The sequence below is a fragment of the Marmota monax genome, unplaced genomic scaffold (assembly GCF_021218885.2).
Source record: "Marmota monax isolate L192 unplaced genomic scaffold, Marmota_monax_Labrador192_F-V1.1 WCK01_AAM20220418_F8-fsc00231, whole genome shotgun sequence".
Taxonomy (NCBI): Eukaryota; Metazoa; Chordata; class Mammalia; order Rodentia; family Sciuridae; genus Marmota; species Marmota monax.
The window spans coordinates 926,442-985,454 of NW_026693458.1; the positions used below are offsets into that span (position 1 = coordinate 926,442).

The 59,013-nt window shown below is 52.2% G+C and overlaps 2 protein-coding genes and 1 long non-coding RNA gene across 9 annotated transcripts; 1 reads left to right on the top strand and 2 right to left on the bottom strand.

Annotated features, from left to right (window-relative positions):
* Nucleotides 1-4,918: 4,918 nt before the first annotated feature.
* Card19 (caspase recruitment domain family member 19) lies at nt 4,919-14,873 on the bottom strand. Of its 4 annotated transcripts, XM_046457750.1 has the most exons (7): nt 14,774-14,873; nt 9,724-9,866; nt 8,941-8,997; nt 7,527-7,680; nt 6,149-6,208; nt 5,892-5,963; nt 4,919-5,208 (listed from the first exon to the last, which is right to left on the bottom strand). In XM_046457750.1, exons 1-7 carry the CDS (start codon nt 14,778-14,780, stop codon nt 5,093-5,095), a joined length of 609 nt encoding a protein of 202 aa, XP_046313706.1. In that variant the 5' UTR covers nt 14,781-14,873; the 3' UTR covers nt 4,919-5,092. The 4 variants fall into 4 exon arrangements, with proteins under 4 accessions (XP_046313706.1, XP_046313707.1, XP_046313708.1 ...); XM_046457751.1 differs by lacking the exon at nt 8,941-8,997; XM_046457752.1 differs by lacking the exon at nt 6,149-6,208.
* A 243-nt stretch (nt 14,874-15,116) lies between these two features.
* On the top strand, nt 15,117-30,804 carry LOC124101638 (uncharacterized). The gene is made up of 3 exons (XR_006854676.2): nt 15,117-15,527; nt 22,769-22,993; nt 29,379-30,804. It is a non-coding gene; the product is annotated as an uncharacterized LOC124101638 (long non-coding RNA).
* Nucleotides 24,009-45,943, bottom strand: Susd3 (sushi domain containing 3). 4 transcript variants are annotated; one of them, XM_046457732.2, is made up of 5 exons: nt 45,820-45,943; nt 33,295-33,483; nt 31,466-31,616; nt 30,798-30,950; nt 24,009-25,133 (listed from the first exon to the last, which is right to left on the bottom strand). In XM_046457732.2, the coding sequence occupies exons 1-5, from the start codon at nt 45,905-45,907 to the stop codon at nt 24,851-24,853; spliced, it is 864 nt and encodes a 287-aa protein (XP_046313688.1). In that variant the 5' UTR covers nt 45,908-45,943; the 3' UTR covers nt 24,009-24,850. The 4 variants fall into 4 exon arrangements, with proteins under 4 accessions (XP_046313688.1, XP_046313690.1, XP_046313689.1 ...); XM_046457733.1 differs by lacking the exon at nt 24,009-25,133 and adding an exon at nt 25,187-25,870; XM_046457734.2 differs by lacking the exon at nt 33,295-33,483.
* Nucleotides 45,944-59,013: the final 13,070 nt, after the last annotated feature.

Below are 59,013 nucleotides of genomic sequence, written 5' to 3' on the forward strand. Positions count from 1 at the left end.
GCCTTCTCTCCCCACTGAGTTTAATGGGGATTTAGTAGGGGTGAGATTCAAAGCAAATTTCAACTGCTTTGCTTTTGGAAATCAGGGAGTCCAAAGCTTTCATGGTGTTCTTCTTTAGCTCTCGAACACTCATTTTGGGCCAGGTGCCGTGGTAGGTGCCTGTAATCCCAGAGGCTTGGGAGCTCAGGCAGGAGGATCAAGAGTTCAAAGCCAGCCTCAGCGAGGCCCTAAGCAACTCAGTGAGATCCTGTCTCAAAATATAAAAAAGGGCTAGGGATGTGGCTCAGTGGTTGAGCACCCCTGGGTTCAATCCCTGGTGCAAACAAACAAACAAACAAAAAACTCTCACTTTTTGGGGAGATACTAATTCCGGTTGTTGATCTGGATGTGGCCTGAGTAGGTGTCTCCAGCCCAGCACCTCTTCCTTCCCCCAGCCTATGGAGGCTGCCAGGCCAGTTTCAGGCCAGGATAGACCCTACCCCCAACGCTTGTGGCTGCAAATGGGTCTTCTGGGAAGTGGGGTGTGAGGACCCCCGAGACATGGCCATTCCCCTCAGGCTCCACTATAATGTGGGTTGTGCTTCAGGGTCAGATTAAAATTTGGGGGTCCCATGGTCACTTGACCAGAGCCTCCCCAATCCAGGCCCCATCTGTCAGAAAGGGGGACATGTACCAGTCCTCTTGTGCCTCAAAAGAGGTCCTTGTTCTCTGACCCACATTACAGGTGAGGAGGTGGAGCTTCTGATCAATGATGGGGCTCGCAGTGAGGTGACCCCGTGACAGAACAGCATCCCTCTCTCTTTCCAGCTCCTGAGCACCCCTCAGGTGCTGGAAGCCATGTGGACCACGACAGGCTAACCCCCTCCAAGACCCAAGTGAGCCGTGACCTGTGTCTGGCTGGACCTGGGGCTAGGGGACATTGGCAGGGCCCCTGTGAACCATCTGCAGTGGGAGAAGACCCCACCTAGCAGGTGCCCACCCAGTGGGAATGGAAATGGTGACACTACAGAAAAGCAGTGTCAGTGCACCCCCAAATCCAACCCTGCACCTGCACATGTGTGCAGCCATCAACCCTGTGTTGTGCAAGATGCAGATGCATTTCCTGCCCTGGGCTCTTGTGCCCTGTGTCCTCGCTGGCCGGGCTCAGCCAGCCCAGAGCTCCACCAAGCCTCCTGCTCTCCTCTGCAGCTGCGCCTCCTCTCCCTTGTGACAAACTTCCAGTAATGGGAGCTCTCCCCGCATCCTGGCTGTCCCTACCAGCCCCTGCACAGTTCTGGGAATAGTGTCCCTGGAGCGGCCACTGTTCTTACTTGTGTGTCAAAAGTGTTTCCTGGAGTAGGTGACTTTCTATTCAGGACCAGGATGAGTCTGTTGGTGGATGGGGAGGAATCTCCAAGCAGGGGGCGTGCATACGCCTATACAAGAACCCTTCCACTGTCCTCTGCTCCGTGGGCTCCAGGCTCGGATGGGAGGCCTGTGGAGGACCAGCCAGGTGGGAGGTGGCAGATGGGAGGTGGGGCTTGCAGTGAGGGTCTTTGAAGGCCACGGTCACAGGCTCTGAGGCTACCTGGGTCAGGAGTGGCACCCAGGTGACTAGAGGCTGGGAGAGGCAGCCAAGGACCATCTGAGCCCAGGGACTGGCAGATTGGGCCTCAGGGCAGGGCCTCTGTGGGTCTCAAACGGAAGCAGAAAGTCAGCAATCCTGGGCCAGGTGGACTCAAGTCCTCTTGGGGACCTTCTGGGCCTAGGGAATCATGGCCTTAGGCCCTTTCACAGTCCTGAGGAGGTGTGTTCTCTATGGTCTCAGGTGGGGCCAGCCCGGGACCTTCCCAGGCCATTGGCCTGTGGCCTTGCCTATTTCTGGACCTTCAGAGACAAGTCCAGCCTGTGCACATGCTGGACACAAGTGTCTGTGCCCTTTACAAGGTATGTGTCACCTTCACGCATGTGTCTCTGTCCCTTCACTAAATGCTTGTTACCTTTACCCAAGTGTGAGTGTAGTGGCACCCCCTTCCCCACAGAAAATCTTAACTAAGCTTCTCCAGAAATCTTTACTATGGTGAAGATTTTAGGACTGTCAGCAGAAGAGTCTACAAAAGAGTTCAATGTGGGTAAACTTCCTGTTTTCCTGTTGCTCTATTTTACTTGGCCACTGGCCTGGAAGAAATCAGCACTCCAGGTGCCAAAGGCCCCTTTACTAGTATTTCACAAACATTTATCCAGTAGAGTAGTTTGTAGAAGTGTGTTTGCAAATGCAAAGTGTGTTAATAAAAAGACAAATCCTTTAACAAGGCCTCTGGCCTTGAGCTGGGCTTCACGGAGATGTCTACATTTCTAAGATGAGAGAAGTTACCAACTGGGCTCCATGGTAACAGCTGGCAGGGGAGGAAAGAAAGGGGAGGAGCAGCTCTCCCCTTCTCAGGTGCTGTCCTTGAAGGGTTAACTTGCCCAGAACAGCGAAAGGAAGAGCTGCTTTATGTGAACTTCTGCAGACTGTGAGCTTCTGAGCCCCTCCCCTTACACGCTGGGTATAAAGTTCTGAAACTACCTAGACTTGGGGTTCAGGGAATTAATTGATTACAGCGAAAGCTGAACCCTCTGATCCTATCTGCAGCCAAATAAAACTGTTTCCTGCTATCTTCGGTCCCCTGCCACATCTGTCCCCTGCAACATGAGGGGTGCTTTCCAGTGGTAAATTCATAAAGCTCTCTCGGGGAACAGCACTGTAACAGCTTTGCTCTACCAGCTGTGTTCAGCAAGGAGGGTTCAGAGCAAGGTTCCCTTGTGACAGACAGACAGAGGCTCGGAGACTTGGAAATCCACGCCTTGACCCTGCAGCTTGGAGGTAGGGGAGCAAGACAGTAATGGTGGCTGTCCCCAAAACCACTTCATCACTGGCTACATGGCGTCCTGGCAGGTGGGAAGCCCTGCAGGTGTGGCTTTCCCTTACCCTCCCTCAGTTCTCTTGAATGAACACAGGAGTTGGCAAAGAGGCATCTGGGAGCACCGCCCACAAATCATGTTTGCCACTCTCACGTGCTTCATGATCCTGAGTCGTGAGCACCCCCTCTCCCAAAGGAGCCTGGCCCTGTGCCCATGTGTCCACTTGTGGTGTCATCCCAGAGTTAAGGCCTGCCATGGCCTCTTCCACGTGCCTTTGGAAACCCCCTGTGGAAAATGCACACTCACGATGATTCTGTGTGCTGACAAATGTTACTGTTTCCCCAAAAAAGGCTGGTGGGGAGGGGCCGGCAGGGAGAGGCAATCAGGTGAAATCATCAGGGGCCCTGGCTCAGGTCCCGCAGCCAGGGCCTTGCATGCATCTGTGTTCACATGCACGTGTGTATGTGTGCGCATGCTGTATAGACATTAAGGAGTGTGTACACTTGTGCAATATGTGAGGACACATGTGTGCATACACGTGCATGTGCATAACTACTGTGCACGTGTGTGTACTTGTGTGTATGAGCGTGCAGTGGTGAGGGCAGAGGGCACAAGGGGTGCCCCTCATGCTGGCCTCTTGGCTCTGGGCTTCAGCTTTCTCTTCTGCACAGTGAGGGCAGCAATGTCCCAACAGAGAGCTTGTGACTGGGTGGAGTTGCAGTTGAGGGTCAGGGGAATGTCCACTGGCCTCAGCCTTGGGGATCCCTCAGAGGAGATGCCTGTCAAGTGGCTCACACCGCCTAAGGCAAGAGGCCCTGGCGGGGGGTGTCTGCTGATGGAAACAAGGGCAGAGCACCAGGCCCCTGGTTTGTGTTCACCCTCCTGGTGTCCACAAGGATACTTCCAGGATGGGTCCTGAGGCTGAGGCCAGTGGTGGAAACAAGATGGGCAGTCCCATCAGTCGCAGGAGCAGACCCTGTTCCAGAGGCACAGGGGCCCCACTTTCAGGACACATGAAAGGCTGGCTGTGGCCAAATTCCAGGCCCAGGGCAGGGCATGAGGAGCCAGCTCCCAGGACCTCAGATGCATAGTGGCCTTTTTCACTTCTTAAAGATCTAAAAGATTCCGTGGACTGCTTTGTTCCCAAAGTCTAGCTCTCTTCCCGTGGGCAGGGTGGTTCCCTGCCACAGGTGTGACCACAGATGTATCTGACATGGCTGAAGCCTGGTCCCTGCACCTGCTCAACCCATGCTTGGCAGCACCGACTACTCATTCACCCTAATGATGGATGGGGTGGGCTTGAGGGTTCTAACTCTGTTGGGACCTCTGTTCCCAGGTGACAGTCGCTGGCCTGGGGTGTGAAGGAGCTAAGGCTCTGGTGGCTAGATAGTGTCCAAGAGGCCAAGGAAGAGGACCTGGCAAGCAGGGTGGATGCTGGGTGTTTCCTTGGACAATCATAGGAAAGGACAGGGACAAGGTGGACTTGAGCTCAGACCTGGCCTAATATCCTCTTTCCCCCTTTACTACCTGAGTGACACTTTTTCTGGGCCTCAGTGTCCTCATTAGGAAAGTGGGGATAATGGCCCCTACCTTCCAGGTATGTTGGAGGAATCAGACTTAACACATGTGAATGCTCAGAGCAGCTGATACCCCCACTACAGGCCTACAGAGCCCACTGCTACCCCCAACCCATGGTGGCCAGGCCTGGGATACAGCATCAGCAGCAGAGCTGCTAGGCCAGTGGCCCAAGTCCACCTTCCCCACCTAGGCCCATGAGGCTGGACAGAGACCAGATATGGGGACTACCAAGGGTACTAGGCAGGAAGAGTCAGAAAGGCTCAGAGGTGGAGCAAGAGTGGGGACAGTGTGGGGCACAGCATCAGAGGACATCTGACATGGTGAGCCTCGGTGGGGGGCACCTTGCCCTGGGCCTTGGCTGGACTCAGGTACGAGGAGCACCCTCTGACTCAGCCCACACTGGAGCAGCTACAGTCAGAATCATGTAGGAAATCCTGAGATGAGGGAGAGAGACAGCTTGAGCAGACTTGAACGTTTAATATCATTAAGCACCTTGTGGGATAAAGGTTCTTCATATAGAAATTATAAATAATGAAAAATAGCATTTAGAAAAAGAAGTGCTGTCCCCGGGGCGGGCAGCCACGGGATTCTTTGGTTGAGCAGAGGGCAAGATCCTCCAGGTCTGGGTCTGTCACAGCGCCCTGAAGTCATCTGCCAGGAAGGCCAGCAGGTAGCGGCTGACATGCCTGTCGATGATGACAGGTGAGAAGCCAAGGATCCGCCGGGCCCCTGGCAGCACTTTGGGGTCTGAAAGACACAGGAAGGAAAAATGTAAGAGCCAGCCGTGAAGGGGACTCTGTTCTGCCTGGCCAGGTCACAGAGAACTGGAGCCACCGTCACTCTCTCCCACTCTGTCACTCCCTCTCATTCACAGTCTGGGTGTTTGAGTTCACAGACAAGAATCTAGGCAGACCCTGGAGCCCAGGGCTCCCTAGGAGACCCACAGGCCTTCAGTGTGAGGGCTCTGGGGATGTGCACCTGGGCCCCACACCCTTCCTGGGGCGACAAATTCAGGCATCACAGAAAAGAGGAGGCGGGGCCATCCGCACTGCATGGCAGTTGTTGGCCCTCAGCGGTCTCCTGCCTGCCAGGCCTGTGACACCATGGGCAGAAAGACTGGAGGCTCTGGGGAGGTGGCCTGCTCAAGGGCCCCACATGGCTCGAGCTCACAGGTGTGGCAGGGCTTTGCAGCTGCCCCCTCCTTCCAAGGCTCCTCATTCTCTGATGCTGGGGGGAAGCAGGAGCCACCAAGGGCTGGGGGGTGGTGGCTCCACACACTCGATCCCTTATGAGCCCTGCCAGGTGGTCCTGAAACCGTGTCACTGCACAGGTGGGGAAACTGAGGCAGGAAGAGGCCGGGGGCTGACACAGGCAGACCTGGGATGCAGCCCTGCTCTCCCGGGGTCTCTTGAGGGCCTACCTGTACCCACCTGGAGGGCAGCAGTAGAGGAAGAGGGCCAGTCCAGCGGCCAAGCCAAGGCCCGCCAGGAAGCTCATGGGTCCTGGGGAGAAACAAGTGTGAACAGGCCCCTGCCCCGAGCCAGAGCAGCTTAGGGGGCCTGTCTACTGAAAGAAAGCCAGGAATGGAGCCCGACTTGGGATGGAGCAGCCCCTGGGACAGAGCCGGAGCCCTGAGGGTGGGAGGAGAGAGAAAGCAAGAGGGGAGGGAGGTGGTGGGGGGCGTTACCCCTGTCACTCAGCTCATGGCTCTCGCTGCCCCAGTCGAGCTCTGTGCAATCTGAGTTTTCTGGAAACAAAATCACAGAGCACAGTTAGTCATGGGCCGAGCCCGAGAGCAAGGTGGTCACCTCATGGGAAATGCAAGCAATGCCACCTCCTGAGGCCACTAGGCCCTCCCATGGCCACACCGTGCTGTGTGGCTCTGGCCAGGCCAGGACTTGGCAAGTCAGCCCCCTCAGGGAGCCCTGTGGTTTGGGGTCTTCTTTGGTCCAGTTGCTGTGACATCATTGTTGTTGGCCACAAGACACCAAATGCAGCATCCATCGTTCAGCCAGCTACTGGCAGGTGGAGACGGTCTTACTAGGGGCAGCTGGGCTGGGGCTTCTCCCCAGGCCCCTCCTTGGTTCTTTCCAGGAAGTCTGTCTGCTGAGCAGGCCCTGGGGGCTTCTAGGAGCCACAGAAGGTGCTTTACTTTCTGCAATGGCACAGGCCCTAGCTACATTCTGAGGACCCCAGGAACACGTGTGGCTGGGGTGAGAGGGCCTGCATACTCTGCCCTCAAGTGTCCATAGCGTGGAACCTGTGAGGTCTAGTAGGCCTCTAGGGAGCAAAGACACAGGCCTGAGCAGCTTGGGCTGAGCCACATCATCACTCTGGTCAGGGGCAACAGCCCCTCCTCCTCCAGCCCCAAGCACAGTGGCCTCAGAATGGAGCCACCATTCCAGCGTTGTTGTACCCTCCCTGGTCCCAGAAGCTCAGAGGACCCCAGACCCTTGGGACTTGCACTCCTTCCAGGGCCTGGGGATACACTGTCTTTGAGACAAAACTCTCTAAATCAAAATGTGCGAGCCCTAACTGGCCATCCATGCACGCTCAGGCAAGCTGTGGCAGAAGGTGAGAACGTCAGTGTCTGCCATGAATCAGGTCACTCCAAGAAGGGATGGCCTGGGAACACCATGCAGCCGCAGGACAGGGCTGCCATCAGTGCGGACAGGAGAGACCCGTGGGGAGTGGAGTTAGGAAAGGAAGGAGGAGCAGCTGTAGGGGAGGCTGGCCTCTGAAAACTGACCTGAGAAGGAGCGACAGACTGAAGGAGGAGAGTGGGGAGAGAACGAGAGAAGCAGAGACCTGGAGACAGGAGGAGAGAGAAGAGCAGGGAAGGAGAAGTGGGGAGACAGAGGGAGAGAGGGGAGCAGGAAGACAGGAAGAGGCAGGCAGAGAGATCCCTGCTGGGGTGACACTCTCCCAAGGTGGAGGTGCAGGAAGGAGGGATGCCCAGGCCTGGGCCACCGCAGACTCAGATGGCCCTGATGCTGTACACGCCATCAGCAGCCAGCCAGGATATCCTGCTCGGCCCTCGTGGAGCGACAGTAGGGGGGACTTACGCAGCACGTGGCGGCTGGGCAGGCAGCTGTGCAGGGACTGGGCGTGGATGTACAGGGCTCGGTAGAACTCCTGGCAGTCCCGCTCCCCGCTCCGCTGCAGATGGCTCAGGAGGTCACAAAGTCGTCGGCGCAGGGACACCTTGGGGTTCCGAAACTGGGAAAGGAAGAAAGAGCAGGCTGGAAGGGGTGAAGGGGGGGCAGGGCCGGGTGCTGGGCTCACAGCCCCCAGCAGCAGGGTCCACCCACAGATGGCAGTGCCTGCAATACCCATGGCCTCTTAGCCACACCACGTGGCCCTGACAACGCCACAGTCATGGGCATTGCTGCCGATCCTTACTCTTTGGGTGTGTGGGGGGGGAACATTCTGGGGAAAAAGCACAGGCAGAGGACAGCATCCTGCAGCCACTAATGGACGTAATGTGGCTTCCCGTGGGACTACAGCAAGTTTCTTCAACCCTCTCAGTCTTGGTTTCTTTATTTATAAAAAGGGAATAGTAAACCCACATGGAAAGATCGTTACAGGGTATCAATGAAGTCATGGCATAAGTGACAACTTCTGCGAATTTGCAGTCCCTGAGAACAAGCTTCCAGTATTTAAAAATGAGTTGAGAAATGAATGGGCTCTTCTGACGAGCGTAATGGGTGAACATGTGGTTGTAAAGGTCAGTGGACAGAGGGCTTGGACAGGGACCAGGAAGCTGTGGCCTGTTGCTTCCCCCTGGTGGTGACGTACATGGCTATAGGGAACCACCACAGCGTGACAAGAGCCAACAGGAGTGTCTGGTGTAGAGTGGTTCCCCTTTCCACTGTAAAAACACCTAAAAGCTTTCAAAATTTTAAAGATGGGTATGAATTAGACTTTTAGTTACGGCCTGAGATGCATTTGAGTTGATCATTTTAAATCCTTCTGTGACTTTTAAAATAGAGCAGCACCTGAGTCTGCAGCAGCCCACATTGGGTCTAGCTCTGTCCTGACCAATCCTGCCTGTTCCAGGAGAGCCCACCCCTCAGGGCAGCCTTGTAAGTGGCACTGTGACTCTCACACCAAGTGAGAACTACAGCTCCAAGTTGGGAAGGGACTCATTCAGGGTCACCCAGTGGTGAGGCCACGCGCAGGACCTGAACTCCAAAGATCTTGTGGGTCTCTGGCACCAGCTGCCCAGCCCTCCAGTCCTGGTGACTGCTGCCAGGGAACGGGCGATTAGGGAGGAGCTGGGGCTTGGGTCAGGGCATGCTCAACTCTCTCATCCAGTGTCCCTGAGCCCTGGGGCACCCTTTAGTGTCCCTTAGCCCCATAGGAGTTGGACAGGATTAGACCTCCTGGGACAGAGCTCAGGAACTGCATCTCAAATGTCACATTCAGTGCAGCCAGTGTGGCATCTACAGCTCTGAGAAAGCCAGGGTGTGACCTCACCTCCTGTGATGGATGACCCAGGGCATGTGACAGCTTCTTGGGCCGCAGCAACCTTTTCTGTAAAAGGGTGATGATGGTGGCTACTTGCAGGGACCCTTCTGGATGGAGAGCACCCAGGAACTACTTTCCTGACACATATGAGCCAGTCCCCCCCCATGGCCTGTGAGTACCCAGGGCTTCATGCCCACTTCCCAGATGGGAAGCTAAGGTCCCAGTGGACCAACCTCCCTCAGCATTGCGGAACAGGGCAGAGTGAGCTTGGCTATGAGGCAGGCCAGCACCTGTTGGCCTGGAGCCTCGCTGCCCACCTCTGAGGGGCCAGGCTTCCAGCCTCACACAGGCAAGGAAGCAAGTCTTCGCCTCCTTTCATCCTTTGGAAATGCAGTGAGGAGCGGCTGTGGGGCTCCAGGGTGACGCCAGGGGAACTTTCCATCCCTCCCTCCTCAGCCCCTCTCTGCTCTCCCTCCCGATCTCCTGCTGTCGTCTGCTATTGTATGTTGTCATCTGTCACCTCCTGTAGCCCCTCCACAACTCTGGAAGGGGCAGAAGATGTAAGGACATAGGAAGAGACAGGCTGATGTTCTGGGTCTGTTGGGGTCACTCCACAGAGTTTTGACTTAGGCAACTCTAGTGTCCGGGCCCAGGGGTGTCACTGTGAGCTACCCTGAAACATTTGGTGTGCCATCCCCTGAGAAGATGACCACAGTGCCTGCTCCCCCCAAGTCTGGAAAGGAAGGGGATCAAGAGGCATCTTGGGTACCCCCACCCTCACCTCCTCAGCACCTTTTCGGCCTCCTTGTTGGTGAGGATCTGTGGGTAGTAGCGATTCAGCTGAAGGATAATCCTGTCCACCTGCTGCTCACTCAGGCGCCCTTGGACTGTCAGGAAAGGCGTGTCCTGCACCAGGCGGTCACAGTAGGTCTGATCTGAAACAGATGCAGGTAGCACAGGACATGAGCCAGCGCAGCTCCAGGGGGTCCAAAGACAGCGCCCTTAGTTCTGGTCGTAGGATGCCCCATACCCACTGGGAAGGCAACACGCTCTAGGGGACACACCTGTAGGTTCACAGGTCCCCTATGCTGCAGAGCGGGCATCATGTGCAGGGAGAACTGTGCCCTGCCCACCAACATGGCTTGCCAGAGATGGATGGGGGCAAGCACAGTGGGAACCCCGGGGGGGGGGGGGCTGCATTCTCTGCCCCTTTTCTATGCCCAAGGGCTTACCACAGGAAATAAACTCAGAGAAATGAAAAAGCCTCTTTCCATGGGGCCATCTGGAACTAGTCCGGGTCCAGGGAGGCTGCAGGCAGCTCAGAGAAGGCCCAGGGGCTGTGCAGCTCCGCTGCCACGCAGATGCAGAAATGCAGGGCTCAGGGGCCTGTGCTGGCATCACCCTGGCATAGAGCATGTCTAGAAGGCTTTGAGAAGCTTCCACCACCAACAAGCCCTCCCAGGGAGCTGGGATGCTTTGTCTCTTCTCTTACAGAATCTTTTTAAAATCATCATTGTTCTACTGTCTTCTCCATTAAGAACTTGACCAAACTGTATTATGTTCCATATATGAATACACTTCAGTGAATCTTACCTTTATGTATATCCATAAGGCACTAATTTAAAAAAAAAACTATAAATAAAAGAAAGATCAGTAAAGGAAAAGGAACAGGGGAGGGAAAAGAGGAAAAGGGGGTGAATTAGAGCAAATTACATCCCATAATACTATATATAACTGAAATGAACTCATAACAAAAAAGAACGCTTCATAGAAGGACAGGTCTTTAAAGCTGAGGGGTGGTGGGAGGTGGGCAGGCACAGAGAGCACAGGATCCCTGTGGGGACTGTGGCCACTTAACTTGAGGATATTATATGTAATCTTCATGTTTCTGTGTGTATCTGGAACGTACACAAAAGGAAATAAGCGAGGCTGGCGCTGTAGCTCAGGGGCAGAGCACTTGCCTAACATGTGTGAGGCACTGGGTTCGATCCTTAGCACCACATAAAGACAAATAAAATAAAGGCATTCTGTCCATCTACTACTACACCAAAAATTAAAGTTAAAAAAGTAATAAGGGAATAAAAAATGTGTTACAACAAAAAAAAAATGAACTAAACACAAAAGCAATAATGGAGGAAACGAGGGTCCAAAAAAGTTACAAAACATACAGAAAACAAGGAGCAAAATGGCAGAAATAGGTCATTCCTTATCAGCAATTACTTTAAGTGTAAATGTAAATAGGTTAATCTCTCTAATAAAAAAGGCACAGATTAAGCTGGGCCCAGCTGCTCAGGGGGAAGACTGCAAGTTTGAAGCCAGTCTCTGCAACTTAGATCCTGTCTCAAAATAAAAAAGGATTGTGGATGTAGCTCAGTGGTACCCCTGGCTTCAATCCCCAATAACTAACATATGTGCGCACGCGCGCACACACACACACACACACACACACCCCATATGCACACGCGCACACACACACCACATACACACACACAAAAGAATTGAGCAGACACTGTAAGATGTACAATAAGCAAATAAAAATGATTAACATTACTAACTGATAGGAAAATGCAAATTAAAACTATGCTAAAATAGCACTATATACATACTCATAGCTAAATATTAAAAGAACTAGTGTTGGGGAAGCTGTGAAGAAGTTCAAGTTCTACTTCACTGCAGGTGAAAATGCAAAATAGCGCAGCCACTGTGTAAAACAGCATAACAGTTCCTCAAAACCATAAAGAGAAATTTTAAAGAAAAAATGGGGGTCACAGAAAGCAGATCAACCCCTAATTTAGGGGAGATTATCTAAGAAGGAGCACAAAAGATCAGAGTGACAAATGAGCTGTCTTGATTCTGTACAGGCTGATAGTTACACAGCTATGGACATTTGTCAAAACTTATCCAACTACCCACTAAAAACTACTGCATTTACTAATAAGATTTACTTCTGTAAGGTTGCTCTTTTATAAAATAGGGTCATAGTGTTGGAAAAAGTGGGCCCCTTCTTTAGTTTCAATTCTGGGGAAGGAAGCTGCTCTGGTTCACAGCCATTGCCTCTGCCAGGCCCATGCTTTGGCACATCAGCCATGCCATCATTTGCCTAAGCCATCACCATGGCCACACCAAAGGCAATTGGGGACTAGGAAGCCTGGTTGGCCCAACATCCTGCGTGGAAGATAGATTGCCAACAGCCCAGCCACAGTGAGGGGTCGCCCTAAGCACGGGGTCATCCAGTGACCTCCCAAAGTCACATGGCCAGGTGTACTGGGCAGTCTGGCCTCATCTCTCATTGCAGAGTGAAGATGAACTATTTGCATGAAGCAATCCCCCATGCTGGGTGAGCCATACCCTCCATCCTTCCACCAGCTCTACACAACCCCTGCTCTTGTCTTCAGAGAAACCGAGGCACAGAAAGCAGACTCCAGTCAGCTGGGAAGTAACAATTGCAAGGTCAGGAACTGGGTATAGTTGCATTGGGGCCACCTCTTGGCGTCCAGATGTTCTGCCGCTCTCATTAACATACAAATCAATGGTGTAACTGGCTATATGAGTCTGCTCCCTGCCAAACAGGAGCAAGCCCCAGGCTGCCTGTCCAGTGCTGTCTCCCCAGGGTGCACTATGCCATGTACACAAAGCCAAGCACAGTGTGCGCTCACTAAGGAGTTCTGGAATAAATGGGTACTGGTCCAAGGCCCACGGGTGAGGTCTGTTGGTGGACAGTGGCCAGCATCCTCTAGCAGCCTCCTCCCACCCTGCAAGCCGCTACCCTAGCAGGGCTTCTGCTGCCCACAAGCCATGAGTCATAGAAGCCCTGAGTCACCTGGCACGGGCAGCACAGCCCAGGGGCTGAGGCTGGCTGCATGGCTCCAGGCTGGGCTTCCTGTGGTTCTTGTGAGCTATGCATGCAAACCACACATACACAGCCACTGGGAAGCACCAAAAGACAGAAGCAGGGCCCCGCCTCGGAGCCAGGCCCTGGTAAACAAGGCCAGGACTGTTTTCATAGGATAAAGGAAAATGGATTGCCCTGTGAAAAACCCACACATACTTTTGCCAAGACCCACCCATGCCCTCGCCTTCCTGCCCAGCTGATGTCAAGCAAATGGATGCCACTCTTGTCACCCCAGTCTGAATTCTTTCTCCTCATCCCAGACCAAAGCCCTCAGCCTGGCATCTAGGGCCCTGGGGCAGTTCTCATCAGACCCCAACAGGCCCCAGAGCCCTCCTGCTTGGGCCAAGAGCCCACAACCATGCCAGGGTTGAGAACAACTAGTTAACTGGTACCCAGCCTATTGTCCTCCTGAGTTCCTCTAGCCCCACCCTACTCAGGTCCAGACCCTTAGGCATCAACCGTCTTCCCAAATCTCTTCCAGAAGCCCCTCTTGTCCCAGCACCCAGTTTAACTAAGCTAACTCCACAGCACACCACGAGTCGGGAACTTCAGCTGAACACCTGCCCTGGCAGACACCGTCTTCAGTGTTCTCCAGACACCTGCTTATGCATGCTTGCTGGAGTGAGAAATGTCTAGAGGTCCAGCAAGGAGATGGGAGGAAGAAAGGGTGCACTGTTTCCACAGTCTTGAGGACCCCTGCCTGGCTGTGGCCTCTCAGTTGGAGGGTCCCTTCATCAAGAAGCCTTCTCTGGCCCCCTGTTCCCCTTGGAGTGAGCTACCTCTATATTCAGCGCACCCAGCCCCTATCGTAGCCCCTAAAGGCCAACACAGCTGCAAGCTGTGTCTCAGGCATCCTGATGAACTTGCTAAAGGAGCTGGGCACTGAAGGCGCTGGGGCCAGGGCTCTCACTCTGTCTCTGCCACTTTGTTTCCTGGATCATATACAGACATAACATTCCCCAGGAAGTGCCCAATGCAGGACCCAGTACATACTAGGTACTCAGAAATGGCAACCACAAATAAGAAGCGTGTGTGGCAATGACAAAAGGGAGCAGGTGGCAGCTGGGATCTCCTCTGGCCTGGTATCCTGGAAGTTACTAGGTTCCAGCTCATGAGTTCCTATTTTTGTGCAGGACTCAGGCCCAGACTCCAATGAGTGCAGAGGAGGGGAGTGAAGACTTCTGGAGCCACTCTGACCCCCTGGGTCACCTCATGTGGCAGAAAAGTGAGACTCTTAGGAACAAGGTGTGGCATCTGGGAGCTCCCATATTCCCCCAACTGCTCTGCCATGGGGTCCCTCACTGGCCCATCACTCCCGTGAACTTCTTTCACAGGGAAAAGTCCACAGAGCAGGAGATGGGAAAGAAGGTGGGTGGCTCCCCCAACCAGAGAGGCCCTGGGGAATGGGGTAGGCAGGCTGGAGCCACTAAGTCTGGAGCACAAATGTCTTGAGGAGAGTCCAGCTGGTGTCTCCGATTTCCCCAAGCCTGTCTGGGGTAAAGGGGTGCGGCTGGAACCCGAGCGAGCAGGAAGTGCTAGAGTCCGAAGAGTACCACACAGTGCCCAGGAACGCAACGCCCACGGTGCCCCTTCCTCCAGGTGGTTGGGATGAGTTTGGTTATCTCCTTGCCCAAATCACTGCAGCCCCGCAGTGAGTACCACTTCCTACTTCCAGACCCAATCCCATCCCGGGACGCCTCTCCAACCCACAGATGCAGCGGCAGAGCCCGACCGTGGTACTGCACTGTGCCCGAGCTCACCTGTGATCTCTGCCTCCTCGGTCCGAACCTGGCGCCCCGCCCTCTGTGCCTGAAGACCCCCGGCGCCCACCGCCCCACCGCGCAGAGCCCAGGGAAACCCCCGACACGCGCGATGCTGCACCCGAGTGGCCGCCAACAGCTGACGACCAAGGTCACTCGGCTCCTGCCGCTGGCCTGGCCCTGCGCCCACCTGTCATGGCGGCCGGCACGGCTGTCCGCCCCTCTGTCCGCCGCCCGGCCCCCTGGCTCCGGCGACCGCCGCCCGCAGGTCGGGCCCTAAGCCCCGCCCCTTCCCGCTAGTCCCCGCCCGAATGCGACGGCGACGTCGCCGCCAGCTCTAAACCCCGCCCTTCGACTTGCCCCGCCTCCTCGCGGGCGGGGCTACGACGCCGCGAGGAACTCCTAGCCTCGCCCCTTCCAGATGGGCCACGCCCAGGAAGCGCCGGCTGCGCACCGCCTGGCTTCTAAGCCACGCCCCTCATCCGAGACCAGCCCTCGCGGTCCTGGGCTTCGGCGCCGCCGGGACCACTGAGCCCCACCCCTCGCCGAAGCCCGCCCCTGAGGGCGCCGCCCGGAGTCCCGCTCCCCTAGCGTCATTTCTGACGCCGCGAGGAGCCCCGAATCTCGGCCCCCGTTGGCCCCGCCCCTCGGCCAAGTCCCGCCCCCAACAAGCCTCTCCCAAAGCCCAAGAGCCCCTCCCAGGCCGCGAGCCTCCGAGTCTTTGGCCACGCCCCGACGGCCCCGCCTGCTTGCCGGGTTGAGATCCTGGAGGCCTGGGTGCTGCCAGTCTCCTGCCTTTCAGCTCCGCCCCGGACTACCGCACTTACCTTTGACTTGAGGAAACTGAGACTCAGAGAAGACAAGATTTACCCACGGTCAAGCAGGAGGTCAGTCCAGGGGCAAAAGTCCAGTGGGCATCCAGTAGCCCCCAGAGGTCAACCAAAGTAAGTAGGGCTTGAACAGTGACATTCCTCCAGTCCAGGGGAGACTTGGGACTCAACAGTGTGGCCTGGGTGTGGTGGTTTCCCATTGGGGCACCCATCTTTAAAAGAAAACACTGGCCTGGCATTGTGGCCCTAACTAGGTGTCGCGAAGGCAATAGGTGTGACTTACGCAATCGAGGGGGAGAAATAAAGAATGTCCACGCACTTTTGCCTTTGTCAAGTCACTCAATACAATTTCACTCTACAGGTTCTTAAGCAAGAAAATTACAATCCTTAATGCTAGGCACTGCAATAGACATAATCAATTCACAGCAAACAATTGTAGATTAATTCTAAGCACTGCAAACACGCCTAATCATGACAGCTCATGACAGGCATTCCCTCTGCATGCTAAGTTCAAGTGTCAAGTCAAAAATCTCATGCCTTAGGCTTTAAGTCCAGAAGATGCACACTCACTCAGACCGTGGTGATCAGGTCAGGAACCAAGGCAGGCTTCTCCTGGGCTGGTTGAAGAAAGGGTCATTGTAGGGAAAAGTCACCGTTTTCACCAGGGTCAAGATGTGGCTGTAGAGTTGGAGAGCAGTGGATCAGGCAAAGGATGAGAAGAGTTGAGATGTCGGTCCAGGTCCTCATTAGGCTCTCTGGCATGAAGGCATCAGTGTCAGCTGGCTGAATGTCTGTTCATTTGCTCCTTCATTTATACTAAATTTTGGGACTTTTGACCACCCTTTCAATCCCTATCAGCTGCCACCAGATCTCTCAGCAATGTCATTTACCCTGGGGTTAAAGTATCTGATCTGGTGGTTCCCACCCTGATTTTCTTGAGTTTCCCCTTTATGGGGCAAGGACAACATGCCAGAGACTTCACTCTGAGGTTGAGATGAAGTGACTTGTTTGTGCCTGAGGGCCACACTGGAGGGCTCCATTAGGGGTGCCTGGTGAGACTGCAGGTTTCAGACTGGAGTTTTGAATTGGAGTTGTCTGCTCAGGCCTAAGGACATCCTTACACTAAGGAAGTCAGTTAACCTGCCTGAGCCTTAATTTCCCCACCTATAAAATGGGTGGCTTTGGACAAATCTCTTACCTTCCTGCCCACTACCCCCTCAGTCATAGGCCTGGCCTTTCCAGTTCTGATGCCCACCACAGGAAGCCCTAACCCCATATGATGCAAATGGGCCCTTTCCCAGCTATGAAATGGACACCTGTTATGTAGGGAGGTGGTGACCAGGGCCTTAGAGCCATCAACAATGGACAAGTATTTGGTTTTACTTGTCTTCTCTTCCTGTGCCAGCTGTGCCGAATGAGCACACTAATTTGATGTGTTGGAAGCTGACCAGGAATGGGGGCCCAAGCTCAGAGTTCACTTCTGGGACAGCACAATGGTCTCTCCGGTCCATGTGACCTGCATCACTGTGCCTCAGTTCTCCTCTGTGCTTCAGTCTCTCTTTCTAAAGGGGGCTTATAGGGTAACCCTGAGATTGGGTTGCAGTTATCACCAGGAACCCCAAATTTTGGGGCAGAGTTGTGGTGGTTACTGTACACACTCCTCCCCAAAAACTGGTGAAGAGCCCTGTTCAGCTTCCCCACAAGGCAGAGCAGTTTCAGGGCAGGTAGGAGGCTGTCCTCAGTGCCAGTCTGGGGCAAGTAGAGGAACAGTATGTGCAGACCCTGCCGCAGGGCAGGTGTGTGCCCTGGCCTGTGCCTACTCCTGGGAAAACCTGGGATACCTTCTCCTGCACAGACCCCAGATCCCTGTTGCCACAGTTGAATGCGGCCATATGTTGTATCACACTGTGTTGTGGCACCTAGCACTGACCCCTCTGCATTCATTTTACCCCTGAGAAGTAATGTCAAAGTCATAAGTGCCAGGACTGGGTAGGGACAATGGGAGCGCCAGGTACTGCCCACTTTCAGGGAATCCTGGCACCTTCTAGGAAGGCCAACATCCCACCTTCACATGGACAATGAAACTAAGGCTTAGAGCAGTCCCTTGTCCTAGGTCTAGCAGCCAGGAGGGGTCTTCCAAGTGCAGGCTGCTGCTCTTCAGCAATCCAGACTTTGTATAGGATTTGGCCTAAGGACCCCACCCCAACTCATAGGGACTACACACCTTGTATCACTCAGGATGTGACCTCCAAGCCTGCGGGGACATAAGGCCTCAGCTGGAGGAGGGAAGCTTCAGACGTGCAAGGGGACTACTAGCCCTGATGCCTACCCCAGAGGCTGCAAGTGGGTACAGGTGTCCCAAAGTCCAAGGGTGGGCCCTGGGCACTCTCCCCAACTCTCCAGGCTGGGGGTGGAAGTGGGAATAATGCTGGCATCCTCCCTTCTGTCTGGCTTCTACTGGCTGCAGCTAAGTGGACCCCGTGGAAAGTGAGCTCCTGCAGATTGATAGGGTTGGGGTCCTAGACCCTCACCGGCTTCTCAGGCACTATGAGTCTCACAGGGTGGGAGGACCCAGATCACCCTGTGCAGAATTCTGTGCCATTTAATGTTGCCCTTCACCTCCTGGAGAGCAACTGAAAACCCTGTCCTTGGATATTATCAGAAAAATCATTCAGGACTATTGCAATAGGGGAAAAGAGACTCGGTATAGACGGGGCTCAATCTGGTCACCATAGCATAGCCTCCCAGCTACTCAGGAGGCTGAGGCATGAATATTGAAAGTTAGAGGCCACCCTCAGAAACTTAAGGAGACTGTTTCAAAATAAAAATATAAAATCAAAAATACCAAGAACTCAGTGGTAGAGTGCTCCTGGGATCAATCCCCAGTAATGTGTGCACAAGTGCATGTACACACGCATATGTGCGTGCACACACACAGTACACAACTGGACTCAACTGAATATAGTAAGGACAATTGGGGATTTATAGTCAAGGGGCAGTGGCAGGGCTGGGGCTGGACAGTGGGTGAAAAATTACTAAAGACACCAAGAGTAGGGGGGCATTCTGGCTAAACGAACTGCATGTCCCCTCCAAACCCAAGTTGAAAGTTAATCTTCATTGTGAGATATTTGGAGGTGGGACCAAGTGTGATCAGTAAGATTAGGGCTCAGCCCTCTGAATGGGTGAATCCATCATGGCTCAGTGGAATAATAGATTATTGAGGGAGTGGCTTTGTTATAAAAACAAGCCCGCTCTGTATGACCATGTTATGCCTTCCACCATGCCATGACCTAGCAAGAGCACCTTCATCAGATGCCGGCACCATGCTCCACAACTAAATAGAACTGTATTCTTGGAATACCAGTCTATGGTATTCAGTTAGAGAAACAGAAAATGGGCCAATTGACCTAACAGGATTCTTGCTGAAGGCAGGCCAGGGCAATCAGACATCACCCGGGCATGGCAGTGGGGGATGAGCCCGATCAGTTATCAAGGGGGGTTCGGATATGGAGGATGCTGGGCTCTTGCTAAACTGACTCCACAGCTTTCTTTGCTCAACCTGGATTTAACAAGGAAGTGTACACGTGGTCCTAGGGGAAGGTGAAGGAGTCCAACTAAAGTTTGGTCAGGTAAAGAATTGTCAGGGTCACAAATTCCCTGTCCCTAACACCCTGGCCCAGTTTGTCACCTTGACATGTTTTTTTATCTGATCAGAAAGTAAACACAGTTTTGAAGTTGCACAGGGAAACTTGGCCCTCTGTGGTCGCTTTGCGCTGGGCAGGTGGAGCACTTCCCTGATTTTCACTGGCCAGCCCCCTCCTTACTGCAGGCTCTGCTCTCCTGACCCTTTCAACAGAACACCTCCCTCCCCAGTACATCCCACCTCCAGCCCACTCCCACCTCTGTGACCACCACCCCATTTCTTCCCTGGAAGGTGGCAGCTACTTCCCCACTGGTTCCCTGCCTTGTCTTGTCCCCATAGCCAGTCCGTACATAGGAGCCACAGGGGCTGTGACCCCGAGTTGGATCGTGTCCCCTGGGCTCACAGTCTTCCTATTCTTCCAGCAGCCACCTCTGCTATTTACAGACCTTTGCATGTGTTGTGCCCTCCACCAAAACGTCCTTCCTATTGCCCCATCTGAAATCCTCCCTCCCTTGGGCTCTGCTCCAGTGTCGTCTTCTGTGTCCCCAAGTCTCCATTCTTCAGAGTGTTATCACTGCCTGATAAATGGCTTCCCTACTGGCTGTCATGCTACAGAATCCACTCCACATGGCTAGTACGCAGGAGGTGTTTAATGAATGCACATGAATAACATGTTGACAACTCAGAAGGACAGCCAGGTGTGTTGGAACAGGCCTTTAGTCCCAACTACTCAGGAGGGCGAGGACAGACACTATAAGACAGGGTGATGGGGCCAGAGTGGCCTTCTTGAGAGGCTGAGGCTGAAGATAGGGTGTTCCCAGGCCAGGGCAGGGGTCATGGCCCCCATGGGCTGCTGGAGGCCTGCTTGGCTAGAGCCAACCACAACCATGCACAAAGGCAACGTGCGTGGTGAGGAAAAGCAAGAACATGCTCCTCCCACACCACACATCACCAGGGGGCACCATTCATCCATTCATTTATTTATTAAATCATTCAACAAGCGTCTCCTAAACATGTGCCCAACCCAGAGTTAGATCCCAGGGAGGCAGAGGAAGTCCTGCCCCACAGAGCCCCTGTGACCAGAGGACACAAGTAATCATGCTAATAAGTGCTATGAAGGACAGTTGGAGAAGCAAATGGTGGCTGGTGGGGCCACCTGACTCCAGACAGCCCTAGTGGTGACATCATTGTATAGTGTCCTCCTACAGTGACCCAGGCTGATCTGTGTGACCAGTGAAGTGGGGGCAGAGATCTTGGCGTGTAATTTCTAAGGCTGGGTCTCAGAGGTGTTGAGGCGTCAGCCTTGTGCCTTTGGATAGCTTGTTCTGAGGGAAGCAGCAGCCATGTTATTAGGATGCTCAGCCAGCCCTGTAGAGGCCCCCCACCCCAACTTCCATGAGTGATTCAATCCTCTTGGAAGTGGATCCTCCCTCCCAGTGAAGCCCTCAGATAGGACCATCCCTGGCTGACATCTGCCCATATATCACAAGAGACCCTGAGCCCGAATTTCTGATACAGATAATAATATATATTATAATATATAACATGTACTTATATATATTGCAATAACCAAAAGGCGGAAACTGTTCAGATGTCCATCAGTGGATGAAAGGATAAATAATATGTGGTCCATTCATACAGCTGGAATGTTATTCAGCCTTTAAAAAGAAGGACAGGGCTGGGGTTGTTGCTCTGTAGTAGAGCCTTGCCTGGCATCTGTGAGGCCCTGGGTTTGATCCCCAGCACCACATATAAACAAACACATAAAAAGTCCATTGACAACTAAAAAAAATTATTAAAAAAAAAAAAAGGAAGGAAGGACAGCCAGGTGTGTTGGAACAGGCCTGTAGTCCCAACTACTCAGGAGGCTGCGGCAGGAGGATCACTTGAACTCGAGGCCAGCCTGGGCAATATAGTAAGACCTCCATCTCAAAAAGAAAAAAACATTTAACAGGGACAGTGTTTCAGTCTGAGAAGATAAAAAGGTCTGCAGATAGATGGGGGTGATATAACAGTATGAATGTATTTGATGTCACTGAACTGTATGTTTAAAAATGGTTAAAATGGCACATTTTATGTTATGTATATTTTTCTACAATAAAAACAACAATGATAAAACAGGTGTGGAAATGAGCTCTGGGGGGCTTGACTGGAGGCAAAGAGACTAGGAGGCCACTTTTTAATGGTCCGGGCTTGGGATGCTGGCAAGTGTGGAGTGAGTTAGGAGGAAGCAAGCCAGAGGACTTGCTGAAGGATTGACTGAGGCCTGAGAGAAGGGGAAGAGCCCTGGGTGCTGGCCTGGAGGAAGGGAGGGAGAAAGACTCCAAGGTCCTCGGGCCATGCCGAGACCAAGACTAGTAATTGCTCTACCAAGAGAGCGCTGTCAGGGACCCCACCTGAAGGAACTGGCACACCCACTTCCTGTCTCTTGGGATGCTTCCTCTTGAAACTCAGCTGCCATGCTGCAGGAAAGCTCAGGTCACATGATGTTTCCACCGAGAGCCTCAGTTAAGGTCCCACTAGACATACTAGAAGACACTTCTGGAAGATTCCACCCCCGGCCACTGCCCAAATGCAGTGGCATGTGAGAAACAAGCAGAAGCAAGAACCACCTCACTGAGCCCAGAAAATATGCAGAAAGAACCAGGACAGGGGGTGGGGGGGGTGGAGACAGCATGGGGGGGGCCACTGCTGTTGTTTTAAGCCACCACATTTGAGGATGATTCGCTACATGGCAATAGAAAAAGGAAGCAGACAGGTAACCAACTTTCCCCCCAATGTCTCTCTATTGGGGAAATATTCTGCAGAGTAGTGATGTCTCCTTTGTGCCCATTCCATTAATGCAGCCACTTGATGATCTGAATGACATCATTCTGGGGGGACTCGTACGTTTCTTTGATAATTCGGCTTTGCATTCTCTGAAGTCATTGTTCTCACCAACTCTAAATTTAAGACAGCTGAATCAGGCCTCAATGGACTTGAATCAGCATGATGTTGCTCATGGCCATCTGGTACCCCTGGAGAGTGACCTCCTGGTACCTTGTTCACCTGAGAGTGACCTTCTGGTACCTTAGTGGCTTGGTGAGGTCAGTCTGGTTGAGGTGACATGAGCAAAACCCATGAATGTGACTTCTTTTCAGGCCAGAGCATTTTGTGGCTGTTGCAAGCCCCTTCAACATCCCCCTCCTCTGTCACAGATTGTGGACACTTGCATTGGAATGGGGCATGCTTCACGAGCCAGGGGCTCTGGTGACACCACTGAGCAGAGTCCCTGCCCATCAGCTGGACATGTACTGTGAGCAGGAAATAAACTTAGTGGTTTGAGACCCTGAGATTCGGGAAATTATTTGTTTCAGGCACATAAACCTCCCAGATGTTGACAGATATCATAAAAATTACTGATTTCTTGAACCAAGGTTATGGTTTAGATATGAGGAGTCCCCCCAAAGCTCATGTGTGATAAAATGTGAGAAAGTTTACAGGTGAAATGATTGTTATGGGAGTTTTAACCTAATCAGTACATTAATCCCCTAATATTGACCGGGTGGTCACTGTAGGCAGGTAGCGTGTGGCTGGAGGAGGTGGGGTGTTGGGGGTGTGCCTTTGGGTTCTATATTTTGTTCTTGGTGAGCAGAGCTCTCTGCTTTCTTGCGCCTTTCCCCAGCTGCTTTCCTGTCTAACATTCCCACCATGATGTTCTGCTTTGCCTCAGGCCCAAAGGATGGAGCAGGCCCTGTCTGCACTGAGATCGCTGAAACCCCAGATGAGCTTTCCCTCCTTACAACTGTTCTTGTCCGGTCTTTTGATCACAACAGCAAAACAGCTGACTAAACAATAAGTAAGTGGAGAAGAGCGAGGTGGCCTCCAGGCAGAAGTGGTGCTCAGGCCCTGCAGGAAGCAAGATAGGCGTGTCCAGGAAACCACAGGCAACATGGTGGTAAGCGGTCCCTCTGGTCCCGGGAGTTGGACATCTAGGGGTTTTATTTGGGGGGTGGCAATTGGGGGCTAGCTCCCCCTTTGCTTATTCCCAGAGGAGGAGCCCCATAGCTTCAACTACCCTGAGGTAGACCTCAGCCTGGCTCCTGCTCCAGGCTGAGGTCTATCCAGCTGCACTCCCAGGTCGTGCTGCAGGCTTTGGGGGTGGTGGAGGTGCAGTGTGCTGCACTTCCTGAGGCTGGAGCGCCACAGCTCCCCTGGACAGCAGCTCTGCCCTGCTAGGCCCCTTGTTGCTCCCCACCCCTCTTGCCTTCCACCTTCTGCAGCCCCTCCGTGGCCATCTGGATACTCATTGGTTGGTGACTCTCAGCTACTAGGAGCGGCAGTGGCTAGGGTCAGCCACCTGGGCACACCTTCAGGGCAGGCCTCTCACCCCTGACTGCCCCATGTGGCCTCTGCCAGCTTGGTTCTCACCTTACCCTGATGGGGTATGAAGAGGGCTTGGTGGGGCTGGAACTTGGCATGAGGAGATCCTGGAGCCTGTTGTCACCCATGCCAAACCCTGGCCAGGGCTCTGAAGACCCAGAAGGAACTTGGTGGTTTCTGACCCCTGCATCCAGATCCACAGCAGCCTGGCCACCTGGGCACTGCCCAAAGTCCTATGCCTGAGCTTTCCCCTTCTGTGTCCTGCTCTATAGCCCAAGCAGGATATGCAAGCTCAATCCCTGGCTATCAGCCGGAAATAGGACATCCAGGTATCTCTCAGCTGGGAACTTACCACATCTAGGGTGTTCATCAGATGCATCAAGTATTTGGTTATCAGTGACATGAAAACTTGACAAATACTTTGTAGGCAAGGAGCAGCAAGAGTTACAGACCGCTGCTCAGGCTCCTTCCAGACCTCAGGCTCCTCTTCTGGTTCTTCCTCATGACCACAGTGTGGCTGCTGGGCCTCCAGGTAGGAAGCAGGGGAAAGTCAACTTTTTTCAATGGCCAGAAACAGGTCACACTCCAAATTGTGGAAGGCTGCATATATTTTTAATTGACCCAAGACAAATATGGGGTTCAGAGGTGAAGAGAGGATGGGACCTAGAGCTATGAGATGATCTCCATCTTTTTTTTTTTTTTTTTTTTTGGATACTTGGGATTGAACCCAGTGGTGCTTAACCACTGAGCCATATCCCCAGTCCTTTTACATTTTGAGACTCTGTTAAGTTACTTGGGGCCTCACTAAGTTGCTGAGGCTGGCTTTGAACTTTCAATCCTCCTGCCTCAGCCTCCCAAATCACTGGGATTACAGGTATGCACCTTCATGCCCAGCTCCCAAGTTCATCTTAAACTAAAACAAGAGTGCAGCATCTTCTAATGCCAGGAGTGCCCTGGTTGGATGCACACAAAATATAGCTGGGCTGCCCAAGTTGTTCTGAGACCCAGGCTGGAGGGGTAAGAGCTGGGGCCCTCTTCTATAAAATTGTCTTGGTAAGTAGTTGACTTAAAGGTTTGTGATGGCTCTAATTCCCACCCCACCCCCACCCCAGTGCTAGGAATCAAACCCAAGAAACCCAAGGTTTATCAGCTGCCACTGCCAGTGTGGCCCCATGATGAGCTGTTTGTTTTTTTTTTTTTTGTACAGGTGATTGAACCCAGTGGGGCTATACCACTGAGCTACACTCTCAGCTGTTTAAATTTTATTTTGAGACAGGGTCTTGCTAAGTTGCCCAGGCCAGCCTTGAACTTGTGATCCTCCTGGCTCAGCCTCCCGAGTCATTGGGATTACAGGCATGTGCCACTGTGCAGGGCTCCCACGATGGTTTTAAAGCGCATCCCTCATTTCTTCACCACTTCCTAGCTGTGGAGCCTAACACCCCACCCTGGACCCTGGGGCCACCTTGATGAATAGGACAGAGCAGAAGACTTCCAAGGCTGACAGCGAAACAGCCTCTCTGATGCTCACACTGTCACTTGGAAAGCAGCCACTGTGATGCAAGGGAGCCACAGGGGGTAGCCGGGAGGGTGGACCCGCTGGCCAGTACTCCATGAGGTCTCTGCTGACTGCCAGCAGCAACCCCAGGTCTGCAAGGGATGCCACCACCACAGGAGAGACTGAGACCACCCAGCAGATCCCTGGCAAGCCCAGAGCACTGCAAGGGAACAAGGGCTGAGGTTACATAGGGATGGACAATGGGGACAGTGGTATGCACCTTCTTTTTTACTTCTTAGTAATACAATTATTTCCCTCACTTGCGCTTTACATAGATAATACAGGACCCTCCATGGGTTCCTGCTTTGAAACAGCACCTCCTGCCCAGGAAGGTGCCAAGGTGGCCATCCCATAGTTGCTGAAAAGTTTATTGCTGTCTTCTTATTCTACTACGCAAAACTAGAATATCTCTGTCTCTTAAAAGGAGCCCTGGTTAGAGGGGAGGCGATCTACTACATTAAACGTAGCAGCAGCAGCTGGTTCAAGGGAGCCATTACTATAAAGTCGCCACAGCTGGGCTCCTTTGGGACCGCAGGCTCCTCACTAGGGCCCCCAGCCTGCTAGTGCCCTCCGCTTCTGGAGTCAGCTCGGCCCCGAGGGGTCCCTGCACCTGGAGGCAGATTCCACTGTAGATCCCCAGCTGGACACGCCGGACACGTGGAGTTGCAGGGGCCTGGATGGTGACGTCACCCTGGGAGGTCCATCGTGGACCGTATGGGCATCCCTGTGGCTGTCCCTGAAGCAGGCAGGCCCTGCCCTGGGTTCACAGTGTGGATGACCACACGGGTGCTGGACGAGTGGGAGGGGCTGCTGGGCCCCGGAGTCCCCGGAGTCTGGGAATCCTTGTCCACACTGTGGGCCATGCCAGCCAGTTCCCTGATGCCTTCGCTGAGGTCTCTGTGGGGAGAGGAGGCATGAGCTGGAGAGTGGATGGGGTTGAGCTGCACCTGCCCAGGTGGCCCGGTCTGGCCCTGTGATCTGTAGACTGTGGACCTGGGACGAACTACTGTCCCCCAGGGCTGGGGAACACTTTCCTCCGCCTGAGCAGCCTGTTCCCTGGAGCACATGGAGGCTGTTCGTCTTCCTTACTGGACCAACTGGACAGGCCTCAGGTCCCTCCCCAATGTGGCCAGGGTGGGTCCTGGTCATCTTCCTAAGGGGTGAGAAGGTGCTTTCTGGGGCTTATTCCAAGTGCATAAACCACCAGGAGTCTGGCTGCCTGGTCAGGACCTGGGGACAGGGGACCAGGAGCATCCAGGGGAAGACACCTCCCTTCCTTCCAGGCCTGTCCCCTTTAGTGGCCTGGAGCTGGATCACTCACCTTCCACACCCTCAACGCCCTGTAGCTCCCAACCCCAAAACATAAGCTGAGGTATCCTTAGGCTGTTCTGAGCTGGCCCAGCCCCTTCTCCGGCCTCCCCACATGCCGGCCTTGCTCCCTGGAGGCTGGGGGCTGCCCTCGCCCCTTGCCGGTTGCCCTCTCCTGTCCCCCAAGGCAGGCTCTCCCATAGGCTGACGTTAGGCCTCACCTCCTCTAGGAAGCCTTCCCGGATCCCGTTCCCACCCACACTTGGTGCTTAGAAAAATTCCAGAAAGTGTTCAGAGTTAAGAAATAATGTAGTGGTCAGCGAATATGTAAATGGATCAATTAGTTAATAAGTAGAGAGGAGACAGCTTCAGGAGTGAGGGTGTAGACTTTGGACGGGCAGCCGGAGGTCCGACAGCTTCCCGCGCACTGGCCATGAGACTCTGCACAAGCTACTTAACCTCTCTGGTTCTTCACCTGTAACATGGAATAGAGTGGTGCCCACACCTAGGTGAGAAGCTGGCATCTGGAAGAGCTAGACTGTGTCAGGCACATTGCTGATGCTGGGCGGTGTTCACGACATGAAGCCAGGTCAAGGGGCAAGCCTGGCCTTGCTGGGACGGTCATGACCACCAGGTGGCCTGCCCTGACCTCATGGCCTCAGATCCAGAGAACCCTGCCTGGCAACCAGGGACAGGGGTTTGGGGACTCTGCTTCCATCATGCCATCCCGGGGAAGAAGCTGCCTTCTCTGAGTCCCCATCGAGCCTGGCCAAGTGCTCAGGGTGCCATGTGTGGGAGAGCTCAGGGGAGGGTCTCTGCCCAAGTGTCCCCAAGACAACCAGCTCTCAGCTTCATTTCCTCCTTCCTGCCTCTTAAGCGACACTGACTGGAGCCAGCTGTCAGAGTGGCCCCCAATCAGAGAGGCCCTGTTCAGGGCTCCCCCACTCCTGGGGGATGGAACATAGTTCCCTACACAGCTCTGACCATCCTTGGATGAGGGGTACCTGTCTGACCCTAAGGCCTAAAAACTAGTGTCTGTGGGACAGGAACAGGCAGATATGGCCCCAGCAGCACCCCTGGGAGTGCCTGGCCTCATGCTTTAGCCAGGGAAGCCAGCGGCCCTCGTCCAGGACACCATGTAGCCTTGAGAGCAGCAGCTCTTCCCCCCTTTCCTAATCAGGACCCAAGACGATCTGGTCACAGCTCTGAAATGGGGAGCAGGTGCCGCAGGGTAGAGGCAACAAAGAAATTTGGAACCAGCCTTGGCCACCTGATAATATAAAAAAGAAAATAGAGCCAGGCGCAGTGGCACACACCTGGAATCCCAGAGACTCGGAGGAGGAGGCAGGAGGATCAAGAGGTCAAGGCTAGTCGACCCAGTTATGTTACGTGCATGTACAGATATGTCCCAGTGAGTCCCACTGTTACGTATAATGATAGCACATCAATAAAAATTAATTTAAAAATTAGAATTAAAAAAATAAAAAGGGGGCTGGGGTTATGGCTCAGCGGTAGCCCGCTTGCCTGGCATGCGTGAGGCACTGGATTCAAGTCCCAGCACCACATATAAATAAATAAATAAAGGTCTATCAACAATTAAAATAATACTTTAAAAAATGGAAGGAAGGAAATTCACGGACAGCCAGGGCAACTTGGCGAGGTTCTGTCTCAAAATAAAAAAGAGCTGGGAATGGAGCTCAGTGATGGAGGGCTTGGCCAGGCCTGGATTCAGTCCCCAGCACCACACACACACACACACACACACACACACACTCAACACAGCCCAACCAAACCAAGAAGGAGCAGAGCCTGTAAGATCCCTGTGGCCAGTTGGCAGGTCAAGCTCTGTCCATGACACAGACCACCTCCTACTGGGGAGAAAGCTTGAACAGGTCACGCAGAGGAACCGAGAGGGAGTAACATCAGTAGCGCCCCTGGAAGGGGGGTTTGGAGAAAATATTCACCCTCCAGATGAAGCAAAGAAATGCCAATAAAAGTGATCTGTAAAATTTATACCAGCTAAGAAGGCAGTAAACAAATCACTAGCTCTCAGTGAGGATGTGGCTTCTCAGAAAATATGACTGAACTAGCTTCTTCAGAGCTCTCAGAGAAAAATTTGGTGATAAAAATACACAGATTCTTTGGCCTAAATAATTGACTCCTGGAATCACCCTCAAAGATGTTGTTCAAAAGAGAAACTCTGCCAGGTGTGATGGCACATGCCTATAGTCCCACCTACTTGGGAGGCTGAGGTGGGAGGATCCTTTGAGCTCAGGAGTTTCAGGCCAGCCTGGGCCACAGAGAGAGACCCCAGCTCAAAAAAACCAAAAACCAACCAAGCAACCAAACAAACAACGACAACAACAAAACAGGCTTGGGTGGAGTGGCTTAGTGATAGAGTGCTCACCTAGCATGCATATGCCTCTGGGTTGGACCCCCAGCACCATAACATATAAAATTAAAAACAAAAAGAAAAACAGCTCTAGGCACAAAGACATTTACCCCCAATCTGACTATTCAGTAGGGGAGGAACTAACAGGTGTTGGCATGTGGCATAATAGGTAGCTATTAAGAAGGAGACATCCAGTCAGGCACAACAGTGCACGCCTATAATCTCAGCAACTTGGGAGACTGGGGCAGGAGGATCGCAAGGTCAAGCACAGCCTCAACAACTTAATGAGACCTCAAGCAACTTAGCAAATAAGACCCTGTCTCAAAATAACTAAAGGGCCTGGGGACGTGGCTCAGTGATTAAGTGCCCGAGTTCCATCCCTGGTACCAAAGGGAAAAAAAAAATAAAGAAGAATGAGGTTTCTAGCCAGGTGTGGTGGTGCACACCTCTAGTCCTAGCTGCTCAGGAGGCCGAGCCTAGAGAATCACTTGAACCTCAGGAGTTCAAGGTCAGCCTAGGCAATATAGGGAGACCCTGTCTAAAAATACTAACACTATTAATAACAATGGGATTCCAAAGGCCTCAGACTACTAGGGTAAAGAGGAATGTGTCTTTAAGGAAAAGAGTTCACAGGTCAGTTTCTGACTCACAGGTGACCCTGAGGCTTCAGGGAAGGACATGGGAAAATGGATTACTCTCTTGCAGGCACTGGCCAGGCTCAGCAATTACACAGAACACAGGAGCATGCGGGTCCCCACCCCAGTGCCTTGGTTTCCTCCTCTGCACAAGAAGGGCACAATGACGCGTACACTCTGAGCTCTCAGCCTGGGGCAAGGAAGGGGCACAACATGGTCCACGGTCACCTTGACAGCGCCAGGACACGGGCACTACCTGATCCTTGCCAGGCAAGGGAGCTGAGGCATGGAGCGCTCATCATGCGACCTAAGGCCACAGGGCTGGGAACAAGCACTTTGCTGCCTCAGGAGACACAGGTGGGACAGAGAGCAGCTCCAAGCCAAGCACAGAAGGCACTAGAGAAGCCAGAACGCCCCGTGCAGGGCAGGAGGTGCTCGGAGAATGATGGGACATATCAGAAGAACTCGGCGCCGTCAGCACACTCCTCCCAAAGGACAACGGAGCCCACGGGAAGCGTGAGGAAAAGGAGGGACAAATGGCAGCCCCAGAAAGCAGGAGGTGGGACAGGAGATTGGGGACAGCCTTCTCTCTACTTTTGTGTACTCGTGATATTTTGTCATGATGCACGTTCTGGAACAGAATATCCTACGAGTTCAAAGTGATACTAAAGTAACACAATGAAAAGGAAGGAAGGATTAAAAAAAAATAATAAAATAAAATCTCACGGTTGCTCTCCTCGAGATACAGCACAATCACACTCAACAAAGGCAGAATCCAGCAGGGTCACCCCTGGACGCGGAGCCCACGCGCCTCAGCCCCTACATCATGCCTGGATGATAGAGGGATGTGGGGGACTCGCCTCAGCCAAGAGACCCTAGTCTCGTTCCCCACGAGGGCAGCCTGGCCCTGTCAGCACACGTAGCGTCCAGGCCACAAGTGCAAACCCTGCAGCGGGGTGTGAAACACCAGAGGGATGCAGATGGGTGGTCTCGAGACCTCAGAAGTCCACACCACATGGGAGAAAAAGCCTGTCCCAGTTTAAGGAGCCCAGAGAGCTGGCGGCCAAGTGCTGTATGTGATCCTGGAGCTCAGGACGGTGCCTGAATGCCAACAGCCAGGTGTGGACGCCCTCTACCTAGCAGAGGTCAGGGCCAGCGTTCTGGAGTCAGGAAAGGAAATGGACTTGTACTGGTTCAGAGAAAAAAAGAGTGTGATGTGTACTGAGAGAGAAAGAAAGGGAAGGGAGGGGAAGGGAGGTGGAGGGAGGTGGAGAGAGGAGTAGCACAGCGCAGAGCCCTACGAGCGTCTGCAATCCTGGAGGTCTGAATTCTCAAGAGACGCAGTGTGGGGGGGCAGTTATGAGCACCTGCAGGCCCCAGCTGCTACAGAGGACTAGAATGACCCCAGCCTCTTGTTTTAGGGTTGGGAGCTGAGGCCCGGGACCTGCACCCCCTACCCGCCCCATGCCTATGGACCCAGGCCACCCACGTGGTGAAGCTGTGGTTGTCGTGCGCCTGGCTGGGATGGCTCCTGGGTTTGTGGCTGCTGCTGTTGTTCTGGTTGTGGACCTTGAGGCCAAGGTACGCAGCCTGCACCGTCTCCAGATCCTCGCCCCTCAGCTGGTGCCATAGCTGCGCCATCCTAGAGGAGAGAGTTCAGGGTAAAGGACACCGAGCAGCCACTCTTGTCCCCGACAGCAGTACACACGCAGAGGTGCGCTCCACACAAGTCCAGGGTGCACCTCCGTGCAGCTGGACAAAGTTCTGGAAGAGCCGGGCAGGGCATATCTGAGGGCTGCAGGCCACACAGCTTCTCCTGCAGCTGAGCTCACCACAGCCGCTCAGAAGCAACCAAGAGCAGCAGAGGAGGAGAGTGGCCTGGTCCAAAACCTGGTGGTAGAAAGTTCTAGCACTGGACAGCACCGATGGCTGCAGAACACCATTAGTGTCCTTAATGACAGCTAAGAGGCGACTTTCGTGTTATGTGTATTTTACCCACAATAAAAAAATTACAAACAAGAAAAGAATTACTGTGGGGAGAAAGAAGAAAGCCTTGGGAGGGCCACCCTTCCCCTGTGGGCTGTGGCTGACGGGCAGTCTGTGGGACAGTGAGCCCTGCGGGAGGTGGGAGGTCCCCGGGCCACCAGGCTGCCGTACCTGTTGGAGCGCCGCTGCTGCTCACTCTTCTTCACACACTTGAGGAGGCAGCAGGTGAGAAAGGCCACAGACATGAGCAGGATGATGGCACAGCTCACGATGGAGGCGATGACTGCCACCTTGAAGCCGAAGGCCTCCTGGGGCGGCACAGCTGGAGGGGAGACAACCACCAGATCCTGGTGCGGCTCTCCCAGACCACCAGGCCCAGGATGGGTGCCAGAGGTGGACAGAGCCTGGCTGGCCCCCAGGGAGCCCCACTCTGGGGCAGGCAGGGAAGTACCGGTGGCTTGAGACAAAGGTCCGTGCAAACTGTATCGGGAGTGGCACCAGAGAAGACTTTCCCCAAGGAGGAGCATTTGGGCAGGGTTTTGCAGGACGTGCAGGAGTTTGCAAGATAGCCAATTGGAAAAGCTCTGACAGGGACTAATGACCCCCTGGACTCCTACCCTTCTGCAGAGCAGAAGGGTGGTTTGGCACAGAGATGATGGCGGACACAGCCTCGGTGAGGACCTGCCCAGCCCACTGCCCGAGTTTCCACAAAGCTCCAAGCAGGCAAGACTCTTCAGGGGCCTTCTCAAGTCATTTTCCAGGAAAGGGCAAAAGCAAGAAAAATGCCCATCAGTGGGGTCAAAGGTCATTCACACACATGAGCCGTGTGACCTCAACTATGCACTGAGTACCAGTTTCATCAGATTCTAAGGGAAGTATGGGGAAAAGAGGTCCCAGGAATCTAATTTGTACCCTCCCCTGACAGCAGACATGGCTTGGCTCCTGGTCCAGTTCCATTTCCCCTACTCTCTAGCTGGACACTGCCCATCCAGAGTGAAGACTCCACCCACAGTGCTGACATGACCATGTTCTGGCCAGTGGGGGACAGAGGCAGTGACCAGGACAACTCCCAAGAATCTTCTCTGAAATATGGGGGAGGATGCTTTGCTGCTAGGAACCCCCTCACCCCCAAAATCCTGCCTGAAATAACTGCTGTGACACTGGGTCACAATGCTGGGGCCATGCCCAACATAGCCACCAAAGGGCAGGGTCCCTGGTCCCACAGAGGTGGAGCATGCTCCAAGCCTGGCCACCCATCCCCACAGTGGAAGCACCTCCTTGGTGACAACTGTTATTTTGGTTTTCTGCCTCTTGGAGTCTAATCCTTAGAGACACCCCTCTTTCTCAGAGATCCAATCAGCCCACGAGGGTAAAGGCCCTGACAAGTCCTGCAGAACATCCGCCCAGCTTCTGCCCAGCTGTTCTGCCTCTGAGACTCGAAAGTCATTTTTACATACAAAGCACATTAACAGAACCTTCAGGGCTTCCATTTGGAGAAGCCGTGCAGGGCCAGCAGTGCTGCCTCGTTAACCTTGCAACACCCTGTTCAACAACCATAACCAAAAACTCAACAAACGACCCTTCCCGGGACTGGCTGCTCTGGGGTCAGGTACTTCCTGTGCTCTGTGTTCTCGGTACCTAGAATTCTTGGCATGTGGCACATCCTCTCGGAGTGTGCCACATGCATGCAGAGAGGAGGGAATGGACGAACACAGCTTCCTGTCTCACAGACGACAAAGTGCCAGCTCCAACAGCACACACGGCCCCTTGGTGGCAGGGGCACAGCAGTGGCAGAGCCAGGATCTGAAGCCAAAAGATAAGACTGGAGTCCACGCTGCAGGTGGGGAGCTGTGAGGGGTCTCCAGGCCACTGCCAAGCCACATGCCACGCAGGGAGCAGTTCCCAAGCACGGACCCAGCCTGGGTCCCTGTGACAGGCTTTAGGCCCCCACTCTGGGCAGCTGCAGGGTTGGGGTGGCTCAGGAGGGAGGAGGGTCTTACACTTGCACACGGGGGTCTGCGAAGACCAGTCGGCGATACTCCCCTTCCAGGCACAGGTGAGGAGGCCGGAGCCCACCATCTGGTGGCCCGAGGGGCAGTGGAAAACGAGCACAGTCCCCACAGAAGCGCCATCGCCACGGAGGACTTGCAAGGTGCCCTTTGGGGGTGGCTGCAGCTGAGCACACGTGCCTAGGGAGAGAGACAGCTGTGAGGAGCAAGGGCAGCACTTGGTGGGGGGGGCGGCATGGCGTTGCTGGCAGAGCTGGGGTGCTGCAGCCCACTGTGGGGTGGCGGAAGATCCTCCAAGGGTTGCAGGAAGCTGGAGAATCACATGGGGCTCCCAGCTAAGGGACAAAGTAGAAGTGGACCCTGCATTAAAGACAGTCTGTGTATTCTAAAGAAACAAGCATTAGACAATACAGGAAAATACACAATTATCACCTAAGTGCCCTTCAATAGATGAATGGATTAAAAAATGTGGCATTTATACACAATAGAGTATTACTCAGCACTAAAAAATGACAAAATCATGGAATTTGCAGGGAAATGGATGACATTAGAGCAGATTATGCTAAGTGAAGCTAGCCAATCCCTAAAAAACAAATGCCAAATGTCTTCCTTGATATAAGGAGAGTAACTAAAAACAGAGCAGGGAGGAAGAGCATGAGAAAAAGATTAACATTAAACAGGGACGAGAGGTGGGAGGGAAAGGGAGAGAGAAGGGAAATTGCATGGAAATGGAAGGAGACCCTCATTGTTATACAAAATTACATATAAGAGGATGTGAGGGGAAAGGGGAAAAAAATCAAGGGAGGAGAAATGAATGACAGTAGATGGGGTAGAGAGAGAAGATGGGAGGGGAGGGGAGGGGGGATAGTAGAGGATAGGAAAGGCAGCAGAATACAATAGTCACTAGTATGGCACTATGTAAAAACGTGGATGTGTAACCGATGTGATTCTGCAATCTGTATACGGGGTAAAAATGGGAGTTCATAACCCACTTGAACCAAATGTATGAAATATGATATATCAAGAGCTTTGTAATGTTTTGAACAACCAATTAAAAAACAACAACAACAACAACAAAAACAATTATCACCTAAGTATAGTTCAAAGGCAGACAGCAAGGAAAGAGAGGAAGCTGGGCACAGTGGTACACATGTGTCATCCCAGCGACTCAGGAGGTTAAGGCAGGAGGATCGCAAGTTTGAGGCCAGCCTCAGCCACTTAACAAGACCCTGTCTCAAAATAAAAAATTTAGAAAGGGCTGGGAATGCAGTTCAGTGGTAAAGCACCCTTGGGTTCAATCCCTAGTACCAAAGAAGAAAGTCAATAGATCAATAGATTTGACTGCATAAAAAGTAAAAGCAGAAGCTGAACTCCCTAATCATTGAAAAACAAACATCAACTCATGAAAAATTAGGAAAAGATATTTGGAAAACAGGACGAAGTTTCAATATCCTTAATTTGTAAGAATCTTACACATCAGTAAGAGCCAAACACACACTTTTTTTTTTTTTTATGAACTAATATGTGAACAGCAATTGACAAGAGAAACAAATGGCCAACAGGCACGAAAACATGCTCACCCACACAGCCTTCGAAGAAATGCTCATCCAAATGAGATCGAATCTTTGCCTTATCAAGCGGCAAAAGTTCAAAGAAACAGGGCTGGAGATGTGGCTCAGTGGCGGAGCACTTGCCAAGCCTGTGCCTGGCTCTGGGTCCCATTCCCAGATCCGCACAAACAAATATAAAAATCAGTAAGTAAAGAAAAACCAATCATGTACATCAGCCAGGGCTGGGAAGGGGCTCCTCTTAGATCGGGGTCAGATCCCAACCTGTCTGGACAGAGCCTGGTAAGTGTGTCCTAGGTCTGTGCTGTAGACGCCCGTGAGAACTTAGCCAAAGGCATGAAGAACTTTCTGCCAAGACTCTGTATCAGGACACTCCCCTCAGAGCTACCAGGAACAGTGAAAAATTAGAAATTATGTCTCCAGCTGTAGTCACTGATTTATGAATCAAGGTACAAACAGGCAGTCCTACAAATATATAGGCAACAAACGGCTACAAAGTGTTTACCATGATACATAGGCACACAGGAAGCCTGGCACGCTGTTGAGTGCTCAGTCCCCATTACTTGGGAGGACTGCTTGAACCCAGAGTTCAAGGCCAGCCTGGGAAACACAGCGAGCTCCAAGTCTTTAAAAAAAAAGGACACAGAGAGATGCTCTGGATGCAGCAACCCCCGGATTTTTTATGAAACAGTACCAACAACGAAAGTTGGCACTTCCAAGGGACTTCGTGTGCTGCACACTATTGTACACATTTTACATGTACTAACCCATCCACAGGACGACCATCTTCCCAGGGAGAACCACCCTTATTCCCATGTGAAAAACAAGCAAAACCATGGTGTGTGTGTGTGTGTGTGTGTGGGGGGGGGGGGGGGGTTGTGTTACTTCCTGAGGTCACACAGCTCACAGTCACAGGGTGGACTCAGAACCACAGAAGGGGGACCCATGTAACTTCTCCGTATGCATGCACACAGCATGTGCCCTTCTGTCGGTTTCTCTCTCCCTGCACGATGCACCTGAGACTTATCACTTCCACGTGGACCGGCAGCTGGGCCCTCCTACTGCGGCGCAGGGCTCTGCTCTGGGGATGAAACGTTTCCCTGTTCCCTGCTAACCGGCACAGGTGTCTCCTCTATGCTCGGGAATGCTCAGTGAAACCGCTAAGGATGTCCCAAGCAGTGCCCAAGTGCAAGAGGCTCTTCTTTCTGCTATCTCCTGAGTTTCTGAGCATTGACGGAAGAGGCAGCCTGTGACAAAGGCCACCTGAGCACCTTTGCGGCTGTCTGCCTCCCTTCAAGCAGACAAGGACAGAGACCCAGACATGGGCTGATGGGGCCCATCTTCCATGCTGACCTGCTGTGACCTTCTTCTATCCTGTGCCTGATGCCCCCAGCTAGGACCATCCCCTGGGGGCCGGGCACACATGTCCCATTGAGCCTGATGTCTGGGAAGCAGTGGAAGCCTGGTTCAGGATTAACACAAACACCGCATGCTAATGAATGCTAGTTTGTATGACAGCCCTATAATTCCTCCTTATAAGCACAGCAAGGCTGAATGACATCCCAAGGGCACTGGGCAGGGAGACAGTAGGGATAGAATTGGTACCTCACATATCCATTGAGGGAGCCCACTCCAGCTTGATCTGGGCACCCTCAACCACTGCTTCCATCCCTGGCTATGGCTGCCCACCAGTGTCCCTTCTCCTCACCCCACAGTTGCAGCTGGGGACAAGGCTGCCATAGAAAACTACACTTCCCAGCTGCAAGTAGCCATGTGACAGTGCCTGGCCAATGGGATATAAATACGGGTGTCTATGGCCACTTCCAGGCTGGGAAGCAGAGATGTGTGGAAGGGTTGACCAACCTCTCGGATCCTAATAAGAGACAGAAATAAACTCTGGCTGGAGTTAAGCCACCATCTTTGTGGTAAAATCTGAACAAAGCTTCAGGAATAGTTTATCCCAGTGCCCTGTTGAGTATCTGGGACTTTGCCTGGCCACCCAGGTCTCTGAGGAGACAGTGATAATAAAATCAAAATAACACCCAGATTATACTCTGACAGGGGCTGAGTGCTTTGGTGGCTAGGGAAACAAGCATGTGAACTTGAGACTGTGGGGCTCTGAGTTCTGCAGGGCCACAAAAGTTGGGGCCCAGATAAAGAAGTCCCCTGGGCCTCGTGGGCACAACAGCTGCTTGCCCATGTCAGGCTGGTATAAGGAAGGAATGAGGTGAAATGCTGAGGCATTTTCAAGGTCCCTAGAACACCAGGTCAGGAGCCCTGGGGATCTTTGGAAATAAGGTATGCCATCTAATTTTACAGCCCTAGACACCAAGGTTCAATGACACTGAGGCCACATAGTCACTGGTTGAGCAAGGGATCAACTGCAGTAGTTGAGAGTCAATCACTGGAAGCCGCCATCTTGTATGTCCCTTCAGTATCTAGGGAAGGCTGAGCTTCCAGTCTGGCAGGACCAATCTGATGGTTCCTTGCTCATTATCAGCATTACTATCAACAACAACACGTCTGCACAGAATACTGTGTTCAAAAAGCATCCCACATTCCTTGGCTCAGGCAGCACTCATAACAATCCCAATAGGGAACATTGTAGGATTCAAAGTCGACATAGAAAAATTAGTTGTGTTCCTGTAAAGTAGCAATGAGCAAACTGAAAATGAAAGAAAGTAATTTCATTAAAAAAAAAAAAAAGCAGTAGAAACAATTATGTGGGAGTTAATTTAACAAAAGAAGCACAAGTTAGACTGAAAACTACAAGACATTGTTGAAAGACATTCAAGAAAACCTAAATAAATGGAAAAACATCCCACACTCATGGATCAGAAGACTGAATATTATTAAGATGGTAATACCCTCAAAACTACAGTTTCAACACAACCCCTGTCAGAATCCAGCTGCCATCTTCGTGGAAATTGACAAGCTGGTCTGAATATTCATATGGAAATGTAAAAAAGACTCTAGAATAACCAAAACAACCTTGAAAAGGAACAAAGTTGGAAGATTCACTTCTCAATTTCAAAACTATAAGGACAGACCAACAGAGCAGTTCGGCAGAATTGAAATAAACCCTCACGTTTACAGTCATTTGATTTCACCATCAGTGCCAAGACAAAATAATTGGGAAAATGATAGTTTTTCAATAATCGGTGCTTGGCAAACTGGATATTCTCGTTCAAAATAATGAAGTGGGACCCCTACCTCACACCATATGCCAAAAAATAACTTTAAAATGAATCAAAACCTAAATGCAAGATCTAAAACTATAAAACTCCAAAGAAAACCTAGGGTACATTTTTTTGTGACTTTAGGCAATGGTTCTTAGATATGACACCAAAAAAAAAAAAATGCAAGGAAAAAAAACTGGACTTCATAAAAATTAAAGACAGTGTTCTGCAAAGAACACAATGAAGTGAAGAGACAACCTCCTGATTGGGAGGAAATATCTGCAAATCACATATCTGATAAGAGATACATCTCAAGTGTATAAAGAATTATTACATCTCAATGATAAAATACAAAGTTTTAAAATGAGCAAAGGATCTGAACAGATATTTCCTTAAAGAAGATACACCAAAGCCACCAGTAAGCACATGAAACAATTCTCAACGTTAGCCTTCAGGGAAATGTAAATCAAAACCACAACGGGGTACCACTTCATATCCACCAAGCCAACTACTATATATGGTCTCGTGGTTTCTCGATGTTACACACAGGATTACCATATAGTCCAGTAATTCTACTCCGAGGTAAACACCCAAGAGAAATGAAAACACATGTCCATGCAAAAACTTGTAGGCAAAGGCTCATTTGCATACAGCACTATGAATATGGCCACAAAGTCGAAATGCCCAAATGTCTGTCACCTAAAAAATGGATAAACCAAATATGGTCCAGCTATACTAGGGAATATGCCTCAATCAAAAAAAGAAACGAAGCACTAATACATGGTACAACATGGCTGAACACTGAAAGCGTTACAAGTGAAAGAAGTGTGACACACAAGGCCACATATTGTACGATTCCCACTTACATGAAAGGCCCAGAACGAGGGCTTTTTTGATGTAGTGAAAATAGTCTAAAATTGACTGAGGTGATGTTTGTACATCTAAAAGTAACTGAGCTGTATGTAAATGGGTGGATTATATGGAATGAGGAAACCATGCTAATAAAGAGTCTCTGCAAAGGCTGGGAATGTAGCTCAATGGTACCGCACTTGCCTAGCTAGCATGCCAAGGCCCCGGGTCCCGTCCCCAGTACTGAAAAAAAAATAATGATATTTACGCACACTCAAGACCTGTTTTTTTGCTTTTTATCTTGTTCAGAATTAAAAGTCCACAAGGGGCTGGGGATGTAACTTGGTGGTAGAGTGTCTAGCACGACTGAGGCCCAGGGTTCAATTCCCAGCACCACAAAAAAAAAAAAAAAAAAAAGCAATCAAGCAAGAAAACAAGAAAGCCACAAGGCTGACGAGGTGTCGTCGTTGTTGTTGGGTGTTTTCCGTTTTTGTTTTAGTACTGGGGATTGAATCCAGAGGTGCTCAACCACTGAGCATATCCCTATATTTTTTAAAATTGTTAGACAGGGTCTTGCCAAGTTGCTCAGGGCCTTGCTAAGTTGCTGAGGCTGGCTTTCAACTGATGATCCTCCTGCCTCAGCCTCCTGAATTGCTGGGATGACAGGTGTGCACCACACCTGGAAGCTTAAGAGGCTTGAAGGGGAGGAGTGCACAAATCCTTGGCAGGTGTGCAGGGCAGGGAAAGCCTGAGGAACTGCTCTGCAGGAGGCGACATCAGAGTGACACTGACTGAGCATCCCTCTGGGCCAGGTTCAGCTCTAAAACCCTGGGCTGACCCTTACAGGCCCTCAGATCCAAACTCTTGACTCCAAGTCTGGGCTCTTCCTGATCTCCCGGCCTGGTGTCATCATCAGTGCAGAAGGAAGGCTGTCCTCACAGACGACAGTGGTGATGGGTGCTCTCCAGGGAGGAGAATCCTGTGATCTAGATGCATCCTATCCTGCCAGCCAGGGAGGTGGACACAGGATTGTGGAGCCACGGCAGATACAGCCACAGTCATGTGGCTCTTCCCCAGGACTCAACACTTCCCAGTCCTCAATTTAGAGCTGCAACTTCTGCATTCTTCTGTGGCTGGGCCCCAGGGAGAGGAGGCCCAGCCTCCCCAGATGTTTGGGAGTAGGCACAGCAAGGGGATCTGAGGGAGGGGAATCCGAGAGGGGGAGAGCGCTCATGGCTGTCTGCCCAATGAATGGGCAGGATGAATGGCTGGATTTGAACTCATCCAGAACTTCACTGAAAAATATCATGTGGTGCACACCTGTAATCCCAGCGGCTCAGGAGGCTGAAGCAGGAGGATCACAACCAGCCTCAGCCACTTAGCGAGGCCCTAAGCAACTCAGTGAGACCCTGTCTCTAAAAAAGTACAAAAAAGGTCTGGGGATGTAGCCCAGTGGTTTAGTGCCCCTGGGTTTAACTCCTGGTACCAAAAATAAATAAAACAATAAAATCACATGCCTGTGGCTGGGGACAGAGTCCAGTGAGCTAGTGTGTCTGAGGCCCCTACAGGAAAAACAATGCTTGGAGTAGAGAACAAGGAAAGGAAGGGATGGAGAGGTCTGGGCAGAGCTCACGGGAGGGGCACAGTGGCGCTTTCTCCTCTGCTGCAAGTTTGAAAGTAATAAAGATGTGGGGGGATTGTCAAGCAGCCTGCTCTCATGGAACTCACTCCCGGTATAGCCCCCTCTTGACCACGAGGGCTCTGGTGGGCAGGAGTGGCTGTCCTACTCCGCACCCTGGGCCCAGACACACTACCCACTGCCAAAAGTCCAGGAACAGAAATTTCTGCCATACAAGAAGAATGTGGTGAACAGGAAGCCAGGCCCAGCTCTGGAGCAAGAGGACTAGGGTTGAAGGTGGGTCAGGCCTTATCAGCTAGGGGACCCTGGTCACTTCCTGCCCTGGGTCTGTGTCTCCACATGAAAATGCCGTACCAGACAAGGTGGGGCAAGGCCTAGACGAGTTGACTGTGGCCCCAGCAAGGAAACCAACAACTTCCCCTAAGTGTCTTAGAAAGAGTGGTGTGGACAGTGCGGTGGGGAGAAGGCGGGGGGCGCCGAGACGTCCCAACTGGGTTCGCTTCTTCTGTCAACAGCCACATCCTGTGCTCTGTGCCGGGTTCCGCTGTGGGGAGGTGCTTGTCCTAGGGCACATCTCACAAGGTAAGCCACCCACAACTCAGAGGCCATACATCTCGAAAGACAGAACATCCGCCCGTCACTGAGCTTCACAAACTTGAGGGTTGGAAGGTAAAGTCATCGACCCACAACCAAAGAAAGGGGACCAGCCAGCGCTAGCAGACCTGTAAGAACCCCAGGATGTATCTTCCAATTAAAGACTTCAATAAAAGCACAGAACAGTTTGGAACCCAAGCCCGAGCTGGACACACTGGTCCGGTGACTGTCTATGCAGGGTGGGCAGAGAGGGCTGGTACCCAGCAGGGGTGACGGAGGCCGTCTCCAGGAGACTCAGAAGGGGAAGGGGGCTTTAAATGCAGGCAGGGTCCTGAATATGACATCAGACTCTGTCTTTCTAGCCAGCCAAACCAGGGGGCGGGAGCAGGTCTCACAAGGCAGACCTCCCCAGCTCCTCGCCAAGTTGTTGGACTGGTTCTTCCCTTAAAAATAAAACAAAGACATTTGGGGGAAGTTACAGTGAAAGGTAGCAGGATGAGCCTCATTCGTGGCCCTGCTGGGCCTCCTTGTGTGTCTCCGGGAGGCTTCTACCTGTGAAGGGAGGCCCAGAGGCCCACTTCCTTGAACCCATCTGCCAAGCCAGGTGCAGGGAGGCAAAGTCACTTGCTGGATGCCAGTGAGAGGTCCCTGTTGGGAATGCCCCTCTGAGCCTCCCACCATCTCTCTCCACTTGGGCTCCTGGGGTCTGATGCCGACCTGTCACTTTCCAGCACCAGGACCTGGGCATGGATTCCTCAAGTCCCCCAGGTTTCCCCATCTGCACAATGGGTGATCTGCCTTCCAGTGTCACAGGAGGGACTACATTGTGAGTGCCTGAGACAGGGGCTGGCCCACGAGATCATTGCCCAGGGTGGGACTTAAATCACATCCCAACCACCTCAGGACATGCTGGGACCCAGGGCACCAAACTCATGGTACTCAGGGGACATTCACCTCACAGGTCTCCCTCCAAGTCCAAGTTACCCTGGGACCTCCATCCCCTAGTCCATGGTCCCCAGGGATCCCCAAAGCTCAGATCCCATCAGGGTCTCCTGTACCCATCCCTAGGCCTGGGAGGGCAACACATTCTTCCTCTGGGCTGAGCATATTGTCTAGATGAGGAAACAGAGGGCCACAGACCTGTCCAAGGCTCCCAGACCAGCACCAGCAGCACCAAGTTGGGAGCCTGGTCACTGGGCCCCTTGGGGTGGCCCTTTTCTCAGGACATGGGCAAAAAGGACGGGGTGGGCAGGAAGCACAGTGGTTGATGAAGCTTGTACCCCTCCAAGAGATGTTCTGAGAAGCCACCAACGCTTCATTCCTCACCACCAAACAACAGAGACCAGCTCACAGAGAGATCCCCTGACAGCCTGCAGACTCAGGGCCACCCTTGACTTCCACCCCAGCCCAGAGACCTGTAGCCACCCCCTCACCGAACCCCACATCCTGCAGACCCAGGGCCACCCTGCCCTGAGCCCCTGCAGCCCTCTCACTATACTTGGTGCCTAAGGGTCAAATCCTACCTGCTCACAACTTAAAATGCCCAAATGCCAGAACGAGGCCCTTTGCAGGGATGCTCCCTCCCCAACTGTCCTTGAAGACAACCCATGCTCAAGAGGAAGCACTCACCTACTGGAGGAACAGAGCCACACTGAGGCAGATATCCTTCTGCTGCACCTACAGCCTTAGGGACACTGTAAACTGTGTATCCCCCAGTCCTTCGCTTGTTCAGGCCTCTGAGCCCTCACCCTCTGGGTCCTGCTCTAGTACAGTTTCACTCAGGCACTCCTGAGACCCCCCCTTTTTCACTATGTGGAAGTAAATCTTCAAGGAGAAGAAAAAACAACAGAAAAAAAAATTAAGTGTATGGGTTAAACGCAAACAAAAAGACAGGAACCCACAAGACCCAGCCTGGCCTTCTCATGTCTCAGAGGATGGAGGTGAAGACGGAAGGACACAGCAGGGCCACCCTCCTGGCCCACAAGGGCCCTCAGCCCCACCTGACACCTCTGCCCAGCCCATAGGCTGCAGCTAAGGGGCATGTGGCCGGCCATGGGTGGGGCCCTGATCCTCCCAGCCTTCTCCTCCCCCTGCCTCCAGAGACTGGCCTCGTATCTGGGAAAGATCCTTACTTGTTAATTTTTTATCTGGGACCTTGGACCATGGACCAGTTCCTCTGTCCTCCTTTCTAGAGCCAGAGGCCCCCACACCATGACCTTTTTAATAAGTTCCTTTGATGCTGTCAGACAGAGGCTGTGGGGATATAGGGAGGGGAGAGGTGGGCCACTGGACCTTGCCTCCTCGGGGCTGTGGGACTTCACAGCCGGGCTTGGATCCTCACCTGCCAGTGAGACCTTGTTCTGGGATACAGTTTCTTCAAATGCAAAATGGGATTTCTCAGGAGAAATTACTCAGAGGGCAACTTAGGCACATCTTGGTCTTCCTCTGAGAGCAAGACCCCCAAAACCCAACAGCAGGGACAGCATGTGTCTCCAATACTGAGTGTGGGAGGTCCACAACCCCAGCTGTGTGTCCTTAGGCAAGTCACTTGCCCTCTCTGAGCCCATTTCTCTATAGAGGGTGGACTCGAGCTTCAGAACCCCTGAAGCTTTCGGTCTCCCAGGATGAGCCTCACACTCCAGAGTGTGCACTCTCTTTCAGAACAAAACTAGGATGAATCCAACTGAGGAAAGGTGTGCCCCCCAAATCCCTGGAGATGGAGGCTGAGGCTCCAGGGAGCTAGGCCGCTTACCCCGCAGCTCTCCTGGTACCCTAGCAGGAGGCCAGGTCTCAGGGTTAGGAAAGCCTCACTTTAATTCACACTGGCTCCCACTGGGCCTGTTTCTCCTCTGTAAAATGGGCACAGCCTGGCTCTGTGGCTATACAGGAAAGCCAAGAGGACTATCCGGAGCATACCTTCATCTGTCCATTGGGCCTCCTGCTATCTCTCTTTCCAGACCTTTCACAGTCCCTTCCAGGAGTGCCAGGGGGGTCGTCTTCAGCCACTGGAACCTTGTGTTCCTGGACAACCTCCCAGATCAGGGAGTGCAGGCGTTGCCCCGGGAGCAGGGCCAGGTGCCGGCCATTTACACACATAAACCCTACTCGGAGCCAGCCTCCCCCACCCATAGGAAGACCACAGACCCTCAGGATGCCAAGCCATCCGGACTACTCTACTCTCTCCTATCCACTCTAGGAAGCCTATGGTAATGGCCCCATTCTACAGATTGTGGGGAAAAATACACCCCAAATGCAGTTTTAGACAGTGCTAAACTGTCTCCACGACACCCCAAACCCCACCCCTTCACTTCACAGCACCAGAGGCTGATGGCAGAGAGCCACAGAGTTCAGATCAGGTAAAGCCATCACTTTACCCCCAAGAGGACAGGAGCTTCAGGCCCTGATGCCACTTTGCCTGTCCACAACCTGGGGACAGGTATACTATCTGTACCACTCAGCACGTGGGGAAACTGGAGTGCAGAGAGAACCAGGTCAGAGAAACCCCAAACTCAACAAGGGGATTCATGTCCAGGAAGTGCTCACAGAGTCCAGGACCCTCAGGCGACTTAGAGGTGACCAAGCTGCAAGGGCAGGTTACTGGGGCCAGACCAGACCAAGGACAGGAACTCTGAGACCCCCTACTGATTTTCTTAGCAAGTAGCCTTTTGTGTGCAAAAGTATCAGACCTCCAGCCACTCCCTTGCCTTGGGCTGACCTTGGGTAAGTCCCACCACCTCTCCTTGCCCTAGATTCCTACTCCTCCAAGCGGTTAGGACTCCAAATTAGGGACTATGGGTATTTAAACCAAACCCAGGAGGCCCAGATGCAAGTCTTCTCTTGAATGCACAGCAAGAACCAGACCCCAACTCCAAACCTCAGCTTCCTCCTCTGGGAAATGGCAAAACCCAGCTCCAGCCTGAATTGCCCAAGACCCTCAGGTCCAGCCCTGGTGGGCAGTGGCCACTGAAGTGAGGTTTTGGAACATCAGAGATAACAGGGTTCCGGTTTGGTTATACTTCTGAAAGGGGTTAGACTTTTTAGAAGCATCCCGGGAGCAAAGATCCCATTCGAACCCAGTGCCTTGTGCATGGAAGGTGAAACTCTTTTAGCACATTCTTCAAGTAACACTTTAAAACACTTTGGCTCCCTTCCTTCCAGGGACCTCTGGGCCTCTGAGCCTAGGCCAATCCCTGGCCCCGCTGCTGGATGACCTCGGGTGGCCATTCCTGTCTCAGGCTCGGTTTCCCCACTGGTAAAGAGGAGCTGGAGTGGCCACCCAAGGAACCCCGAAGATAACACCCTCCCAGCGCGGAGACGGCGCCCCGGCTAGTCCTTCCCGCCCCTTGGGCTGCGCGCCCCGTCAGGTGAGGCCAGTTCGAATTTCCGCAGGCGTCTGGGACCACGGAGCGACTACCGTACGGGAACACGTGTGCCGACCCGGGGCAGGTAGCTGAATGCCGCCGCCTGTTTTCCAACCACTCGCTGCCACGCTTTGGACCCGCTGGGGCTCCCGCTGGCCGGTGGAAGATCGGGAAGGTGCGTCCTCGGAGAGGCCGTCGGCTAAGTGACTCACGCGCCCCTCCGCCCCAGCTGTGCAGCCCAGCAGCCCTTCCCTCGCCCCTCGGCTTCCCTGTCTGTGAAAAGGGAACAGAGCCCCACCTCGGGACCCTGTGGCCCCAAACCTCACCTGTGCGGTTCCCCGGGGCGGACGTTGCGCTCACGGTCCGCCCGCGGGGCCTCGCCCTGCCGCGGAGGGTCGCGGGCGCCCCGCGCATCCTGCGCGCTCCCCGGCTGCCGGCTGGGTTCGCCGGGGTTGGGGGCGGAGACTGAAGAAGGGTGGTGTCTCGAGGGGCGGGGCGACAGCGCGTCCCCGCCCCGGACACGCCCTCCAAGGGCGCGGCGCCTTCCACCAATCAGGCCACACCTATCTTTGTGGTGGGGCCGGGACTGGAACCAGATGTGGAGGCGGGACTCAGGATTGGGACCACCTGGGGGAACTCTAGCCCCAATACGCCAAAGCCCTCAGATGGGAAGCGTCGCTCAAGGGCTTCTGCCCCACATTTTCCCCTTCGGACCCTCACCTGGCCCCTCCTGCCCGGTTCTTCCCATCTTCTCTCTTAGTATAGTTTTCCATGTTTATTTTTTGTGTAGGGTTTTGCATTCTTAGGGTGCGCGATTCAGCAGATACCAAAAGGCAAAAAGAGCAAACCCCTGTTTCCCCTGCCCGCTCCGACTCCCTGGGTCTCACCGCGTCTTAGGCGGACCCTATGCCATCCCTTGGTTCACTGTGAGCCATACCCTCCGAGGCTCCTTGAGCAGGCTGCTCTTATAGTAATCCTCGCTAATGAGAACAGGGGATTCAACCCCCTGGAGTCTGGCTCGGGCCACACACACCCCCCTAGAGACCTGCCCCCTCCTGCCTGATGCTCTTCAGCCCAACTCCACCTGCAGCAGCCTCTGAGTGAGCAGGAACATGTAGGGGGTCTCAGGCCCCCAGGAATTGAGAATGCTCATGGAAGACCTGAGCCAGCAAAATTTAAACTGGGACCCACCTCTGTGGAGCCTGGAAATGAAGTGGAAATGTGCTTAATAGCCCCGGGACAGCCAGAATCTCAGTGTAGCCAGAGGAGCCTAGGAAGATGGCCCAGGCTCTCAGGCTCCCTAGGGCCAGGCAGGGGTGGATGTTCTGGTGGAAACAGAGCAAAGTCCAGCAAGGCAGTCCTCCCCTCTCTTTCTGAGTACACTGAAGGAGATGCTCCCCACCCTGCCCGTCAGGCATGGTGTCATCCCCTAATATCTTGTTTCCACTTGGGCTTGTAGGCCACACATGATGGCTTTCTTCAATTTCCTTCACGCATAATCAAGCATGTGTGTCCTCTTTGCCACCTGGGGAAGGAGAGGAACATCTATAGGGCTGCTGCTCCTCCAGCCCCCACCAGAGCACACTTTAGGTCCCCAGTATTCCCTGACAGTTGGCTCTGAGCCCACCACCTGGTTCTGTGTGGACCCCTCTCAGGGTTCCTTTTCCCTCCCCCATGCACTGCCAGGTGATGGCAGCAGCCTATTCGCACATGGTGGGGCTGGGAGGGGAGGTTGGGGGCGGCTCTTGAATTGAGGATGGAGCTATGTGGGGTGGAAAAATTCTGGTCTGTCTGTGGCTCCTCATACTAGCATGTTGAGGCTCGGGCCTCCAGGAGTCCAAACAATGAACACCTATGCTGTTTACCAGCACAATCTCTGTAACCACCTGACCATATAGGGCGTGTATATTTCCTAGACCTGCAAAACAAAGGACCACAGACAGAGTGTCTTTTAACAACAGATATTTATTATTTCACTGAAAGAAGGTCAGAGTCTGAGATCAGGGTATGCACAGGAATGTGTCTCCAAAGCCTCTAGGGAAACGTTCTTCCTTATCCCTTCTGGCTTCTATCAGTCCTTGGGCCTGCCGCAACTCCAATCTTCATGGAGCTGCGTGTTCTGAACAAGCCAGGCCTCTGGCCCTGGGCCTCCATCTGTCCTGTTAGGGGATCAAAAGGTGGCGTGAGGACTTCTTTTGTGTTCTGCAGGAAGCCATACATCTTGTTGTGCCTCAGCACACCCACTAGCCACCAAAACTACCTTCAGAAGCAGCAGGAAGGAACTGGAAATGGAGCCGGGGCCTACTGAACCACAATCTGGGCTGTCCCATCCATTTTTATACGGCCCCTTGTTGTATAGCATGTTTCTGGAAAGCCCAGCAACACCAGTCACACACAGGGAGGGAAACTGAGGCTCTGTAGAGAAAGGAACCAGTGACAATAGACTACTTGGGCCGTCCTCTGATAGGCCTCGTGGTCCCTTGGGCAGGGTTGGGCACCCTTGTGCTGAGCCTTGAAGTTCTCATCTGAAGGGTGAGATGGCTCTGCATCCCCCCAGGGCTAGCAAGAGACTGTGACAGATTTGAAGCCCTGTGTCTCAGTGTTCTGTTTTGTAAAATGGCCACCACATGTGCTGCAAGAAATTCCCAAGGGAAGGTGAGGGTCTGGCATGGGCAGGAGGCTTAGCTCTAGGGCATTGCCTCGCCCACAAAGCTTTCTTCAACCACCCTAATTCACCACTTACACCCACAGGCCCTCTTGGCCTGGGAGGAGGAGACCCAGGCATAAGCCTGCTAGTGGAGATGGGGTAATTGGCTTGGTGTGTTTTCCTTAATTGCACAATAATTGTAGAAATGTAAATTGCTTTTTGTTTTTCTTTATTTTTTAATTTGTGTGTGTGTATGTGTGTGTGTGAGTGTGTGTGTGTGTGTGTGTGTTTAAATGCTAGGGATGGAGCCCAGGGCCTTGCATATGCCAGGCAAACACTCTACACCTGCCACCCAATTAAATGCTTTTTTTTTTCTTCTTGATTTCAATTTCCACACCATAGAAAAATGAGATTTTTCATTCTAAAAAACCTTTCACAGTGGACCAACTCCAGAATGTTCCATTGCAAAAGGGTAAAGGACAAGGAGGCACGAAGGACACATCATGGGTTTCCTCTCTTTTTGAAATTGTTACTTTTTTAAAACTAAAAGAACTTTTTTAAAAATGAAAAGTAACCTTCACTTGTAGCTCCAGTGAGCTGGATCTCTGGGGGGGGGGCGGGGCGCGAAATATTCCCAAAACTATTTCTGCCAGCCTGTTTGGAGTCCTCGTGGGTGTCCCTAATTCTCCTAGATGGCCTCATGCAAGTAGGAGCAAAGGAGGTGACTGGAGTGCTGTCCCTGTCTGGAGTCACTCCCCTGTCCTGCCAGGCTCTGACCACTGGGACGTCCTACCTGGCAATGGCAGATGAGTGCCCCTGGGAGCCACCAACTTCTGGTTTAGAAATGATGAATGGGAACACACAGCGAGCCACCCTGACAGATTCGCAGAATTCACAGAACACTGCTGAGTGCTGGCTGCATGCCAGGCCACTGGGGACATGCGACTGGGCACAGGAGGGACAAAGTCTGGTCTGGGCCTGTTCCCTGTCTCCTCCTCCTCTCCCAGGACCTTCACATGGCAGCTGTTGGGCTGTTAGGTAATGACTGGTCCTTCTTCCTGCCTTTTGATGTTTTTTTCTGAATTTTCAGAATTTACTACAATGAACACATATCTATTCTCTAATTTCCCTTAATTTGTAAATGTAAATAATCACAATCTCACCCCCCCCACACACACACACACACTCACAACCCAAGTTCCAATTTGTACTTTTCAGAAAAGGTTCAGCCTGACTTCTCATTTTAGAGATGGGGAAACTGAGGCTTAAAGAAGGGAACCGTCCAGTCCAAGGTCACTGGGCCATTAGGATTACGCCTCATTAACATGCTTTAGGAAGTTCCCTTCTCAGGATAGAATTCCAAGTGGGGGGAGGGTCTCTGTTTTCATTGGCCAGGAGCTGCTCCTAGCTAAGCTGGGAGGTAAGAAGGTTCCCAGGGTCAAGGGCAACCTGAGACTTAATGCTCAGAAGCCCATTAATCTTCTTTGATGCCCGGCACCTGCCCAACAAGCAGGGCCAGCCCCTAGTGCCTGGTCACCAGAGAAGCCTGAGAGCCTGGCTCCTTCTTTCCCCAGATTCCCCTCCCCCTCCACCCCCATCCAGTGGCCGCTCAGCCCTGACCAGCTCCGTGCTCCTCTAGTCCTGCCTCTGTCCCAGTCCTGGCCCAGTCCTACCTATCCTCTGGTCAGTCCTGGGTAAGCTCCCTCTGCTCTCTGAGCTCCAGATTCTTTCCCTACCTCCTTGTGAAAAAGGTTGAACAGAAAGGTTCTGCCAGCCTGCCACAGGCACACCTGCTGCCTACAGGAGCAGGCTGGGCCTAGCTGGCACCCTTGAGAGAGGTCTTCCTGAAGTTTCCTGGGGGTGGCTGTCAATGGTCTGTAAGGCTAGCAAGACCCCGCCAAACAGAGCCTCGGGAAGCTGTTTGGTGGTCTCCTGTTTTACAGATGAGGCTTGGGGTGAGGATCTGCCCAGGTAACATGGCTCCTTCTAGAACTAACTCCTCTCTACAGCCTGGGCACTGGGCTCTGTCTGGGCTCAGCATGTGGGACCTGGTGTGTTACCAGGGCTCTTTGTGCCTTAGTCTCCACACCTCCAGTGCCAATAGGCAGGGTCCTCTGCTCCGAGGCTGAGGGAAAGAGGAAAGATGACACTTGAGTGCTGGCAGCAGACTGGGTAAGCATCCCTGGCGGAAGATGGAGGTGGGGAGGGTCATGCGCAGGCTCCACATCTGCATGCGCCCTTCACTCTGCCTGCGCCAAGAGCAGGCAGCTGCTGCTGATGGGGGCTTCTCTGGCCCTATTTTATGGATGGGAAGCAGGCTCAGGTCTGTGAGCCACACATTTGCTTGGTGACTACCTTCCAGGGACAAAAACCCCACTTCAACCTGCTTTCTGAGAAAGCAGCCAGGACCATCCTGCCTGGCGTGTCCTCAGGGATCTGTCCTCACTGTCTCCACTCAGCACACATCCCTCTGTCTGTTGGCCTCGTTCTTCCCACCATGAAAGGACAGGTGGCTTCCCACTGCCTTATGGTTCTGAGCAAGGCCCTAGTGGATCATAGTACCAGAGGCAGGATCCTTTCTAGCATCCTACTCCCCCATCCCAAAATGACCCTGGACCAACTACCCTGGACCAATCACTGTGGTTGGGCAGAGAAGCTTAGATAGGCCAGGGCACTCATGTATATTGCTACATAACAGATACTTCTTTGTGTTGTTGTTTTTGTTTTTTGTGGTGCTGGGGATTGAACTCAGGGAGTTGAGCATGCTCTAACCCTAACTACATTCTCAGCCTAGTACTTCTTAGATTAGAAATGGCCCCTCAGTCCCCCGTGAAGCCATTTGACCCTTCTCCTACAGCCCTATCTGTAGCAGTCCCACAACCCCCAGTCCCCCATTGCTGTGTCTAGAGTGTCCCAACTGCCCTGACTCCCCTGCCTACCCTGCTGGGCTGAGAAACTTTTCTAGTGTGTCCACATGCATCAGGTGCTGCCAGGAAGGACGCCCAGCTCACCCAGGCTGGGCTACTCCCCAGCAGACAGGTTGTACCTCGAGGACAGGAACCAACTGGGAGTGCCCCATGGGACCAGGTACAGGGCAGACACTGCTAATGATGTGTAAAATGCGTGAATGAGACGCAGGTCGAACTGACAACACCCTGGCAAACTCTTGCTCTTATTTCTCTCTCTCTCCACTCACCAGATCAAGCTGACTCTGAATGTGGAATTTGGCATCAGGTGACCTTGAGCTTAAACCCCGGCCGGCCAGCCATAGCTGATGCTACCTGTTACCCACCATGTCTCCTCAGCCATGCCCACTTGGGGGGCCTCTCAAACCAACTCCCAGCTGCTTGAGACTCCCTTTGGGGTCCTATATCAGTCTTTACTTTATTCTGACATCTGAGTCTTGCTGACCCTATAGGGACTCACAGTGCACCCCGCTCTTGCCAGGGCTGGCCAATTCCTAGAGATAGTAGAGGAGTCCTTGGACACACTCTTCTCAAATGCAACACAACCAACCCTGATCACACCCACCACCTCCTCTTTGGGACTCTCACACTCTGGGACACTATCCACCTGTGCTCATCACCCCAGGGCTAGACAGCAGACAGCCAGGGGGAAGCCCTCTGCCCCAAAGCCTACTGGAAGAGTTCTTCAAGCTAGGCATCCTACACCTGCTTACCTTGCCTCCCTGTTCCTTCCCATGGAAACACAACAAATATCCTGCGCACTGCTCCCTCCCTCTCTCTGCCTCTGACTGGCCCTGGTACCGCCCCATGTGACCTCCATGGCATGCTGTGTCCCCTTCTGTTAGGAACTATGAGCACCAAAATTTCTCCTGATCTGTCGGCCTCACATTGCTGAATAGTAATAAAACATAAATGATTTTAAAACAGCTTCCGGCTGGGGATGTAGCTCAGTGGTAAGTGCTTGCCTAGCACATGCAAGACCTTGGGTTTGATCCCCAACACAACCACAACAACAAAAGTTTAAAAATAAATAACAAGAACAGGCCCAAAGGCCCTCTGGCCATGCAGGGCAGAGCAGAGAGTCTGGGCAAGTGAATGCCCCCCGGAGCCCTCAATCAGTGACTGTCAGGAGCTGGTGGATAAATGCCCTCACTCCTTCACCCCTCAGGTAGCATGATACTGGCACAATTGTCCTGGGAAGTGAGAAGCCAGAGCTGGTCTGGCGCTCACAGCTCCTGCAGATCATAAACAATCTCACAGGTCAGTATCAGATAAAGCCACTTCCTAATCTTGACTTGGCACTGAACAAACAAAGCCACTAGGCAAACCATGAAAATACCAACGTCCCTCCTATGTTCAGTGAGATGAGCGGCTGCTACTTCATTCCACCTGCAGTGCCAGCCTCCCTTTACCCCTCCACATTCTAATAAAACTCATGAAGATACCCAAGCATGGAGTTGCTCCCCCTTCCTAAGAGCATCCAGTCTGGCTCTGCTTCCTTAGACCCCTCTCAAAAATCCCCCAACACAAGCCCAGGTCCTAGTGTAAGTCCTTCTTAGTACCATCCTCCTTGGATGCCCTAGGTTTTCCCGTGAAATTTGCCCTCACTCACTGCAGCAAGTCTGTAAACCCAACTTTACCAATGTGGTTCTAGGAGTCCTTGGTGGGCTGGAGCAACAGCTCCTAGAGTCCCCCTGCAGAATAAATTCCAGTTGCCCCCAGACCTGAGCTGCTAGCTTACAAACCCTGTTTGTTAGCATCTCTTAGCTTTCTGTTACTGTGACAAAATACCTGAGATAATCAATTTATAAGGAGAAAAGCTTTATTGTGGCTCATGGTTTCAGAGGTCTCAGTCCATGGTCGCTTGGCCCTGTGGCCTTTGAGTCTGTTGTGAGGCAGACATGGTGGTGGGGAGCACTTGACAGAGAAAACTGTTCACTTCACAGCAGCCAGGAAGCAAAGAAAGAGAAAGAAGAGGGGCCAGGGCCCTGACATCCCCTTCCAGAGAACACCCCAAATGATCTAACTTCCTCCCATTAGGCCCCACCTCCTAAGGCTCCACCTCCTTCCAATAGGACCTCAGCCCAGAGACCAAGTCTTAAATACATGGGCTTTTAAATACCATGACAGCTGACCTGAAGTTCCATGAATTGAGACCTTAAAACCACAAAAAAAAAAAAAAAAAAAAAATCCTTGGCACGACTTGACTTGTAGCTGAGTCACTCTAATCTCTACCTCCATTACCACATCTCTGTCTCAGCTTCTTATCTGGAAATCAGTTATTGGATTTAGGGCCCAGCCTAATTCGGAAGGACTCTGTTTCTTAAGTAATACTATATGCAAAGTTTATAAATCAGATGTTCTGGGTGAACATGAATTTGGTGACAGGGAGGACACTGTTCAATCCATTGCCATCTGACCCACCAAAAAGTCATTTTGGTCCCACGTCCCAAGACAGATCTACCCATCCCAACATGCCCCAAAGAGAGAAAATGGAAAGGATGAAGGGGTCTCTCTGCTAAGGTTTGGATAAGTGTCCTCCAGGGACCTCTGTGTTTAGGGAGATTCTCCAGTGGCTCTACTGGGAGATGGTAGAACTTTTAGAAGGTGGGGCTTGGTAGGAGGTCCTTAGGTCACTGGGGCTGTGCCCCCAAAGGGGATTGTGACACCCCAGCCCCTTCCTCTTTCCTGCTCATGAGGTGAACAGTTTGCTCCACCACATGCTCTCCCCACCTGCCATTACCATTTGATACACCCACCAGAACCCAGAGCAATGGATCCACCCTATCTTGGATGGAAACTCTAAACCTGGGAGCCCAAATAATACTTTTTTTTTCTATATAAGTTGATTTTCTCAGGTGTTTCATTATGGTGATGGAAAGCTAATGGAACACAGGGTTACTTAGTCCAAAGTAAATGTGAAATCCTCTGAAATCTAGCAGGCAGCCCCATTAGGTGCTGTGGCTGAATGCTCGATCTGAGCCTGGGGTGGTGACCTGCTTTCTGGGACCTGACTTCTGTGGCTTGCCTTTGCACCCATGGCTCTCCCTCCAAGTCAGTAGGCCTTCATCCATCTCTGTGCCTGTTAGTCCAGGCTGGCAGTGTTTCTCCCGGTGTGATATTCTCAGAAAGCTTGTTGGTGCCCTGTGTAAACCACAGAGGTCCATGCCATTGACGAGAGGCTCCTGCACAGGTCCTTCCTGGGTAATTCCATCTCTGCTCCTGGATTCTGAGATGGTCGATTGGATGCATGAACCACATCCCTAATCTCTTCAACAAAAATATTCAATAACGTTTTTGGGGTTGTCTTCAGACCACACCTTCCTGACAGTGGAGTTCCTAATTTTAGCAATCTGGACCTGCTGAGGACCTCTCAAATCACCAGGGGCTGGTTCCTTTTTTACTCAACACTTCCTTCCTCAATTTATCGCTTTGCTCTCAATCTTTACTACAGCAGCAAGAAGAAACCAGACTATATCTACCATACTTCGCTTGGAAATCTCCCTGGCTAAATATCCAAGTTCATTGCTCACAAGTTCCATTTTCCACCCAACAGCCAAGTTTTCTGCCACTCCATAACAAAGCTCACTTTTCTGCCAGTGCCCCCAAATGTGTTCCTCCTGAGCCCTCAAGAGAAGCACCTGAATGTTCATATTTCGACTAATATTCTGTTAATGATGATTAATTCATTCTCTAAGACAATGAGAGCTCTTCCTATGGTTCTCCTCATTTCTTTCTAAACCCTCACAAGGAGAACCTTAAATAAATGTTCATATTTCCACCAACAATCCCTTGAAGTCAATCCAATTCAGCTATAGCAAAATAACACAGATGGGGTGATTCATGAACAATAAAAATCATGGTTCTGGAGGCCAGAAAGTCTACTATCGAGGTGTTGGCGTTGACAAAGGCCCTCTTCCCATAATGTAATATGGCAGAGGACAGAGAGTCAGAGACAGGCTTAAGTTATCCCTTTATAAGGACCCCACTCCATGAAAACAGCATTAATTTATTAATGAGGGTAGAACCCTTACGGCCTAATCCCCTCTTAAATTCCCATCTCTTCACACTGTTACAAAGGTGATTGAATTTCCAATAAATGCTTTTGTAGGGACATATTCAAACTATAGTACTGGGTTTTTTTCCTTTCATTTTCTACTACTATCACCAAATACTTGAAGCAGGCGAACTTGGTGAAGAAAAGAGGTTTATTTAGCTCACTGTTCTGGAGGTTCAAGGGCATGACCCTGGCATCAGCTCAGCTGTGGGTATGCCCCCAATCACCTAGAACTTCCCACTAGGCTTTACCTCTTAAACTTCCCGCCTCCTACCACCACATTGAGAGTCAAACGTCTAACATATGAACCTTTTAGGGAGATAAATAACATCCAAAATGGAACTGGAGACTATCATGCTGAGTGAAATAAGCCAATCCCCCCAAACCAAAGGCCGAATGTTCTCTCTGATATGCGGATGCTAATTCACAATAAGTTGGGGGTAAGGATAGAAGTACTTTGGATTAGACAAAGGGGAATGAAGGGAAGGGAAAGGGGATGGGAATCCGAAGACAGTAGAATGAATCAGACATCTTCCGATTTTCCTATGCTCACGTGTGAATACACGACCAGTGAAACTCCACATCATGTACAACCACAAGAATGGGAAGTTATACTCCACGTATACATAGTATGTCCAAATACAGTCTGCTGTCATATATAACTAAAAAGAACAAATTAAGGGCTGGGGTTGTGGCTCAGTGGTAGAGCGCTTGCCTAGAACGTGTGAGGCACTGGGTTCGATCCTCAGCACATAAAAATGAATAAATAAAATAAAGGTATAAAAAAATTGTATCTGTTTAGAAAAAAAAATAAATTAAAAAAAATAACATTCAAACCATGGCACCCCTTGAATGAACCTCTCCAGCCTGTGTTACCCAAGACCAAAGCCATTTCCACATTTTCAAGGATTGCTGTAAAAATTACCACGGACTCGATGGCTTAACATTATAGAAATCCTCCCTGTTCAAGGAGGCTACAAGTCAGCAAGGAAGGCACCTTCAAGGTGGCGCTTCCTCTCAGAGCCTCAGGGGAGGGTCCTTCCTTGCCTCTTCCCAGTTTCTGGCTGCTTCCAGACGTCCGTGGTATTCCTTGGCTCCTGGCTGAATCACATCTCTCTGGCTTCCTCCCTGTATGTGCCTCTGCGTGTCCTGCCCTCTTCTGACCAGCACACCCCACCAATGGATTCGGGCTCTTCCTAATCCAACGTGGCTGTTGTGACTCTCATTCACATGAATTCTGCCTTAGCCTCCTTCTTCTTCACTGTCCCCTCCTCGTCACACATGACCTACATATTTTGAGATGGTCTCCACCCAATTCCTCTTTTAGATAGATAAGGCCCCATATCCTGAACTGCTCGACCTCGTCGGCTTTAACTCTGGTGAACTTGACAGTGTAACCCAGCACTTCAAGGGTAGTGAAGCCCCTACCCTTCCAATTGACCCCTCCAGCCCTGTCTCAGGAAACCCACCTCCGTAACCGGCCAGGCCCCAGCAGAGGCTTAGGTCCACAGGCCCTGTTCTCCTGCTCCTTGGCCCTGGTTGAGCATGCATGTCCCAAATGCACCCTTTTTTCCCAAGGGGCCTTGTAAGACATGCTGCCCTCTGCTCTCTGGGCTCTGTGAGTACTAGTCAATTTGCCTTTCTGGTCTGTGTGTCCCTGACTATGCTATACTTTTTGTGGTAGTGGTTACTGGGGATTGAACTCAAGGGCACTTGACCACCGAACCAATCCTTAGCCCTATTTTGTATTTAGAGGCAGGGTCTTGCTGAGTTGCTTAGCACCTCACTGTTGCTGAGGCTGATTTTGAACTCGCGATCCTCCTGCCTCAGCCTCCTGAGCCACTGGGATTACAGGCATGCGCCACCATGCCTGGCTATGCTATACTTAATCACACCAAACCCAACTGAAATACCTCATTCCACAAACCCCAACCGAGACTTCATCTTGATTAAACTGATTACATCTGCAAAGACCTTACTTTCAAATAAAGTCACATAATGAGGTTCCAGGAATGTATGGAATTGAGGGACACTAGTCAATTTATTCTACCTTGTATCAGCTTCCATCCCTTCTCTGCCTGGCTCCGCACTCCCATATTGGATCAATTCCCAATTAAATTCCTCGCATTCTAATGCAGGGAGCTGAGTTTGCTACTAGGAGAGTCCACCTAAGACACGGCCTCCCTGTGCTGAGTAGTGGGGTCCTCCTCTTGAGGCAGGGTGAGAACCCTAGTCCCTTCCTCTGAGGGGCTACAAGAGAAGATAGCTAAATCCTACAGAGACCAAGGTTTAGGGCCTCTTGCAGCCCACTGACCACTTCCTGACTCTTGGAAATGGAGTGCTTTGAATGAGCCCCCAAATTATCTTTCTTAGAAATGGATGGGCGATTGGAGCATCAACGTGCCCTTTGGGGACAGGAGTTATTTTGGGGGTGGATGATTTATTTCTTTTTGGATACAGAAATGGAAAGCCATGCCCCCTTTCTGGGATGCATGTAGCATTTATAGTGGGCAGAGCTTGAGGTTTTGGGGGATGGGGTGTAAAAGACTTGAGCTTCCTGGAGGGCAGGCCTGTCCCTGGCAGGAAGGAGGAAGGATTTTGCCCTTCTCAGAGATGCTGTGAGCCTGTATTATGGGTGGGAGAAATATGGCCAAGGCAGAACCTTCTGGAGGGAATAGGCTGATCTGTAGTGGCTGCTAGATGGGGGAGGGCAGCAGTTAGCGGGAGATCAGTCATTATGTGAAATCTACCTGTTCACGTCACTGCTTTAGATGAAATCTCTGCCTCTGTTTGGGCCTCACTGGGAGACACTTCCTTCTGGATCCAAGATTTCCCGAGCTCAGGAATAGCCCACTCCTTCCATGAGGTCATGTGACCTTCTGTTATGGTTTTTATCTGGAATGTCCCCTGTCCTGAAGGCTGGGTCCCCAGAGCAGCAGTGTTCAGCGGTGGAGCTTTGGGGCGGTGGTTGGATCATGAGGCTCTGACCTCATCAGTGGACTCGCGGTTGGGGTGGACTAATGGGAGGTGGCGGAAACTGAAAGAGATGGGACCTAGTTGAAGGAGTAGGTCCTGGGGGTGTGCTCTTTGGAAACTATACCTTGTTCCTGCCCTTTCCTCCCTTCCCTCCTCTCTACTCCTCCTTCTCCTCCCCCTCCCCCTCCCCTTTTCTCCTCCCCCTCCCCCCATCTCTTACTGGCTGCCTTGAGGTGACAGCTCTCTCTGCTCCACCACACCCTTCCTATCTTGACGCTCTTCCTCACCTCAAACCCAGAGCCATGGAGCTTGCCAACCTTGGACTGGAACCTCTGAAACCATGGGCCCAAATAAATCTTTCCTCCTTTACAGTGTTTTTCTCAGTTGCTTTATCACAGTGACCAAAAAAACGGACTCACATACCTCCATCTTGGTTCACACGACCATCCTGACCCAACCCCTGTGGCTGAGGGAACTGGGATGCTCATTGGTCTGCCCATGTCACAGGATATAAAAGGTGGAGTCCATCCACTTCCTGGTATATCCTTGACTTTCCAGAAATTCTGAGCTCAAACAACCCATTCCCAGGTTCCAGTTCTCCTCTGAGGTGAGTGTCACTGCTGTCCCTGACCCCAGGCGTAGTAGCCTCGTATGGTTCTGGTTGGTCAGAGAGGTCTGAGTCCATCCTGGGGCCAGCATAGGGCTTCCACTGGTGAAGAGGAGATAAGGCACCAAGGAGCAAGGCAGCAGAGAGAGGGGTGAGAGGGGTGTCTTGGAGACCCTAGGGCAGCATGGGGTGTGGGCTTCCTGGCCCAGCAGGGAGGGGCCTGAGAGCCCTCAGGGTTCAAGGGAAACCTGACAGGCTTGAGGCCAC

What these genes read in the sequence shown, in the direction of transcription:
- Susd3 (XM_046457732.2), bottom strand. Translation starts at nt 45,907, where the DNA reads ATGCGCGGGGCGCCCGCGACCCTCCGCGGCAGGGCGAGGCCCCGCGGG. An exon ending in CGCCCCGGGGAACCGCACAG is followed by an intron (nt 33,484 to 45,819) that starts GTGAGGTTTGGG and finishes CTCTCTCCCTAG; the next exon opens with GCACGTGTGCTCAGCTGCAG. An exon ending in GACAACCACAGCTTCACCAC is followed by an intron (nt 25,134 to 30,797) that starts GTGGGTGGCCTG and finishes GTTCCCTTGCAG; the next exon opens with TGCTCTGGGCTTGCCAGGGA.
- Card19 (XM_046457750.1), bottom strand. An exon ending in TGGGTCATCCATCACAGGAG is followed by an intron (nt 7,681 to 8,940) that starts GTGAGGTCACAC and finishes TTCCTTTCCCAG; the next exon opens with TTTCGGAACCCCAAGGTGTC. An exon ending in GCCCAGCCGCCACGTGCTGC is followed by an intron (nt 6,209 to 7,526) that starts GTAAGTCCCCCC and finishes TTTTGTTTCCAG; the next exon opens with AAAACTCAGATTGCACAGAG.